The sequence below is a fragment of the Glycine soja genome, chromosome 7, assembly GCF_004193775.1.
Source record: "Glycine soja cultivar W05 chromosome 7, ASM419377v2, whole genome shotgun sequence".
NCBI classification, from domain to species: Eukaryota; Viridiplantae; Streptophyta; class Magnoliopsida; order Fabales; family Fabaceae; genus Glycine; species Glycine soja.
The window spans coordinates 7,364,874-7,425,821 of NC_041008.1; the positions used below are offsets into that span (position 1 = coordinate 7,364,874).

The 60,948-nt window shown below is 30.4% G+C and overlaps 5 protein-coding genes across 7 annotated transcripts; 4 read left to right on the plus strand and 1 right to left on the minus strand.

Moving 5' to 3' along the window:
- The first annotated feature begins 8,498 nt into the window (after positions 1–8,498).
- LOC114420761 lies at positions 8,499–9,123 on the plus strand. Its single transcript, XM_028386564.1, has one exon. The coding sequence runs from the start codon at positions 8,608–8,610 to the stop codon at positions 8,944–8,946; it is 339 nt and encodes a 112-aa protein (XP_028242365.1). The 5' UTR covers positions 8,499–8,607; the 3' UTR covers positions 8,947–9,123.
- Positions 9,124–19,421: 10,298 nt separating this feature from the next.
- LOC114418505 (ATPase ARSA2-like) lies at positions 19,422–26,294 on the plus strand. Its single transcript, XM_028383887.1, has 7 exons — positions 19,422–19,988; positions 20,090–20,214; positions 21,892–22,042; positions 23,241–23,351; positions 24,693–24,831; positions 25,521–25,636; positions 25,856–26,294. Exons 1-7 carry the CDS (start codon positions 19,737–19,739, stop codon positions 26,024–26,026), a joined length of 1,065 nt encoding a protein of 354 aa, XP_028239688.1. The 5' UTR covers positions 19,422–19,736; the 3' UTR covers positions 26,027–26,294.
- An 8,396-nt stretch (positions 26,295–34,690) lies between these two features.
- On the minus strand, positions 34,691–38,463 carry LOC114418507 (ubiquitin-related modifier 1 homolog 2). Of its 2 annotated transcripts, none has more exons than XM_028383890.1 (4): positions 38,309–38,463; positions 35,693–35,768; positions 35,519–35,568; positions 34,691–35,131 (listed from the first exon to the last, which is right to left on the minus strand). In XM_028383890.1, exons 1-4 carry the CDS (start codon positions 38,329–38,331, stop codon positions 35,014–35,016), a joined length of 267 nt encoding a protein of 88 aa, XP_028239691.1. In that variant the 5' UTR covers positions 38,332–38,463; the 3' UTR covers positions 34,691–35,013. The 2 variants fall into 2 exon arrangements, with proteins under 2 accessions (XP_028239691.1, XP_028239690.1); XM_028383889.1 differs by having other exon boundaries at positions 35,519–35,601.
- Positions 38,464–38,686: 223 nt separating this feature from the next.
- Positions 38,687–42,748, plus strand: LOC114418506 (peroxisome biogenesis protein 16-like). Of its 2 annotated transcripts, XR_003668045.1 has the most exons (9): positions 38,687–38,888; positions 39,418–39,475; positions 39,826–40,042; positions 40,160–40,455; positions 41,161–41,429; positions 41,592–41,659; positions 41,788–41,849; positions 41,963–42,389; positions 42,524–42,748. XR_003668045.1 is itself a non-coding variant. In XM_028383888.1 (8 exons), exons 1-8 carry the CDS (start codon positions 38,820–38,822, stop codon positions 42,022–42,024), a joined length of 1,101 nt encoding a protein of 366 aa, XP_028239689.1. In that variant the 5' UTR covers positions 38,687–38,819; the 3' UTR covers positions 42,025–42,748. The 2 variants fall into 2 exon arrangements, 1 of the variants encoding a protein (XP_028239689.1); XM_028383888.1 differs by having other exon boundaries at positions 41,963–42,748.
- Positions 42,749–51,533: 8,785 nt separating this feature from the next.
- On the plus strand, positions 51,534–53,091 carry LOC114418508 (transcription factor TCP9-like). The gene has a single exon (XM_028383891.1). The coding sequence runs from the start codon at positions 51,693–51,695 to the stop codon at positions 52,698–52,700; it is 1,008 nt and encodes a 335-aa protein (XP_028239692.1). The 5' UTR covers positions 51,534–51,692; the 3' UTR covers positions 52,701–53,091.
- Positions 53,092–60,948: the final 7,857 nt, after the last annotated feature.

Here is a 60,948-nt window from a genome sequence, read left to right on the forward strand (position 1 = left end):
TTACATATTTTATTTTATTTAAATAATATTAAATTCAAAAAATAATACAAATATAAAAAGTTATAATTTAATGAACTTGTGCTCGCTTGGGTAAAGAAAGGTTTGATTTATATTTTATGAATAGGATCTCTAAAATTAATTAAATTGACGAATTATAGACCTAAAACATTATTAGTTCCATATATGTATAGGCATGAATGCTTGTTTGTTCTCTATTCTTTGGTTTAGCTCCATTTTTTAAATGACAAAGTGTGGAGATTATTTTAAGTTTAGGATTAACCCATGGAAGCTTATAACATCTCTCTATTATCATTAATCCATGAAAATCACTCAAACTTCATTTTGAGGTAAACCATATAGAGGGAAGATGATTTTCCATTCATGATGGATGATTTTCCATCTATGATGGTTGATGTAAAGGTTACAAAGTATTGTGTGCATCTTTTGATTAGATGAGTTCTCAAATGAATTTGATGAAGACATTTATTGAGCCTCCATTCATAGAGTGATGGAGGAATATTTGATGGCAGGCACAATTCTGCCTAGTTCTCCACACTACTACTTTTCTGCTGTTGAAGACTATATGACGATATTTAATGTAAAACTGGCCGGCTCTGGCTACCTTGCTGAGCAAACAAAATCTCCCCCAATCACACTATGAACAAACAAATAAACTTTGTACAACCATAGGAGATCTGGACTTCAATTGTATATTTTCTTGTATATTTTCTGCCAACAACTTATCAATCATCCATATAAATAAATACCGCATCTAAACTTCTTACTGATTTGGTAGATTATTTCACTTATGAGGGGTACTTCACTTTCTATTCAAGGATTTGATACATGTTTCTTATTTATCTCAATGCTTCACAAGCAAGCAAATGGTAAACACATGAGAAACTTTCATGAAGCTTTTGACTACCCCATGACCAAACAAAGGGATCTGTGCTGTCACCCATTGTGTCATTTGTGGAGCTGCTGATGTAGCCATCATAAATGAAGTAAATGTTATACAATAATCAATACATCAAACCAATTAACATCGTGTGGACAAAAATTGACTTTCAATTCTTTACTGCCATCTATCCCAAAAACTAGATAGATCCCAAATTTTTACTCCCAAACAAAATATACATGTGTTATTAGTTTGAAAATTAATGTTGAAATCATAAAAAATTATATTAATTATAATTACTTTAATTAATATAATTATATATATTTTTAATCAAACTCACAATACATGACACAAATGAAATAATTTAAATCATTTAATTTTGGTCATGTGTATAGAGTAACACATGTGGAGAGAGAAATTTCTTCTTAGTTGATACTCTACTTTTAATGTAAGTTTATCCATGGGGATATGTACCTTGCCAATAGAAATTCATTTTCTATAAAAGATCTCGGTTGCCTTAGTGGGTCTTTCACATCCTTTCGCCCAATAAGTTATTGGGCATTCTTTTATGGTATCGGTATATAGAGGATTATTAATAGTGTCTCAAAAATCCATTTGGCCGTCCAGTAGTGTGATCATCATGTTTTTATTTTATTGGTACTGTAGTTGCCTTTTGGTTAAGAATTGGAACAACATTACCTATCGAGACATCTCTAACTTAGTCTTCTTTAACTTATAAAATTGATTCAATTTTGAAATAAAATAAAATAAGATGTAATGTGTATTATATGTATTTAGAAAGGATTCTTTTTTAGATGAATAATTCCGAGGAGAAAGAGAGCTAAGGGGATTGATTTTATAACTTTTAACCATGAAAATATCTTATTTTCATAAAAGAAAATTAATGAATTAAAATTAAAAACTCACCCAATTGATTATCATAATTACAAAAAATATTTCGTAAAATGTAAGATCCAGAGAAGTGTGGACTGGTCACAATCTTCAATACTCGACTTAATATCCAGACTGATATCGTATTAATATATATAAAATCAAATATGATATTTAATAATTTAATTGATTGAAAGAATATATATTCGTTTTAATCACCTTAATTAATATAAATGTGTTTCTTATCAACTAAAAAATAATCTTATAATACAGTTTAAGTTATTTTTTGATAAATTTAAAATATTATTTATATATTTAAAATATTTATTTATTATATTTAATTATACAAAAATAAATATTTTTCTTAAAAAGTACACTTAATACTAATTATAATTGTAAATATTGTGGAGGTTGCGAAGCCTGACGCATGACGCAGGAACCACAGAAGAAAACAGCCTCAATATACAAGGCGTCTCTCGTCTCGATTTACCCTAACTTCCAAGCAAGCCGGCCTCTTCCCAATTCTTTCTTTTCGTCTCCTCCCTCTCTTTCATCTCCTGATCACTCTCATTACAGATCACACCTTTTCTTCTATATTTTCAACAAGCTGCTACTCATTTTTTCTACACGCATTCATGCCATCGTTTTCCATGTATTATTATTACTACTTGAAATTTATTTCCTGGGGTTTTTTATTTGGTTAAATGTAACTTTTTTGTTTTTATCTTTTTTTTATGTTTTGAAAAGTTTTATTTTAATTATATTTTTAAAAATTTTATCTTGATTTTAAGTTTTTAAAAGTTTTATTTTAATCTTTCCTTTTGATTTTCTTTAACAAAAACATTAGTGTTTTATTAATTTTAAATAAATAATTTAAAATAGTGTGACTAAAAATTAAAGTAAGATCTAAAATTATCATTGAGATGTCATATATAAAGTTTCTCATCACCGACTAAACTTGATATTGCTATGTTAGCGTTGGATCGTCATGTGGTTATGGGATAATGTGATGGTGTGTTTGGTGGATGGATGTTGCATTGTTTAAGTTATAGTAATGATGAAGTTTGCATTGTTGACCCCACACTAATGTTATATCAAAATGAAAATTTTAAAAACATAATTGATTAAAATAAAATTTTTAATAACATAAAGGATTAAAATATAACTTTGTCAAAAAAGAAAAAAAAAGAATTTGTGTTCATTTGAACTTCTAATATGGGTATTGACTTTTGGATTTGATTTATGCCTCGTTTTAGAATTACTCTATTTAATTTGTTGAGCTAGGATGATTCAGTGTTATATATATTGGCTAGGCTTTGCTGTTTTAAAGTTTTGTTGTTTCTTTTTTGAAGAAAGTTTTGTAGTTAAATTGATACTCTATTTTTTTAATATTATTTCAGTATGTTACTTTTGTTCCTTTTTTATTGTATAACATTTTAGCTTGTTATTATTTCAGTTTGTTGCTTATGTTTCTTATTTTCTGTATAACGCTATTTTAGGGAATGTTTCTTCTACCATGTTTTCTCGTGATTTTTAGTGGTCGTTTCCATTAAAATAGATACTATTAGAAAATAAAATAAAATAAAATAAACAAGAAGAAGATACAAAATCTTAAATAAAATAAAATAATAATAATAGTAATACAACTTCACAAAATGATAAAACATGTTAACATTGTAATATAACATACAATAACTACAAAGAAAAAATAATTTAAATTAAAAGGAGAAATTTTAAATAATTTAGATTGAAGTGTTCAAATATTGTCTTTAAAGAAAAAAAAATATCTTTCATTATATTGACAGAAAAATTTGATTGTGTTTCTCTCTCAACATATGACAATCAAATTAGTTCTAAGAATATTAAGAAAAGAAATTTTAAAAAAAAAATAAAGAATTATTTTTCTACTTGTGTCTATTAACTAAAGAAAATATATATAGACATAGATTTCTTGTATCACATATAACAAACCAAATTAACCCATTAAAAGTAAAATTTAAAATATAGGAATTTCAGTGTAACAAACCAAATTGACCCACTAAAAATAAAATATTATAAGATAGGAATTTCAATAAAAGATTTTAAAGCCAATATTTTAGTTTATAAAAATAAATTTAATATAAGTAATATATTTTTATTAATTTTAAATTATAAAATAAATATTTAAAATTTTAAAACGTAAAAAAAAACACTAGAAACATATTCAATGTAAGAAACTTTTCGGATTTGATCGTTATACATAATGTTTATGAACTTTTGCCCTATAAAAATATATAAATTTAATTGTTTTCAACTACACCTTGCACTACACAATTTTTTAACATTTATGCTCATTTAGATTCTAATAAGTGATTATTACTCATACATAAAGCTGTCCAAATTCGACCTCTCCGATAGAGACATTGATCTGCTGAGTGATTAGAACGAAAGACTTGTTCTCCACACGTTTAAGTAAACTCAGCTAGAGAGTAGCATTCAAGAATTTAGTACGGCTTCTGAGGCTTGTCCGAAAACATACCGCGCTAAGACTAGGACATGATAAAAAAAACACGATACTGATATGCAGTGTTCGCACATGCTTTCCATATAATCGTTTGATAAGCACGTTGGCAAATGAGTCGCGAAATAATTTGGGCATTAATGATGCTGAGGTAAAACAAATACTGGAAAAGAGTCTTCAATGTTTCCATGCAATGGTAGATAGGGTAACCCAGATGGATGATCCGGGATACTTGCTTCGCCCTTATATTATAAGGCTTAAGCAGGCTAGAGATTAGCTGAATTATATCGTGCTCAACAGGCCAGATAGGCTTTTGCTGGTCATTTTAATATGTAATGTGGTAGCTCAAAGTTATCTTAGCTATATGACATTTTCTTTAATTCATGTTTTTCTTAACTTATGTCTGTCATGTTTCATGCAAATTGTTTAGTGGTAATTAAATTGCAAGTTTCTGTTACGAGATACTTGATACTTTCTTTCTTAGTTGAGCTTCTGAAGGCTTTGATCAGTTCTTGATTGATGCCACTTGACAAAGTTTCCTTGTACAGTGTACCAATGGATGAAGTACCATTCACATTCCTAAAATCTTCACATGATGAAGGTTGTCAAACTCTCTAATTTACGGTTCTAGTTAGAAAAAATGAGTTCTTTTCTGGATACTTTTGGATGAATTCTCATAAATTCTTAGAGTCAAGAAACGAGTTAGTGATTTTGTAATCAACTATAATTTTTTCTTCCCATTGACCTGATCAGTGTTAGTGTTTTACTAAGTTCAAATTGGGAACTTATTATTTTGTGAATTTAAGTATGACTTGATCATTACGTGGTTTAATCTTATTTAGTACTAATGTATCATATATAGTTTGATTTATTATATATGAAGATGAAATATTAAATTATTGTTGGGTTAATAATAATATATAATGCATATCATAGTTTTAAATCCACAATCAGAATGGCGTACGTGTACACCTTAATCATTTTTTTATTGTCTGCATATTACAGTAACATTAGTTACATTTTTCCGTAATTGTCTATAATTTAAAGATTATTTTGACTTATCACACTGTAACTGTAATCACAATTTAAAACAATCATGATGCTATATATATTATTAATAGACTAATAAATTGTGTTTTGATTATGTTTGTTCAACATATATGTTTTTTAAATTAAACCACAAACTATTTACATATTACAAGGATCTTTCTTTTTCGAAAGTCCTCATCCTCCAGCTTTTCTTTCAAAATACTCACCGTAATTTAAGTTTATATATTTCCTAATGAACTCTTGTCCTTGAATCATATTGCAAGAAGGATGTTGTACATTTAGTCTTGATGACGTTAAACCTAATGATATTGTGAAAATTAAATATTCACTGGATGGATTCCTTAAACCAAAAGAATTGATAACATTATTTTCTTTTGGAAAATAATATGGAATATAAAAATCAAGAGGATTTCAGACTATACCATGAGCAAAAGAACTTGCATTTAGGAGTGTTTCAGATTTCAAATTCTGGTCTATGCTTGACGTACTCATTCGTGTTCTTGAATGTTTAATGTAGAAAATTTTGGATAGTACAAAAAAATTGATGAAGGTTGGAGAGAGAATGGGATGGATCAAATATGTTTTCTTTTTTATTATTTTTATTATTTTAATTGATTCTAGCAGTTTTAAAATTCTAAAAAAATAAATTTTGAAATAAATAATAGGAGTCTTAAAAATCCTTAGAATTTACATTTTTGAGTTTAGACTTTTTAAAATTTAATGGACACTTAAGCATTCAACAAAATGAACCTCATGAAAAAAGATAAAAAATAAAAAATACCAGGGACCAACAACAACAAAAATATTAATAAAGATCAAAAATAAAATTTGATCATTTATTAGAGATCAAAACATATTTTTTTTAAATTTAATAATTTTGATTTACTATATGTTATTTGATTTCATGTTTGAAAATTGATTTTGGGCCTAGAATTATTTTTTTGACAATTTTTCACATATTCTGTCTCATGTTAAAAAATAATTAAGAACTGATTATGAGTTAAAATAATTTTAAGTAACTTTTAGATTATATTTAATTTTTTTACTTAGATTTACTTATAACTTAATTCTATAATAAAAATATTAAAATATAAATCATATTACTTTAAAATTATTTTAACCAAAATTAATTTTATAAAATGAATTTTCTTAACACTCATTTAAATACACATTAAACTAATCGTATTAATTGTTTAATAGAAATTACTAATTTATATGGATCTAAATGGTAATGTGACACTAATTTACTATCATAATAAATGACATGAGAGTCTTACACACGTTTTAACATGATATTGACACTTTTATTCACATAATACAATATGGTTGCCATTTTTTCTTAACTAGTCCCTATCACTTTCGATATATATGTGCAACAAATTTCGTAATCAAAATTTCCATCTTTGGTGGCCGAGGCATATCTTAATTTAAGCACTCAAATTATGACCCCATAAACTAGTCAATACCCCACCCATTCAGAACCCTTCTTTAATTTGTGCACTTCATTGAACATGCATGACCGCGGTTTAAGTAATCATTAAGCCCTGAACCAACACAAGCCAATCCAAATTGCCTGCCTCCATTGAATTTTTAACATGCATATCATTGCGATTTTTTTATTTTTTTAATCCTACTTCTTTTTTGGGCTATTTTTTTCTTAATCCTATCAGTCTACATATATAATCCCTCAGTCATTGACCCACTACACCTGACAATAAATGAAATTAAAGCTCAAGTTTAAAAAACATCAATTTTTAAAAACTATTTATTTATGCAGGAAAAAATTATTTTTTAAAATCATATAAGTAACTTTTAAGTTTTAATTTTTATGCATATAAGTGTTTTACATTGTGAATTAATCATAACGGTTGATTGATATTACTTTGAGGGTAATTAGTCAAAATTAAAAAATAATATATATATATATATATATTAAAATTTCTTAAAAGTATTGTTTCTTCAAAATAAATTAAGCCAAATATCTTTAAAACTTATGACCCTCAAGCCGCCGCGTAAAGTGATTTACAACTTTGTTTATTTATCTCACTTTCATAACGGTACCAAATTGATTATATATATATATATATATATATATATATATATATATATATATATATATATATATATATATATATATATATATTAGGGAGAGAAAGAGATTTGATAACATGCTCCAAGCCTCCAACATTGAAAAGTGAATAGGTGTGCATTATCAAATAATTATAGAATTTGTTAATTTGTATTAGGGTTGGACTTACTGATTGTTCCGATTCATTTAAATTAATGTAAAGTCTGTGTTTTAAATGGATTGGATAAGTTTAATCCGTAAACTAAATGATCTTTTTTTAAAGTTGATATCTAGTTCATATAAGTTCATTCAAATAATAATTTGAAAACTATATATATATATATATAATGGTAGAAAAAATTTGACTTTATTTTTTAAGTTAAAATATATTAACATTTTAAATATAATAAATTAATAATAATAATAATAATCTAAATTAAAGATCAAAATTTTAACTTAACAAATTAATAATACTTACATAGCACATAGACGAATTAAATGAATAGTGCATGAGTATGCAAGCTTAACGAATTAAATTTAAAAATTTGATATAACTATACGAATTTTAAAAAAAGGACACATTATCCGCAAGTTTAATTAACAGGTCGGTCTTGGAGCTGGGACCATATATCTAGTCCTAATTTATATATACTTATTTTTTAATTGACATATATTAGCCAGTTATAACAAAAAAAATTATATATAAAATATAATTTTTATCAATTCGTCAGTTATATTACCAAAACTAATTTAACAGCTAAATGAATATTATATGTGATTATGGCGCATGATTCCTCGGCTATTTTAAGATGTTCCGTAGATACTCCCTATATCATGAGCACAATCGGCCATACCTATGATATATAAATTCCAAAGGTTTTTAATCAAAAAAATGATAATTCCAATGGTTTTGAAAACCCCAACAAGTTCAAAAACCAAATGAAAGGAAATTTCTAAAAGACAAAACGGAACATTAGAAAAGTAGTTTATTTATATGGCCCAAAAGAGAGAAGGTGATTGAATTACGTAACGTGCTCCTTTTCTTTTGCCCTCATCCCCTCTTCTAATATAACCGCCAAAACTGACCCTCTCACACCCCTCACGCACCCACCTTTTTCTTTATAATCACTTCCAATTTCAAGTCCTCTCTTCTCTCCCATATATACCCATTTTAATTTTATTTTTTTTTCTCTCAAAGTGATGATGGCTTCAAATTACCCTAGAAAGGGACTAGCCTTAACTTCTTCAAAGGCCATAGCTAATGCAGCTTCATGGTACTGTGCCTTTGTTCTCGTGGCCCTCGCGCTCCTAAGCATGTTCAAAGACAGCTCCATGCTTATTCCAAGTCAATATGCCAGCGGCCAACTATTGTCACGGCCATGCGAGGAAATCTATGTTGTCGGAGAAGGTGAGACGCTTCACACAATCAGTGACAAGTGTGGTGACCCTTTTATAGTTGAGAACAACCCTCATATCCATGACCCTGATGATGTCTTCCCTGGCCTCGTTATCAAGATTACACCCTCACTTCGTACCTAGAAATTAAGGTTGTTATATATGGAAAAATCAATTTTCCTATCCATGTGAGAGAGAAATAACATCCTTTTCTTGTCATTACCTTCTCTCTTCTATTTTTTTTATAAAAAAAACTTTGTTCCTATCTTATCTATTGTATATATCTTCTCAAAATCAACATGAACTTGATTCTTGTGTATATCTTCTCGAAATCAACATGAACTTGATAATTGTGTATAAATTCTCAAAATCAACATGAAATTGGAACCATGTTCTATATTAACAATATTTTTCCCCCTTTTGCATAGAAAGTTTCACAGTTCATACTAGTCTTGCGTAATTACCTTTGTGGAGGGTACTTTTGGTTTTTACCAAAAACATCAGTATAATAAAATATAGTTCTTTATTTTAAGAGAGGTAGTATAGTTCTTTTTAATTTCTCAAGTATTGGCCTAAAAGTAATTAACCTATACATTAAATATTGCGTTAATTAATTAGATTATTTTTCAGTGATAGAGAGTTTTATTTTACGCTATATTAAAATTATGAATATTCAGCAAAAAGTAATAATAACGTTATATGAACTTTCCGTAGATTTATATCAATTTATGTTACGACTTCGCTTAAGGAATTGTCGGTGGGAGCGGCTAGGTGTGCTTGATAGGTTTGTCTCACTAGCGATGAAACTTGGAACTGTAAACTGTAAATCGCACATGTGATTAAATGATGGTCTAATGTTGGCAAAATTAGTAAATATTATTTGCGGTTTGAAGAACAAGCTTCCAAAGTGTCCAGAAACGATTTTCATATATATGGCATTGGAAGTTTTGAATATACTCCTCAATTTACGAATTTTCTCTTGCAGGTCTTTATTTTTGTTTTATATGCAGTAAACTAAGCTTATATGTTTTGTGGCTATGGACTGAGGTGTTCAAGTTATCAAGCTATATCTTGGCGTTGAGTTTATCTTGATAAATATAGTAATTTGGCCTTACATAATCCCCTTGACCTTGAGATAATAACCACAAATACGATTTTTCACTATATATTATTTTTAATATTTTTTTTTGTTATTTGTTGAATTTTATTATGAGTTACAAAAAAAATCATTGGTATACTTTATTAACTACTTATAAAAGAAGTGAAACTCGTATCATGCATGTTATGAGTAGGGGTGCTACAAAAATTAGTTTTAAAAAAAAACGTATAACTACAACTAGTTATATAAAAATAAGTGTAAAATTATAATCAATTTTATAGTTATAGATATTTCAAATAACTTATTTTTATTTAAGAACTAGTTGTAGTTATAAAACTATAATTAATTTTATAGAAATAAATATTTCAAATAATTTATTTTTATTCATCTATAACTAGTTATATAATTAATTTTAGACATAATTTATTGTATAATTTGGTTATATAACTAGTTTGTTTATAATTAGTTATATATCCATATTTTAAAAATTAGTTATAATTATAGTTATAATATCCATTTATAATCTAGTTATTTATTAGATATGGTTATAATTATATAAATACTCAAATTATGAGCACCTTAGTTATGAGTCTTACTAAATTTCAAATAAAGAACTAAATGTGTTGCTAATATTTTTGTTAGAAGGAAACAAGTATGCGACAAAGATTTAAACAGAACAAAAAATAGAAATACAAGCTTCAAATGATGTTGAAAAAATGGTTAACATGTCTTGATAGAAGGATTTATGTTAATTATGTTAGTTGTAATTCAGTATATTAGTTGTAAAGTTTGGTAGTTTGTTTAGTTAGTTGAGTGTGATAAGGCAGTGATTGAGGCTGAACTTGAGTTGTATAAATGGCCTTTGTGTAATTCAATTCATAATGCAATTCATCACATTTTAGTATATGCTTTTTCTTGGCTTTCTCTCTTTCTCCCCAACATATTTGGTATCAAGAGCACTAAGTCTTGGGACTAGGTGGGATAAGAGAGGTGTGAATTGAGAAAGAGTGGTGAGAGATTCAAACAGTGTGGATCCTTTGAGTGTGAAACAGTTGAGAGTTGTGAGATTGTGAGTGAAGCAATCTGTGAGGCATTGAGAATCAAGATTTGGCAGATTTTGGATCTTGCAAAAGAATCTTGGTGATTGCTGGAAAAGCTTGAGTGTGGATAAATCAAGATAGCATCATGAATGACCATGTACCTGGAAATTTACCAGCTCTTGATGGGAAAAACTGGTCCAAATGGAGTGTGCAGATGAGAGCCCTCTTTGGTTTTCAGGATGTCTATGAGGTGGTTTAGAATGGGATTGAAGAGCCTACAGCCAGCACACCAGATGCTCAAAGACAAGTTTGGAAGGATTTGAAGAAGAAAGACTGTAAGGCACTCTTTTTCTTGCATCAATGTGTGGACTCTGCACATTTTGAAAAAATTGCAGCTGCCACAACGTCGAAGAAGGCATGGGATATCCTAGCAAAAGCATGTTCTGGTGATGACAGGTTGAAGAAAGTGAAGCTAAACGCTTTGAAGAGACAATATGAGCTGCTCCAAATTGAAGACAATGAGAGGATCTGTGATTACTTCACAAGATTGCTCAGAATTGTGAATAAAATGCAAGAATGTGGTGAGAGATTCAAGGATTAAGATTTGGTAGAAAAGGTGATGAGAACTCTAACCCCTCGATTTGATGGGAGAGTTGTTGCTATCGAAGAGGCAAGGGACCTGTCTGAGATGAAAATCGAGCAGCTGCAAGCCTCTCTAGAAGCACATGAGCTGAAGATGAATGAGAGGAGCCCAGCAAGATTGCAAGATCAGGCCTTGTATGCTTCAAAACAGAAGCAAGGTTGGAAGAACAAGAAGTGGAGAGGAAATGCTAAGAGATATAGCAACAAGCATGAAGGAAAGAATCCTTCATTTCAAGGCAAGAATGATCAAATTGACTTTGCTCTGGATCACTCAATGCCATATGGAAGAAAAGGAGAATCTGGTTCAAGTAATAAGGTTGGAAAAGGAAGGTTTGACAAGAGCAAGATCAGATGCTACAATTGTCAAGGCTGGGGTCATTTTGCAAATGAATGTGGAAGTGCATATGTAAGAGAAAAGAAGAAGAAATACAACAAAAATGAGGCTCATATGGCACAAGCAAAGCAACAGAATGAAAGTGAAAGTGGTTCAGATGTGGAAGCAGTTGTGTTGATGACAACCATATGCAATTTCAGCAGCAATGTGGATGCAGAAACATGGTATTTGGACACTGGATGTTCAAATCACATGACCTGCAATATGAATTGGCTTGTGAATCTTGATAACAGCAAGAGGTGCACCATAAAATTTTCAGATAACAGTACTGTGAAGAGCATGGGAGTTGGAAATGTTGCTTTCAGAAGGAGTGATGGAAGTCTAGCAATAATAGAAGAAGTGATGTATGTGCCAGATATGAGGTGTAATCTGATGAGTTTAGGTCAGCTTCTTGAAAAGGGTTTCTCAGCATCCTTGAAGAACAAGTTTCTAGATTTACTAGACCCAGGTGATGTAAGAGTGTTCAAAGTTCCATTGTCTAGAAACAGAACCTTTCAAGTGAATATGAATAATGTTGATGTGCAGTGTCTAGCATCAACTGCCAATGAAGATGAGAGTTGGTTTTGGCATTCTAGACTTGGGCATTTGAATTTCAAGGGCCTGCATCAACTCCAGTCATAGAAGCTAGTTGATGGCCTGCCCAGAATCAGAAATCCTCACAGAATCTGTGAAAGATGCTTGAAAAGTAAGCAACCTAGGAACTCCTTCAAATCTGAATCACCTACTAGAGCAATTGAAGTGCTAGGAGTTGTATACTCTGATGTATGTGGCCCACTGGAAGTGTGTTCAATGGGAGGTAACAAATATTTTGTGACCTTCATTGATGAGTTTAGTAGGATGATGTGGCTGTACCTGACAAAAGCCAAGAGTGAAGTGCTTTCTATATTCAAGGAGTTTAAAGTGTTGAGTGAAAAACAAAGTGGAAAAGCAATCAAGGTTATTAGAACAGATGGTGGAGGGGAGTATACATCAAAGGATTTCGAATTTTTCTATATCCAACATGGCATAATTCATGAAGTTATTGCTCCATATACTCCTCAGCATAATGGGCTGGCTGAAAGGAGGAATAGGACTGTAATGAACATGGCTAGATGTATGCTGAAGGAGAAACACCTGCCATCAGAATTTTGGGGAGAAGCTGTGTCCACTGCAGTCTATATACTAAATAAGAGTCCAACTAAGAAGCTAAAGAATAAAGTGCCTGAATAAGTGTGGACACAAAGGAAGCCAACAGTGAAGCATGTGAGGGTGTTTGGGTCTTTATGCTTCAAACATGTACCTGATGAGAAGAGAAAGAAGCTTCAAGACAAGAGTGTAGCTATGATACTGGTTGGATATCACCCAACTGGTGCCTACAGGCTGCTTGAACCATTGTCTAAGAAAATCTTCATAAGTAGAGATGTGGTAATTGATGAAGATGGCTCATGGGATTGGAAGAAGAAATCCACAATCAGTACCCTAGTTGAAGAGGAGAATACTGAGGTAGAAATCATTGAAGAAACTAGAATTGAAGTTGAAAATGATAGGTCTGCAGCTGTGCATCTCAGACCACAAAGGGATAGGCACTTGCCTTTGAAGTTTAAAGACTATCATGTGGAGTTGCCTAACATTCTTGGCCAAGCAGCAGTAACTGAAGATGAAGAAAAAGTAGAAGCAAAGAGGAATGCAAGTGAGTTTGTACATTTTGCTTTCCTGGCAGATGTTGAACCAATTGATTTCACAGATGCACTGCGACAAGATTAGTGGAAGGCTGCAATGGAAGAGGAATTGGGGGCAATTGAAAGAAATCAAATCTGGGATCTTGTTGACCTACCTTCAAATCAGTCTCCCATTGATGTGAAGTGGGTATTCAAGCTGAAACTAAAGCCAGATGGATCTATAGCCAAGCATAAAGCAAGGTTAGTTGCAAGAGGTTTCCTCCAAAGAGCTGGTTTGGATTATTCTGAAGTATTTGCTCCAGTAGCTAGGCTGGAAACCATAAGGTTGGTAATAGCACTAGCCCACAATAGAGATTGGTTCTTATACCAGCTTGATGTAAAGTCAGCTTTCCTGAATGGTACCTTGGAAGATGAGGTGTTTGCTAAACAACCTCTTGGTTTTGAGATCAAAGGCAAGGAAGATAAAGTGTTCAGATTGCATAAGGCATTGTATGGCCTAAAGCAAGCTCAAAGGGACTAGAACAAGAGAATAGACTCTTTTATGATAAAACAAAGCTTCCATAAGTGTGAAAAGGAACATGGAATATATGTAAGGAAGAATGACAAAGAAGACATGATAATTCTGTGCCTATATGCTGATGATCTGCTAATCACAGGAAGCAATCCACTGGCTATAGAGAAATTTAAGGAGAGATTGAAGCTTGAATTCGAAATGACAGATCTGGGATTGCTGTCATATTTTCTAGGAATGGAATTCAAGAAAGTAAAGGAGTTGATGATCATGCACCAGCAAAAGTATACAACTGATCTGCTCAAAAGATTCTAGATGATGAGCTGCAATCCAACATCCACTCCAGTTGAACCAGGCTTGAAGTTAGTGAAGGATGAGTCAGAAAAATCAATGGATAACACCCTATTCAAGCAAGTTGTAGGGTCATTGAGATATCTCTATAATACAAGACCAGATATCTCATTTGCAGTAGGTCTAATTAGCAGATTTTCAGATGATCCTAAGGCCTCTCATTGGGTTGCTGCCAAGAGGATTCTAAGATACCTCAGAGGCACACTCAACTATGGTATTTTGTTTACTAAGGAAGCTGATCAAGATGGTTTCACAAACTAGGTGGAAATTTCAGAATTAATTGGTTTCTCAGATTCTTATTGGTGCGGAGACAAGGTGGAAAGGAAAAGCACTACAGGCTATCTTTTCAAGTTTCTGGGTACATCAATAAGTTGGTGTTCCAAGAAACAGCAAGTGGTGGCTTTATCCTCATGTGAGGCAGAGTACATAGCAGCTTGCTATGCTGCATGTCAAGCCTTGTGGTTGGACTCCTTGCTTGAAGAATTGAAGGTAGAAATTCAGAGGCCAGTTAGTTTGTATGTAGACAACAAATCTACTATCAGTTTGGCCATGAATCCAGTAGCACATGGAAGATTAAAACATATTGAGACTAGATTTCATTTTCTGAGGGAAAAGGTGAGCAAGAAACAACTGGATTTGAGGTATGGCAGCACTGAAATCCAGCTGGCAGATATTTTTACAAAAGGATTAAAGGTGAATAGCTTTGTAGTGTTGAGAGACAAGCTTGGTGTTTCACCTATGGAGATTCTGAATTAAGGGGGTGTGTTAGTTGTAATTCAGTATATTAGTTGTAAAGTTTGGTAGTTTGTTTAGTTAGTTGAGTGTGATAAGGCAGTGATTGAGGATGAACTTGAGCTATATAAATAGCCTCTGTGTAATTCAATTCATAATGCAATTCATCTCATTTTAGTATATGCTTTTTCCTGGCTTTCTCTCTTTCTCCCCAACAAATTAGATTTATAGTACGAGAAAGAACAGTAAAAGCTCGCACGAATACATGTGTTAATTGGTTATTTGAGAAATAGGAAGATAAGAATTAGATAAATAATTGGTGATATAATGTGACCGAATAAGAGAAATAGAAAAAAAATGAGAGATATTTTATGAGAATTTTATAAATTATTATCACCGCTCATAAAGTAAAAGACAAACTCGTCTATCTGAGAGAAATCACGAGAAGAGTTTAATACAAGCCTTTGTGCACTTTCTTTTCGTTAAAAATAAAAACAATATTTCTCTTGATTTTATTCATGCATGTCGCCCAAGACTCCTTTAGTCCTTTTCACTAGTTTGGGTCCAAAAGATGGAAACCTCCATTGAATACGCACGAGTTTTATGTGGGTTAATGTGTTTATACATACCGGAGACACTGGATTTCCCTATGAAACGTGACCTATCTTGCCACGTTAACTTGCCCTTTTACCAGGATAAGTTATCGATCCCTCTTTAGATGAAGATAAATTGCCTATATGGTTATATTTCAAAGTTATTTTAGGTCAATTCTAATGACCATTTGTTTGGTAAAGGATGAATAGGATTGAGAGGTGAGTATATTTAGAGAAATTATTTTTTAGTCTAGAACTACCATGTGTCACAATTGATTGATCCACACATTGATTGATCCAGAGAATTATATTGAATCGATTTAAATAAATAAAATTTTAAAATAAATTTTAAAAAATAAAAGATTAGAATGGAAAAAAATTTAGTCTTCTAACCATAGTTGTGAAATTCAATCCGGTTATTGACCCAATATATATTTATATTAAAAATTTAAAATTATATATGTATCCATTATATAAATATATAATTAACATTATTTGAGTAAAAAAAATTATTCATACTCCAAAATCTAAAATAACAATTGATAATATAAAACATTAAAACGTCATTGTAGAGGTGGTTTAATTTTATTTTTTGTAGAATTGTTTGAGTCAGATTGGTCCAACTGAGATCAGGTGACCTAATCAGTTGGATTTGATCGGATCATTTCAAATCAATTGTATGATCAATCCAATAATAGAATTGACCCAGTTAGGTCACCGGATATCGATTCGACCGGAACAAATCAAGTTTCACAAGTATGTCTCTAACTATTAACATTTTTTAATTTTTTTTTATTAAAATTCAACATAAAAATAAAGATAAAAAGGATAAATTAAAAGGAATAAGTGAGAAATTGTTTGACTTTAGTATGAGTAGGATATGAAATACACATCCAAATGACACGAGACCTTGTTTGGTGATGCCTTCTAGCGTGCAAACGTTGAGTAGGTCTTGCACAGTGGACAAAAGTTTTTCGGCCGTCAGATCCAGATGGAACGGAATGTTAGGTGTAGATTATAATGCGGGGAACTGCACCATATGCGACTTTACCCCTTTATGTAAATCAAATTAAAATACCAGGTGGACTGAAGCTACAAAGGAAGATCCCACCAGCCCAGTCGCGTAGATGCTTCTCGGTTCTGTCAATCCGAACGCCCACACAAAGTCACAATAAGTGGAAATTTTAATAAGAACAAAATAAGATTTTGTAGTACAATACCTATTTTGGGTTTCCGTTGATAAAATTAATTTTAAATAAAATTATTATAAAATAAGTGATTTTTGTTTATATAATAAATATCAGAAATTGATTTTTTAACAAAATGATGTTTGGATACTTTTAATTAAAATTAATTTTAAACATGTAATTACTAAAATGGGTCTTAATTATTTGTACATGTCTAATGTATTATTATTTATTATTTATTATTTATTTTTATATTGATATGATGATTGTTAATTTGAAATAAATACGTAGGTTTATAACAAGTTTTTATAAAAAAATTAATAATTAAAATATTAGCTTGTGAAATAAAAGGCATCTCTTTAATAAAAGCTTGCAATGAAAATTAACATAATAATGTATTTATAAAGTTGTGACAAAAAAATACAAAAATGATAAATAATTCTTAATATAAAATTGACATCATTTTGGTCCAAGTTAAATGCATTTTGGTAGTTATTATATGAGGCAAGGCTTATGTTTTCATCTTCCTAACATGTAAAATTAACATCATTTTTTAACATTCCTTTTGATAAAATTGTATATAGTCATTGTTGTACAAATTATTTGCATTTATGTTTCAAATTTGTACTTAGGCATGGATCGTAAGATTACAAATCTATTCTTTCATACTCGAAACGTTCTTTCAATAGTGCACCTTAAACTTAAACTGGAGTGATAATAATTAAAAATTTCATTATTATTTGCAAACTCAGATCTATGTCTAAAATTAGGAAGGTGGTAACGTTTACATATGTAAGGACCAACATATCCCATTGGTGTTGGATAGCCAACATCTACCAAATAATATTTACCTATTAAGAAAGGTAAAAAATATTATAAATAAAATTTAATCAAGAATGAAATTCAATTATAGTGATAAAAAAAATAATAATACCTTGGGAAGGATGTGAAAAATTCATGTTAGGAGTTATGAGGGCATGATTAAAGATTCAAGCATCTTGGACATATTTACCAAATAGTTTATACCAAACTCGTCATTCTATTCTAAGGTTATCAAACTTGTTCTTAAACTTTGTTTTGTGATAACTCTTTTCCGTTAACTCCTTAAATTTGGATGCTATTCCAATCCATCCATTATTGGAAAAATTAGTACCGACTCATTCTCCTTTGGGCACTTGTTCCAAGCATAAAATAATTATGACTTTAATAAAAAAATCTTAACAACTTTAAAGTCATATAAAAAAAACTTTACGATTTTAAAGTTGTATGAAAAAAAATCTTATGACTTTAAAGTCGTTTGTAAAAAAAATTAAAGTCGTAATTTTTTTATGATTTCAATGTAAAAAAAAGTCATAACATATGTTACGACTTACCCCTTTCGAAGTATTAATTTAAATTTTATCCCCAAATGGTAAATTTGAAAAAAAAATGACTCCAAATGATCATTTGGCCTTAATTTACATACCAAAAAGAAGGAAACGAGTATACTTAGTAAATTTAGAAATGTCAACCGGAAAACCCCACCTTAAAATTGAATCCTCCCGCAGCCCGACCCAATTATACCTTTTTTATTTTTCAGAAAATTTAACACTCACACACCATTTAATTAATTGAAAAAAAATAGTTAGTTACACTTTTATTTGAAATTTGTGCATGACAACAAGAGAAAGAAAGTTGAAATAATATAAAATTATCATCCATAATTAAATGATTTTTTTAGTTTTTATCTTATTTATTTTTGTTTAACTTGATCTTTTGTCTCTTAAAATCTATATTTTAATTTTTTTTAAATGATTTTAATTAAATAGATAAATAATTAAAATAATTTTTTAAAAGATAAAAAATAAACATAACAAAAATAAGATAAATGATAAAAATATAATTTAACTGTCATCCAATTATAAATTATTATTTATGATAAATTTATTATTTTTTATATAATTATCTTAAAATTATATTAATCATAATTTATAATTGAATGATAATATAAAAATTATGAAAGTGTTTCATCATTAAACTCTTGTAACAAAAGTCAATAGTATTGTCATGTATTATAATCAAATTATTAGATAACAATGTAGTTTGTTTTTACATTACCACTGAATTAGAATTAAATTTAATTTTGCCTTGCTGTAAGAAAATAATTTAATTTTGAAATGTTGAAATAATGGCATATTTGTCATTTGATTTTTTTAAAAAATAATATTTTTAAACATTCTTTTTTATATGCTCTTCATTATCATAAAAAAATAATCATAATAATATCATTAAAAAACAGTCATAATAATGAAACTTAAATAGTACTATTTGAATTGTACTTTTTTTGTTTCAACAGTAAATTGCTCACAATTTTTTTTGTTTGATTGAAAAGGAAAAGTTAACTGATTTGAAAACAATTAAACCAGGGGAAAAAAAAACACAGTATATTCGAGTAATTGATGAGATCAAGATTTGGATTCGTTGCTTACTCTGGAGAAAAAAACAATCTGAACCCAAATTCGCAGGTCGTTGAAAGTTGAAATCCAAGGAGAAACACAAAAGAAGAAGAAGAAAAAGGAAGAAACCAGCGTCACATCATCGTGGTTCTGCAAAATATATTTTTCTTTTTGGGTGAATAAATAAAGGGTTGTGCGTGGTGGTGTTTTGTTGTGTTTGTGAGTATCTGAATCCGCGCAGTTAGGTTTGTGATTGATTGATTGATCAATCAAAGAGAGAGAGAGAGAGGGAATGGGAGATCAAGTGGAGGGAACGGTGCAGAACGTTCTGGAACAGGAGACTCTGAAGTGGATCTTCGTTGGTGGCAAAGGCGGCGTCGGCAAAACGACATGCAGTTCAATCCTCTCCATTCTCCTCGCCACCGTTCGCTCCTCCGTCCTCATCATCTCCACCGACCCCGCCCACAACCTCAGCGACGCCTTCCAGCAGCGTTTCACCAAAACCCCCACTCTCGTCAATGGCTTTTCCAACCTCTACGCCATGGTAGTACTCTTCACTTTCACTTTTAGGGATTGCTTTGCTTTTGTTTTCTCATTCAATTGTTTTGTCTTGTTGTTATTGCATATTGTGATGTCTTATTGTAGGAGGTGGATCCTACTGTTGAGCATGAGGACATGGGTGGCGCTGATGGGATGGACTCCTTGTTCTCCGAGCTCGCCGGCGCGATTCCCGGGATTGATGAGGCCATGAGCTTTGCTGAGATGTTGAAGTAAGAATACCATGACAACTAACAATTCAGTGTAGTGCATGTTTGTTTTATTGTTGCAAACGGACTTTTGGGGACAAAATGAGGTTTTGCTAAAGCATCCAGATCCCTTCCTTTACCAAAACGGAGTTTGTGAATCATTAGATTTACCTTGGAATTCATGCACCGCTTTTTGAACGGACATCCAAACATGCTCTCAAGTCTTGCTCAACTTGTTTTTGATTCCTGTGTGTAATGTTTGTGATAAGATTTGTAAAGCTGATAGATTTAGGTTTGAGGTGTGCGAGAGAGAAAGGGGAATGATGGATGGTCGGTAGGTATGGACTGGTGATTGTATGTAGTGCATGCTTGGAAGCCAGTTATAAAGGGAAAAAAAGTGACAATTTGGCTTTAGAAACGTGGAAGCTGTTAACTGTGACAATTCAATATTGCTTAACTTGTTTTGGGGGTGTGTAATTAATGTTTGTGACTGGGCCAGTGGATTGGTTTGGGTTTGAAGTGAGCAAAGAGGAATGATGGTTGATTATGGATTGGTGATTATTGTATTTAATCAATCAATCAGAATTGTTATCAGTGTTTTTGAATAGGAAAATTATCAATGGATGCCACTACCCTAGTTAATACTTAGAAAGATAAAGGGAAAGAAGAGAGAAACTGTAGATATGATGCGATAGGGAAAGATTAAGGGAAATTACAAGTGTTGATAGAGTGTATGATATGTGAAGGTATGAACATATTATCATTATTTTAGAAAACCCTTGGGGAAACAATTTTTGAGATCTGAATCCTGAAAATAGGAACTTGGGTAATAAGGGGAAAGATTGTTGTGTTTAGTTGTATATTTTTCACGTGAACTGCACAATTTGTGTGTGTGTATGTTTCTAATTTGTTGAAAGAAACATGCTTTACTTTAGTTAGCTGTCCTCGTGGAGACCTATTTGGTTGCCTCCTCTGCCAGTGATATAGTAAATATCCTGATTTAGGTTGTAGTTCTTAAGCTGTTTCTTCAGGATCCTTGTGTCACTTAAGCTGGGCAAGCAAAAGGAAAGATTTATTTTCAATTTTGTCGTCTGTGTAAATTTGTGGAGATATGTTTTCGAGATAGCCTGCTACCAGCGGCCTTTAGAGTTTAGACCATTCTTGAGGCTTTACTGTTGGTTTCTGAAAAATCCTTCTGAAACCCTGTCTAGCAATAGCAAATGCTGAGTTCTCACAGATTCATAAGTAAATTAAATCTACAGTATCCTGTAGGCATATACTTGATGAGATGGCATCACTCCCATCACGTGCATGTTACCTTTATAGTTCATACTTGATCATTGGTCTAAGGTCAAAGCAAACATAAAATCTTCTAGGTGACTGTTGGTTTGTATACAAGAAAAGGGTGAGCCTATTTGCTTTTAAAACAACTTATGTCTAAGGTTAGGTTCCAATGAATCAAAATGTGGTAATCTCAAAATCTAAAGTTGGAAGCATAATTTGTATCAACTAAGCTATGCAGATTTTTTTTTTTATATATTTATTGATTTGCAAAACATGCTTAACCATGGTTGGTTCGTCAAGAAATCTGTTAACCAAGTATGTGGTATTCCCATTTCTTTATTTTTCATTGAAATGTCACTTTTCCACTTAATTTTATCTTTTATTCACTGTGTGCTTTGATCTATAATAATTTTGCAGATTGGTGCAGACAATGGATTATTCTGTTATTGTATTTGATACTGCTCCCACTGGCCATACACTCAGACTATTGCAATTCCCATCGGTTTTAGAAAAGGGTCTTGCAAAAGTGATGTCTTTGAAAAATAAATTTGGTGGTTTGTTTAATCAGGTATGAACTTAGGAATGGAAATTTTTGCATCATAGGATATTTTCTTTCGAGTTTAAGTTGACTAGGCTCAGTTTCAGATTTTAGATAGACTATAATCTTCAAATTTAATTTTTTCGTATACATTCCCTTATAGTGTGGATCTGGAATCAGTGCAGTATAACTATAACACCTCTTGTTAACAAACCATAGGAGGCTTATTTAATAACATGATCTTGATCTTCCATCAGATCCCCCCCCCCCCCCCCCCCCCCCCAATTAGATGGTTCTTTGGCTAGTAGATCCAATTATAGAAACAGATTCTCATTTCATTTTGGAGGTCTTACTGTTTCGGTTTCAACTTCCATCACTGCTTTTCATTCCTTGATGTTCCTCCCAGATGTTTCATTCCATACAAAAGAGATGTATTCTGGTCCTGTAAGTGTAGTGATCCCACTCTAACTAACTATTTTTGTCTTTCTTTGTGCTATGATTCACGATGAGAAGTGTTGATATCTGTTGTCATCATTGGATATGATTGAAGATGTTGTCAAAAACTACTGATCAGTCTTGTGTCATAATTGCATTTTTCATATTCTATTAAATATTGTCATCTGATGCCTCCAGAAGTAATTTATATATCACCGCTACTCATTACATTTAATGTCGGAAAATGGAAATTCAATGTATGCATTTAATAGTCCAAATAGTTTCTGCATGAAGAATCAACTGTTTTGTTCTTTTTGTATAACATCTACTCCTATATTATACGTTATGTTATGATACACGAGAGAGTGGGACTCTCAGTCTCCCTACTCTTTCAATTTGATATTTTCAATATTCTCTCTCTTCTCTCATTTGGATGTATATTTGACACACTTCTACTAGTAAAATAATTTCTCTCAACTATCTCAAACTACCCTCCTTTTATCTTCATCTGCTTACTTTATTTTCTTAACCATCTTATTCAATTTAAATAGTTCATTGTAAATCTAAAATACAATTTATATATTTAAAAAAATATTTATTATGAATTTTAATTATATAAAAATGAATATTTATCCTGTGCACTGTATAGGCTAAAATAATAGTTAAATATTATTCTGTAACGTAACTGTTTTGTACCTAACTTGGAACAACCTTCTTTGATGATTCATGAGATGATGCGTTTTGTTTCACTATCTATTGTGTAATTGGAAGCCATTTTGAACTTTAAACACAGATGACCCGCATGTTTGGCATGGGTGATGATTTTGGAGATGATCAAATTCTTGGGAGGCTTGAAGGCATGAAGGATGTAATTGAACAAGTTAATAAGCAATTCAAAGATCCGGTAAGAATTACATTTAATTTCTGTTTGGTATTGTTTTAAAAATGACAATTTGTTGTTTTTCCCTCACTAAATTGTGGCCTATATTCTTTTAGATCAATGGCCTGTAGTTTTTATTTATTATTTTGACAAACTTAGACTATAATTTGTATACTCTTGAAAGAATTTGACCTTGTAATTCTTAGAAACTATCAAAGTTAGGATCTAAAAATGTTGAACATATTGCTAGTCGTAAATATCTTGTCTTGACATATTATTAATTTAAAAACCTATATGACACGAATATGATACTTGTTATGAAATACTCCCCTTTGACCTAAATATAAGCATATTAAACTAACTTACTCGGCTTAAGAAAGTTGGTTAATGTCATTTAATTCTTCTAATGGCATTTAAAAAACAATCTTTTTCCTAAAGTGTTCTTTATTGGAACTTGATATTAAGAATAAAAAGGAATCATTGGAATTATAATCACAATTAATTGAAGGGTATTTTTGGGATGATATCATTACTTAAGGCCAAAGTAGTTAAAATTTGCTTATATTTCAGTCCATTTTTTGTTGTTGCTTATATTTAGGTCTAGAGGGAGTATTATATTTACTATTCACATTAAAACTGTTATTATTTTTTTTTTTTTTTTTGGAAGGAGGTTATGTTATGTAGGGGAGCTTAATAAACTTTTATTCATAAGTGTAACACAATTCAAATACTAAAATTATTCTAATCTTAAAATCAAACCAATAACATTCACTATCTAAATGATAAGAATAATATCCATATCTTTATCTAAATAATATCCTTAAAATTTGAAACAAAAAAATTCTAAAAATTAACTTGTTTATTTTCAAATTACCAATATTTAGGCATATATTGTCGACAACTGTTTTTTTCAGTTGTTAGATGGTATTAACCTTTGAAAATTAAATATATGTAAGAGGACAGTTAAAAATCAAGGTCAGTTGAAGCATTCTTCTACTATTAGTGTTTGGATTTGACCAATTTCAATGGCTAAGTGAGGTCGTTCCCTGCATAAAAGCAATATCTCCCTACAATTTTGATCAAAAGAATGGGCTTACTTTCTTCAGTTATTCTTATACTCTCATGTTTGTTGATTTTTTAACTTGAATTCTAGATTTGTCCTACTCATTTGTTGTTATTGTTTATGTTCCCTTTATTTGATAATTTAGTACGATCAATTAAGATGCATGTATTATTTGTTGTGCCGTCTTTGAATTTTATTCCTGTATATTTATGTGCTTGATTTTATTTCTATCGTACTAGTTGCCCAGGCCTGGTTACCAATCCCCTTTCAATAACTAAATTGTTGTATTTCTTTATTTACAGGACATGACAACCTTTGTCTGTGTGTGCATTCCTGAATTCCTTTCTCTATATGAAACAGAAAGATTGGTTCAGGAGCTTACAAAGTTTGAAATTGACACCCACAATATCATCATCAATCAAGTAATCTTTGATGATGAAGGTAACTAACATGCTTGTCATGTCCTTGATATCTTACATATTTTTTAGGCTTAAATATGTTTTTGATCCCTAATAAATATCTAACTTTTGCATTTGTTCTCTAATAAATTTTTGTTTTATGATAAATCTCTAGTAAGAGAGCGAGTCCTGGTGCAGCGGTAAAGTTGTGCCTTGGTGACTTGTTGGTCATGGGTTCGAATCCGGAAACAGCCTCTTTGCATATGCAAGGGTAAGGCTGCGTACAATATCCCTCCCCCATACCTTCGCATAGCGAAGAGCCTCTGGGCAATGGGGTACGAAGTTTTTTTATAAATCTCTAGTAAAACAACAATTCTGTTTTTGGTTCTTGACACTTATTTTTAGTCCCTGATAAATTAACAAATTTTATGTTTGTTTCATGATAAATTTTTCACAATTGTTATTAATCGGGACTACAACAAAATTCGCTAATTTATTAGGGAGTAAACACAAAATTTGCTAATTTATCAGGGATTAAAACAAAATACCAAGGACCAAAAACAAAAGTGTTGTTTTATTAGGGACTCAACGCAAAACAAAAATTTATTAGGGAGCAAATACAAAAATTAGATATTTATTAGGGATCTAAAACATATTTAAGTTTATTTTTTATTATTATTTTTATTTCTTTCTGTATCATATTATTGTCTTCTAATCTGATCATCCTTGTAGATGTTGAATCCAAGTTACTTAAAGCAAGAATGAAAATGCAACAGAAATATCTGGACCAGTTTTACATGTTGTATGATGACTTTAACATTACCAAGCTGCCACTGCTCCCAGAAGAGGTTAGTTGTTGTATTCCCTATATTCAGCAGATGCATACATGTTTACTACATATATAATTACGAAATTTCATGTTTGTATTGCGGTGGTGGTAAAAAACCTTGTGGTTATTTTTTGAACCACTGAAACCGTGTGAGTAGTTGCTTACTTGCTTTTATTTCATCTGTTAATTCTTGCTAGTTTGCATCATTAGACTTTAATTAGCCAGTAAAAATTGACAGGTTACTGGGGTTGAAGCTCTGAAAGCATTTTCAAGACATTTTACATCACCATATCAAGCCTTATGCAGTAAAGGAGATCCAGTAGAACGGTTGGAGAGTAAAGTATCAGCATTACAGCGCCAGTTACACGAGGCTGAAGAAGAGTTGGAGAGACTCAAAAGTGGCAATTAGGTTTGATGGTATCCATTCATGAATAATGTCATTGTATGCCTTTTTGGTTCACATTATTTTTTAGCTTAAATTTGATAAAGCATCTTTTTCTTTGTTGGGCTGCCAACACAAGTCATTCCCTATATGCTTTTTATTTAATTATTGTCACAGTGAGCTTTCTTATAACCCCCCAAAAAATATTGCTGAGGTTAGTCTAATTTGTTTCATGAATATTCTTTACTTGTATCTTTCATATTATGAGTAGAATAGTTTCTTATCAAATATTCTTCATTGTTTTGTTTTAAACTTTCCTAGTAAAGATGGCATGTTTAAATCTTCAATTTTCCATGAAAAAACTCTAGTATGTTATTAGCGCACGAGTTTGGCATACAATATCTCGCCAATGTCTTGATTCTGTAACCAGGGGGGGCTTTTTAAAAGCCTAACACAATTTTATGCAAGAGGTTTACGTGTGTTTTGATTATGTGTAATGCATGCTCATTTTCTAATGAAAGTGGGTCAAATAAGTTATAAATGGCTTTTGGTTCATCATTCATGCATTCCCGACAGTTTTAAACATTGAACCGGACATGTACTTAGCCTTGCATCTGCTTAAAATTCTGATTGTAGTTCATGGTTTTTCTAGATTCGAGATTGAACCAAAGTATTCTCATAGCTAGAAGCATGACACTAATCTCCCAAGAAAGTAAGGAACCTGTTAATGGCAATTCTTCTATTCACAGGTGTTGCTTTATTCTCAGCGGGGGATCGAACTCTTATATGATATGATTAAAAGGCCTACGTTTCTAACCACTGTTGCCACACATTTTGGTATGGTAGCTCTTTGCGTAGAAACAAATATATCATTTTCTTGCTGGAAGAATGTTAAAATTGCACATTGAAATGACCCACATTGATTTCATTGAAAAGCTCCATGGTAGTATTTTAAAAATAATAATTGAATTATAACTTATGAGTCTTAAATCTTAATGACATTAAATTAGTATTATTAAAAATCTAATAATATATTAATGATAAAATTGTAATTTTTAAATAAATTACTTTAAATTCATAAGAAAAATTGATTAGTACATGCTTTAAATTGTTATCATTATTTGTTATTATATTTTCATAACACATATATTATCTTTTTTATATTTAAATTTAACATAGTAGTCTAAACTATTATTACTATATTCAAATAAAATATATTTATAATTTAAATTATTATATATTATAATATAATAAAATAATGTTTTCAAACACTATTATTATATTATTTAATAACCTAATATAAGAATTAATTTAAAATCAGCATATTAAAATAGGCTAACAATGTTACATTGGTCACCACGTTCATATTTATGAAATTGTACATTAAACTATAATTGTTAAGCATTTAATGGATTTAACTAAAAAAAATAGATATTTTCCATTCAATTGTTTATAAATCATGAAAGAACTTAATAAAAAATAACGGTACTATTGATATTAAACTAACATATATAATGACATTAAAAAAACTTAAATATCTTTTTGTTTATGTAAGTTTGTGTATCTTTAATTTGGTCTTATTAAGTGTTTTTTTTTTAATTTTAGTTTCTATAAGATAAAAAAAATATAATCTTAAAGAAATTAAAGTTAAAAATGTGCAAACTTGTAGGACTAAAAATGAAAGAAATAAAAAAATTATGTTTTATAGTGACAAAATAAAAAATTTAAAAGACAAAAAGGAAAAAAAAAAATTTAGCGACAAAAGTTGAAAAAAAAATTAAACTTACAATAGTCAAAAATATGTTTAAGCCTTAAAAAATTAATAATGCATCAGTAATGCATTAGTGACAAAAATGTAATATTCAAATGAATTATTTATAATTTTAAAATTGTAATCATTACACACTTCATATGTATGAAATATCTCATTTGATAACACGGTGCTTGATTAATTATGTAAAGATTTATCAAATAAGTATTTAATGGATTTAATTAAAAAAAATAGATAATTTTCATTCAATTGTTTATAAATCATGAAAGAACTTAATAAAAAATAACGGTACTATTGATATTAAACTAACATATAATGAAATTAAAAAAAACTTAAATATATTTTTGTTCATGTAAGTTTGTGCATCTTTAATTTGGTCTTATTAAGTGTTTTGTTCATTTTGAGTTACTATAAAATTGTTTTTTCAATTTTAGTTCCTATAAGATAAAAAAATGTAATCTTAAAGAGATTAAAATTAAAAATATGCAAACTTATAGGACTAGAAATTAATAAAATATTATACAATGATCAAATAAAAAAATTTCAAAGACAAAAAGTAAACAACTTTTTTATAGCGACAAAATTTAAAAAAAAATTCAAACTTACAAGAACCAAAAATATGTTTAAGCCTTACAAAATTAATAATGTGTTAGTGACAAAACTGTAATATTCAAATAAATTATTTTAAAATTGTAATCACTAAACACTTCATATGTATGAAATATCCCATGTTTAACCCTGTAAATATGGTGCAATTTTTCACTCAAATATAACATTTTAAATAAGATTAAATTCATTTGCATGTCTCTCTATTTTTGATAATTTTTAATTAGATTCTTGATCTTTTTTCAATAAGGTTGTTGAACTTGTTTTTTTATTTATTAAGTGCTTAATGGAAAGACCTAATTAAAGAATAAATATAAGTTTTGAAATCCAATTGAAACAAAATTAAAAATTGATTAGAATTCAAGTATATGATGAGTTATTAAACTTTCAAATAATGAAAATTAATGAATACAAATATAATAATAACACAATTTACAAGAACAATTATATGCGCTAACATAAAAATAAAATAAAATATAAAGATGATGATAACAACGGTAATAATAATAAATTATAAAGGCGGTGAAATGAATTATAGAATCTTTTCATATTCATAATTGTCAAACAAGCCAATATAGATTTTATTGTAATAAACTCACATACTTAATTATTGTTATAATTACTCTTTGATTGTCTTAGTAAGATTATCTTTATTATGTATATATACCTAAATTTTATTGTTTAATTTAGTAATTAAAATATATATTGTATGAAAAATATAATTAAGAAAAAATTATAATTATGTGGTTAATTAAATTGTTATTTATTTCCAATTTTTATTCTAATTTTAAATTTAGTTACTTTAAAATATAATTATGAACAATAATAATTAAAAATAAATATTTTAAAGATATTTATATATTATTATAATAATTTATTTGAATAATAATCAAAAAGAAAAAAATTAGCCTAAATTTTAATCTAATTAAAAAAATCTTCATTTTATTCATACACACTAATAAATCGATGCAAGATACAAGTGAAAATGAAACTTTTATTTTGACCTTTTACATTTAATAATAATCCTAATTTCTATTCATTTTGAAACCCACTCAATTTGCATAATAAAAATGTTGTCATCTTTAAATCCATCTATATCAATGAAAAGGAAAAAATAAAATAAAATAAATTTGTCTTGTATCAGTTAACATTTTTGTACTTTTATTAATTTTGTCAAAAATAAAAAGTTTGTGTAAAAATTTGAAAGATTTTAAAAGTTGAAAATTTCAAGTGAAATAACCCGCCAACCAAAGATGTATATATATTCTAGATCAACTAATCCATGTCATTTTGCGTCTAATCTTCCTAGGAAAGTTGTCTCCTCTCGTAATTTCCATTCCCATAAAGTCCCTCATGGATCCAAATATTACCCAACTGGTGGGAGATTCTGCGAATAAGAACACCCTTGCCTTTGCCTTGCTGCCTGCCTCTACAGGTACACACCTATTGTTCTTGTTAAGGAAGGATATGTAAAACACTGGATAGATAGATGGCAGTGTGGTGATGAGCACGGGAACATGCATGAGTCATTATGTGTGAAGGGATGCACAATTCACCCTTCTTCCTTGATGAACTATATCTAAAATTTCAAAAATCTTAGGCGGTCAATATCCAATAATGATCAATGTGATATCACAAGGATGATCTCCTTATCTAAATTCAAAGATACAATACGATAATAGATCCAATCATTCTAGTAATATGAAAATTTTTATATAATATAATCAACAATTTAAGTAATATAAGAAATTTTATATGAACGTTTATTTAAAAGTTTAATTTCTTTTTAATTTTTTTATTATTAATCAATCATAGATTTTTTTAGTTTAGCTTATAAAATAATTATTATAAAAAATGATAAAAAAAATTCAATATACTTACTATAAAATTTTAAAAATTTATCACATATGATAATTTTGTGATTGAATAACAATATAAATGTACACATATTATTCATTTATTAAATTATAGTTGGAGACTATAAAATTACCAAAGTTTATAAGCCATTTTCATTCATCTTGAAAGAATATGTAAATATTGCTAAGACTTCCTAAAACCATAGGACCTTCCAATATATGACAATTTTATTCAATATAATGATATACACTTCCATGGATGGATAAAATATTTGTTGGTAAGACTCACAATTGGCATGCATTGAAGAAAGTACATGAACCCTCTTGTATATTGTGAGAAGATCACTCATAATAACAATTATGTGATATTACTATTATTTTTTTCATATCTCTCACTTTTTATTTTATTTGTTAAATTCTTTGTATCATTAATCAATCATAATTTTTTCCCAGTATAACATATAAAACAATTGTTTTAAAAAATAATAAATTTATTATGATAATTTTGTGATTAAATAACAATATAATTTGTGTACATCTTATTCATTAATTAAACTATAGTTGAATAAGGTAAAATTATGAAAGTTTATAAGCTATTTTCATTTATTTTTTAGATAAATAAATTTTTGGTCCAATCATATGACTTCAGCTATCCTATATTGTTGGCACGTTATTTAAATAAGGGTAAAATGAGAATTTTTAAAACTTAGAAGAGGAAGAAAACAACATAAAAGACGCATTTTTATTCATAAAAAATAGTTTAAAAAACTATAAATAATTTTTTATACTAAACAAAAAAAAAATAACTGGAGCGAAGCGGAGTAGCGGAGTAACATGGCCGTATGCACGAGTAAATGACTGGTTGATATTAAACTAACTTATAATGACATTAAAAAAAACTTAGATAACTTTTTGTTCATGTAAGTTTGTGCATCTTTAATTTGGTCATGTTTTGTTCATTTTGAGTATCTATAAATTTATGTTTTTTTAATTTTAGTTCCTATAAGGTGAAAAAAATATAATCTTAATAAAGAGATTAAAATTAAAAATTTGCAAACTTATAGGATAAAAAATGAACAAAATATCATACAACGATCAAATTAAAAAATAAAAAAAATTCAAAGACAAAAAGTAAACAAAAATATTTTTATAGCAACAAAAGTTGAAAAAAATTCAAACCTACAAGAACCAAAAATATCCTTAAAAAGTTAATAATGTTTTAGTGACAAAACTATAATATTCAAATAAATTATTTATAATTTTAAATAAGTTATTTTAAAATTATAATCACTAAACACTTCATATGAATGAAATATCCCATTTGACAAACACGGGATTCTAGAATTTATGATGTTATGCATGTGTTAACCTTGTAAATATGGTGCAATTTTTCACTCAAGTATAACATTTTAAATAAGATTAAATTCATTTGCACGTCTCTCTATTATTTGATAATTTTTAATTAGATTTTTGATCTTTTTCAATAAGGTTGTTGAAATTGTTTTTATTTTTTTAATTAAGTTTTTATTGCAAAGACTTAATTAAAGAATAAATATAAGTTTAAAAATCCAATTGAAACAAAATTAAAGATTGATTAGAACTCAAGTATATGCTGAGTTATTAAACTTTCACATCATGACAATTAATGAAGACAAAAATAATAATAACACGATTTACAAGAACAATTATATGTGCTAACTTAAAAATAGAATATAAAGATAATGATAATAACAACAGTAATAATAATACATTATAGTAGCAGTATAACAAAATCTATAATCTTTTTATATTCATAATACTCAAACAAACTAATATAAATTTTATTGTTACAAACTCACATAACTCAATTATTGTTATAATTACTCTTTACTTGTCTTAGTATGATGATCTTTATTATGTATATATAACTATATTTTATTGTTTAATTTAGTAATTAAAATATATATTGTATGAAAAATATAATTAAGAAAAAATTATAATCATGTGGTTAAGTAAATTGCTATTTATTTTCCAATTTTTATTTTATTTTTAATTTAGTTACTTTAAAATATAATTATGAACAATAATAATTAAACATAAATATTTTAAAGATATTTATATATTATTATAATAATTTATTTGATTAATAATCAAAAAGAAAAAAATTAGCCTAAATTTTAATCTAATTAAAAAAATCTTGATTTTATTCATACACACCCTAAAAATTAGTTGCTAATATAAGAAATGTATATAAATAAATCGATGCAAGATACAAGTGAAAATGAAACTTTTATTTTAACCTTTTACATTTAATAATAATCTATTCATTTTGAAACTCAGACAAGTTGAGTAATAAAAGTGTTGTCATCTTTAAATCCATTTATATAAATGAAAAGGAAAAAATAATCGTAAAATAAATTTGTCTTGCATCAGTTAACATTTTGTTTTTTTACTTTTATTATTAATTATGTCAAAAATAAAAAATTTGAAAGATTCTGAAAGTTGAAATAGATTTCAAGTGAAATAGCCCGCCAACTTGATGTATATATATCGTCTAGATCAACTGATCCATGTTACGTATAAATCTTCCGAGGAAAAGTCCTCCTCTCCTCTGTTTCCTAATTCGATCATTTCCATTTTCATAAAGTCTCTCATGGATCCAAATATTACCCAACAAAATGGTGGGAGATTCTTGCGAATAAGAACACCCTTGCCTTTGCCTTGCTACCTGCCTCTACAGGTACACCCACCTATTGTTCTTGTTATTCCTCCCCAGGCCTCTCAGAAATCATCAACACGGATATGTAAACACTGGGTAGATGGCAAGTGTATACACGGTGATCAGTGCTGGAACATGCATTCGTTTTATGTGAAGAAAAACAGTTCTAGACCCAAAAGGTTGGTTTGGTGGACAGCACCTCCTGTAATGTTTTTTAAGATAAATTGCGATGGAGCTTTTACCCGCTATGGAAACAAAGCTGCTGCCGGAGGGATTGTGAGGGATTGGGAAGCGAATTTTGTCTATGCTTTCTCTAGTAGCTTGGGTAAGTGCTGCACAGCGCTAGAGGCTGAGTTATTGGCCATTAAGATTGGAGTACAAACAGCAGTATCTAGGGGATACGGCAATTTGATCGTGGAGAGTGATTCGCATGCAAGTATCCAGCTCATTAACTTGGGTGTCCAACAAAGTCACATTTTCTATGATCTTGTCTCTTCAATACTTGAGATCGGTAGCAAGGCCAATCATATCGTTTGGAATCATGTCTTCAGAGAAGCTAATTCCGCAGCTGATGGTCTCGCCAAACATGGATTGTCATTGTCTGGTAGGGTAGAACTTTTTGAGTTTCCTCCACCGTTCATTTGGGCTCCTATGTGTGCAGACGAAATGGGAGTAATATACACTCGGTGATGCCCATCTGCAAGTTATTTCTCCTTTTGTAAATTTGATGTTTATCTTTACTATTTCCGCCCTTAAACATTGTTATTCATAGTATTCAAATATAATGAGATTCAACATTGTTTCGTATAATATCGCCATTTTTCTATCATGTAGTGGTGCAAGAACCTATTTAACTGCATTACCTGATTCCTTCTTCTGGTAAATCACGTGTTATTTTATTATTATCAAAGTAAGCTAGTTAAAATTACTCTTATTAACAAATTGAAGCACTGAGCATAGTCTCTATGATCAAGTGATCAAGTTTTTTCAAGTGTTTTTTGGTTGATAGCTCTTTGTATTAATTCATGTATTAATTCATGTATGTAAATTTATATATCAAAATGAATCTTACAAAATAGAGATTGCAACTGAATTGCCGTATTTATTTTTTATTTGTAACATTCATTTTGATTTTGTATAATAAATTTATTGTTATAATAACAATATAAAAATAGTGTAAATATATTTTATAGACAATAAACACATACCTATTAAAGTTACAAAAAAATCAGCGCTCTACCTTGCATATCTTTTATAAAATTCAAATATTTTATTCAGTGTAAAGCATTGCATAGTTGACAATAAATGTATTGTATCATTTCATGTATTCATTTCACCTATTGAGGTTGGAAAGTTAAAATCTTTAAAGTGCAAAGAACTGATAAATAAACAATTTAATATCACAGATCAACACATTCAAAATGAAATTGACTCCAAGCTTTGAGTAATTTGGGTGACTGAATTTTGACTTTAATTTTTATATACTATATATTTTCAACTAATAAAAAATCATTGTTAGTATAGTAATCATAAAAAACAACAAATTGCCTTTCATAACAGTTTATGATCCGATGACCTTGTTACCTTATACTGTTATAACCTTTAGGGCATATGCAAGTTTAGTTTACGGCAATACATTTACTTTCACTTTTATTGCTATTTACACCATTTCATGAAAAGCAAGAAACAAAGTGAAAACATGATAATAATACTTATGCGATTATTGGAAAAACAAAACAAAACAAAAATCCTTAAACCAATTATACCGTAAAGATATTCATCATCCTGATTTTCTTGGAGCTAATAATTTGCGTGAAGCAACTCATGGATCAGACCTTACAGTAGTATACAATGTCATAACCAAAGATACATCATCCCAGTTCCCTTGGATCAAATAAGTGTTACTTTATTAGACAAGTATCACAACTTTGCCAAAATCTGTAAAAGTGTAATAACCAAATTTGATATCGGTAGAAGTAAAGACTGTGAACAGCACCTTACATATTAGGCCATTAAATTTGATAGTCAACTTGTTTAGTTATCTTAGTTCACTGTTTCATATAAACATTTGGTAATCTATGCCTTAACCACCATGCAGGGTTGATATAAAAACCACCACATCTTTGTCTTCCAGTGATGTGTTCAGCTGACCACTTAGCTCCCAATCACAATCATTCACAAGGACAAGAACTCCAGGTCTCCTGCACAACAGGCCACACGCAACCAAAATATTAACATAGTTCAGCACTATAATATTACACGTATGTGCATATGAAAGTTCTTAATTATAGGTAATCTTAAATTAGCTTAAGCATAAATACCCCTTTATCCTCAATTTCTCCTCGTCCAATTAAACACCTGATATGAGCTAATGAGAAGCCTAACTAATTACTACACAGGAAAAGGCTCCTCTAAAGTGAGCAAGAGCATATTCACATTAAATAATTTAGCAGGTTAAGATTATAATACACTTCAGATTAAATTAATGGTAAACATACCCTTGCTCTCTTCATAAACAAGCTAGCTTTAGAAGATCTCCTTCCTATTACCAATGCTTAATTCAAATGTATTTAGATTATAAAACTTACACAGTATCTCCTTTCATAAACATTTCAGGCCTCTCCTTAATCAAGTTGGTCTGTACCCAAGAAAGCAAATCTTTCATGATTAACTGAGAAAGAAAGAAGAAAATTTTATAAGAATGCTAAGCATGAAAGCATATTCCTTATTATTGTTCAATAATATTTGAAGTTATATAGTACCTTGTCTTCTCCATTGTGTTGCTCAATATTGACATTATGAATCTTCTTGGAGTCACAAAGAAGTTCCAATCCCCCTCTGTATGTTTCAACCATTTTAACAAATAAGACAAAAACTTGAAGGTTCTAACCTCAAATAAATATTATGACATATTGTAAGGTGGACCACCATCATAGAAGGTCCACCATGCATCACGATTTACAATCGCTAGATTAATCTATATTACAGGCTTATTCTAGACTCAACATTTGCAGATCTCACCTACTTCTTTGAATTATCTCTTCATCACCAACCACCTCTACCACAAATGCCGCCATAACCCACCATAGTTTTTAAAGGATGAAATTGACATCAACATAAAAAGTGTCAGCAATGGACTCAACAATGTCGACAAGGACCTTTCACACCTTGACCAATCCACCATGCCCCGGAATGATCCACTTGGGTGATGGGGTTGATGAAGTATTCTACTCAGTCCCTAAGGGTAAGGGGGAGGGGCATTGTGGCAGAGGAAACAACGGAGGCCACAACAAATGGTGATAGTTGGAGGTGTAAAGGAGAGAGAGTTGGAATTGCATTTGGTTGTGCAAGTGGAATATAATAGGATACAAATCCTAAAAACAAATGACTTCTAGAAGAATCATTCACTCCTTCATCAAAGGTGTTTCTTACGAGTACCTCGAGTTCGTCAATTAAGGAGGAGTAAGTGAGAACTTCTAGAAAACTCTTGTTTGGGATTTGTAGCCTATGATCTTCTCCACATGCTGGCAGGGCAAAGGAAACAAGAGTTGGAATTGAATTTCATTGAGCAAATGGAGAATATAATACGATATAAATTCCGAATCAAGTGACTTCTGGAAGAAGCCTTCACTCCTCCTTCATCGAGGGCGTTTCTTGCAAGTGCCTTGAGTTCATCGATGAAGGAGGAATGAATGAGGACTTCTTCTACAAGCCTCTTGCTTCAGAAGTTGTAGCCTGTAATCTTCTCCACCTGTCAAGAAAATGCAATTTCAACTCTCTCTAAGCCACCAACATCAGCACCTCATCACTATTCATCACAACCTCCAGAGTGGAACTGATGAAGCAAGGCTACAATAAGCTTGACCAATATAGATTAATGCAACGACTATAAATTGTGGTGCATGGTGGACCACCTATGGCAGTGGTTCACCTTAAAATCCATCATAAATAATAACTAGATAAGAAAACAGTAACGAATTTTGAAAATTAAGTAGTGCCATACAATGATGCTGAATAAACCTTCAGTTAATTTTTTACCCATCTAATAAACAAATAAAATAAGAAAACATAAAACCTATTTCTAAAATAAATTTCAATAAAGATTAAAAAATTAGCACGCCTTTAATAATATAACTCAGTTCAGATTTCAATTACTCTTCCGAGTCTACCACACCCCTAAAGACAGTCAGTACAAAGGAAAAAAATATTTAGCCCTAAAGACCAGGCTTGTAATTCATATAAGCTTCTAAAAATATACATGAATTGAACAACAAAAGTCAAGTCTTAATCCTAGGGTCTTCAGCATGGTATTTACATCAACTGAGAAACAAGAAATCTCCAAATCTCAAAAATCAATCCTAAAAATCGTCGAACATTAACAAAAGGGGGAGAATCATTCCTAACCTTTTCCTCTACCGATTTAGCACTATCCATTCCTTCACTTTTAGTCAAAACAGCTTTACTTACTCTATCTCTGTATTAGATCCTCTTATGGCCTAAAGACATTACTGTAGCGATGCCTAAGGTTCTACAGAATAACTAGAACCCTGAAAATAAAATGTTTCCCTATGGCTTTATTAACAGAAAATTGATAAACTGAATGAGGAACATCAATTCAATATCTGGAATCATCTTTGATTTCATCTTTCAAGATTGTGACTTTTCAGAAGGAACTTTTACATATGAGAACTTTTTCCTGTTCCTTTTATGATAAAAGTTTTATCAAGATGCATAAGTTACACTTCTCAGTCCTCAACATAAAGAGGCAGATATGAACTTCCTATATTATGTTTGAAACACAATAAGCATTTCCAAAATATACGCAGAAATGATCACTTCTATTAGGCTCCCTTTGTTACACAGCAAAACGGAAAATTTAACCCCCAGCTAACACATAGCTCTATTATTAAGGTTCCAGTTGTTTGTTTGATCAGAAATATCTTCCATAAAGTTCCTTTTTCTTTAACTATAAAGAAATCTTTTTGAGGATAGCACTATGCAAACTAACCAGCTATACATGAATATAAGTGATCCAAAAACTACAGCATAGAATCAACATAATCAAAGAACAATGTCAAGGAATAGCAGGGAATCAGATCACATGAATGACCAAGTAAATATGATGAACAAACATTTGTAACACATGAAGTGCTAAAACTTCACCCAATATTAATATTCACATTCTCAGATACTAAAAAGACCAATCACCAAAAATTAAAAATTAAAAAAAAAAATACAGTTTTATCAATCTCGGAGAAAAGCATCACACTTATCAATCTCCCCATTTAAAAAAGTTATTTTTTTATGAAAAATAAAAATTAAACTTTACAAAGAAACATATCAAGCAGTGACTTTTGACAGATCCAACATAGAATTACCCGAATTCAAGTGTCAGCTGCATGTTTTACAACGTTTACTCAGAACCCCCAAAACCCTAGAGAGAGAAAGAAGCGAACGAGGAGACAGAGAGAGAAGCAGCACAACCTTTTCAAAATCAAACTTAAAAGCCCTCACTTTTTATTCTTACGCAACACAAACACCAAAATATAAATCACAAACTCTTAACCGCGCCATCAATGCTCATCACCAAATCTCAGCCGTCCATTTTATCAAGAGTAAAACACTCTCATCCAACGGTTCAAAGATAAAAAACTGTACAAATTAACGGTTCAGATCAAAATACTGAATTTCCCAAAATACCCACGTCATCGTATCCCATTGATTCGTTCTCTGATTTTATTTTTTCCTGATTGAAAATTTGAAAACCCATATTTATTTCACGCAATTTGTGTCGGAAAGTTTACATCTTGGCCAACTGGGTCGCTTCCAATACCTTCAGATTTTGGTAGGATTTCGTGCTTTTGCATAATTCGTTGAGTTTCTGAAGCTATGGAGGCTTATAAGAGATGGGTGAGGCAGAACAAAGAGTTTGTGCACTCCATGGAGTCTTTGGCCAATGTAAGGTTACATTTTGGATTATCAATTTGACAATATTGTTTTTGTTAAATTTAATGTAATCATTCGGTTGTTGCAATTTTATGAGCCAAAGGGAATTTGGGAATTAGGTCAGGTTTCTGTGTTGTTTGCTTCTTTTTTTGTGAGCTTTTGTGTTGTTTGCTACTACTTGCTAATTGTGACATTTATAGCTGCACACAATATTCTGGGGAAAATAGTAATTCTGGTATGAATTTTGTGGGTTTATAATTTGGCTCTATTTGTTGCATTAGGTGCTATTTTGTTTTGCTTTTTTCACTAATGATCCTGATTTCGTTGTTTCATTTGTAAAATCTAACAATTTGGAATTTTGTGGCTGTTAATGAAAATATAATTAGTGAAAGTGATCTTAGAAAATGAAATCAACGACCTGTTTTGCTGTGATTGTTGTTTTCTGTTTCTTCAAGTCTATGGAGGCATTGTGTTGAAACATAGTTTGTTGTGGAGTTTTTTGTGAATAGTTATCTAATTGAGGGGTTGAAAATGTGGACAGGGATTGACATGGCTTCTTCCTGAACGGTTTTCTGAATCAGAGATTGGACCAGAAGCAGGTATTGTGAATGTTTTATAACTTTTGGCTACTTCTTTTGAGTCATTGTTATTTTTCCGTTGGTGACTGCAATGGCCCATAATAGAAGCTTTGATGTCCAATTATTTGTTCATGTTGATCTTGAAAATGCTAACTAGCTAATGAAAATAAATGTACTTTGCAAAGCCATGTGTATCCCTAACCTAGTTTACCTGTTGCAAATTTCAAAAGTCATGTTACACTCTTCTAGTTTACCTATATTTTCCTAAAAATTTAACAACTTCTAATTGCCTTCTCTATTTCTTTAATTATTTTCTCCTACTATAATACAGAAATTTGTACCTTACTGAGAAGATCTATGATTTAATGCAGTAACAACTATTCTGGGAATCATCACAGCTCTCAATGAACATATAATTGATACAGCTCCTAAGCAAAATATTACAGGCTCTGTCGAGCCTTATTCATTTCCTTATCCATTATGCTTATCTGCATTAAAGGATTTGGAAACATTAGTTGAAGTTGTGGCACAACAATACTATGGTGATGATAAGAAATGGAATTTCCTTGCCATTACTGAAGCAACCAAGTAAGCAGAATAATGTAATTTTGCATATGGCCCTTCCTATGTCCTCAATCTGTCATTAAATTTATATCTGTAGTCTTCTATCTGTTTATCTCATTATCTTGAGTCACTCTAAATCAGGGTACTGGTTCGGTTATCTTTGTTTCGGAAGAGTGGATATAAGATGCTGCTACAAGGAGGGGAAACACCTAATGATGAGGAGTATTCAGATAGTTTTACTTCACAACATCATATGGGCTTAAAGCCCGATGTGCATCATAGGCCTGGTTATATGAAAAACAATCTTGGTGCAAAACCAATGAATCAGGAAGGAAGAGCATTATCTGCTTTGGTTAGATTTGGAGAAAAAGCAAAGGGGTCAGATCCAGTGTGGTTACGCAGGGTTGAACACCAACAAGCAACTATGGAGCCTACAAGTAACCTGTTTTATAGATATTTTAGGCTTAAATGCAATTTTGGTCCCTCTATTTTACTCAATCCATAGTTTTGATCCTTCTATTTTAAAATTGAGACATTTGGTCCTCCTATTTTAAAAAATAAGCAATTCGGGTTCCCCTATTTCAAAATACAAACATTTGGTCCCCATATTTTAGACAATACATAATTTTGGTCCTCGTATTTTAGAAAATCCACAATTTTGGTTTAATATTTAATTTTGCTTATGTTTTATTTCTTTTATTTCTTACTTTCTAATTAATTAAATCACTTCTTAATGATACCTTAAATGAATATGTTAGGTTTAAAGTTCAATTGGACCAAATGTAATTATAAGTTTGTAATGATTGAGACAAAATTAATAATTTGACCAAAATTACAAATTTTCTAAAATTTGAGGATTAAATGTTTCTATTTTAAAATGGGAGGATTAAAATCGCAAATTTTTTAAAATATGAGGACCAAATGTCTCAATTTTAAAATGGGGGGACTAATATTGTGGATTTTTTAAAATAGAAGGATCAAATGTCTCAATTTTAAAATGAAGGGACCAAAATTGTGGATCTAACAAAATAGGAGGACCATAATTGCATTTAAGCCATATTTTTAGCATTTGTTAGCAAGTGTAATCGGTTATAATGCATGAGATATTCAACTAATATTTGTTTCTCACTGAATTCCTACAGCTTCAAGGGTGGATAGACCAACACTTCTCACCATATTGTCTGAAAGGGGTCTTTGTGGGGCTCTGTTTTTTATTGGAGAAGTTCTACTTATTAGTAGACCACTTATTTATGTTTTATTTATTCGAAAATATGGTATTCGGTCATGGACCCCTTGGTTCCTTTCGCTGGCTATTGATTGCATAGGAAACAGTATTCTTTCACTCATTACATCGTCAGTGGCTGGTGGGAAGGACCGAATGTTTCATCTGTCTGCCCTAGAAAAGGATGAGGTTTGTGTTTCTATAGACTGAAAAGCCATACAACATAAGATGCACTGGGCTTAATGGTCTTCTCCATTGAATGTTGGCCATTAATACTACATTCAGAACTGTCTTATTTCCTAGTAATGTTCCACCCACTAAAGAGTTAATGCTTAAATAGTTTTGCTTCAGGTTAAACGGCGAAAGCTGCTATTTGTTCTTTACCTAATGAGAGATCCATTTTTCAGCAAGTATACTAGGTAGCAATGATTTACATTTTGTTCCCATTTTTTCCCTTTCTTTATCATTTTGTAACACTTCAAATTTTTGCAAATTGCTCCTTCAAAGTTGGAGAAAAAATGACACTAAAATATCAATAATGTTTTAGGCAAAGACTTGAAAGCACGGAGAAAGTTTTGGAGCCTATTCCTGTCATAGGATTTCTCACAGGTGAGCTTAATACTTATTTGTTTCCCTTTTAGTGCCTTACCTTCTTGTCATCATCATTTCAGCTTCATAAATTACTCTAAGCATCTGATCTGTTTTTCTAATGAATGTTACAGCAAAACTTGTTGAACTTATAATTGGAGCTCAAACACGATACACTTACATGTCAGGATCGTGAATAAAATCCAGAACAAATGCCTAATTGCCCTCCAAGATTTTGGAAAGATAGATATTCTTACTCTTCTTCCACACTACCTGCTGTTCCAAACTTTTCAAATGATGAAGAGGTATCAAACCTGCTACTATTATGATTTAAAAATAACAAACCATTGCAAGCTTGAACTTTTCTTTTGCTTGACAATTCCAAACATAGAAGATGTTAAGCTGCAACCCATGTGTGAGACAAATTGTTTGCAAGGATAGCTACACTATCAACAACTCAGTATAAATTGGAATATTTATTTGGGAGATTTTGTTCTACTCCTATTCACAAAATAGAGGTGGGTGAGAATTACACTTGTAGTTCTGAGCATCCATTGGCAGGTTAGAATGTGATTCTTGAACTCAGAAAATTATATTTTGTTCAAACTTATTAAGTATTAAGCTTAGTTTCCATCAGCATCCATATGTGGACAAATGTATATTGAATTATGCTTCTTTTTTTTTTATCACCAAAGAAGGTATATGAAGAACCATCTGAAGCATTAATGCTGCCAAAGTTGCGTATTTTTCTTTACCAGAACCAGAACTTGTAGTATTTCTTTTATTTTTTTGGTTGTGTCCATCAATACCTGTACACCAAAATTACGTATCTTATAGTTCAATGATACTGTAAACTACTCAATGTCTTTGTAATAGTCTAGTTTGGTACGAAAATTATATATAATACTTTCGTATTGGAACAAAATGTCTTTGTTTGGTGATACACTTTTACGAAATTATTCGCAAGCAATAAGCATCTTGCATTCCCTCTTAGAACCTCGTGGCTTTGTTCTACAAGCAGGTAAAAATGTGGTAATTTTTTTGGAATACCAATTTTTCCGCTTGAAAACCCACACCTGCGAGAGCAAGGTGATTTTTAATTAGTGTTTTTTTGGTACTGAAATCCCAATCTCAAACTTGAAATTATTATAATATAATAATAAGGTTTAAAAGTTGTTTGAGGATTAAAATGAAGATTTTAACTTTTAAGGATTAATTTCATAAAATTCTTATATAATTTTACAGTAACATTTCCCATTTCTTAACGTTTACTGTTTAAAATTATAATTCCAAACCTTCTCACACTATAAACTATTCTTCCCATTTTTGCTATTTTTCTCATCATTTTCTTCATTACTATTACTATAATCACTGTTACTATATTTGTTCTTACACTAGTTGGCTTCATTGTCTTCATGAACTAAGCTTGAATTATATCAGTGTGCTTAAGCATGTGATTAAACGGAATAGATCACATTGGCCTATGATTAAAATGGACCGGTCCACATTAGCTTTTAATTTTGTTTTCATTGTATTTGATTGGTGGGTTGGACCAATTAATTTTAAGTTAGCCCAAAATGAAATTTCTCGTTTAAACTTTCAGTTATAAAGAAAATTTAAAAAATAAGTATTTTTTATGTGGGCAAATAAGTCGAACAGTAACTTCACAAAACAAATTTGTTTTTGTGAGTCATGCTAACGAACCCGCATAACAATTAAATGACCTAAACTCTACATGATTCAAACCAAAGCAAGTCATGGTTACATAACTAGTCCACGATCATTATTCATAAGCCCACCACTACTCACGCATAGTGATATGGACGTCAACTTTAGGGGCATAGAGTAGAAGAGAAATTTTAGTTTCTTGGTAATCTTAGACGAAGAAACTTTATTTCTTATGTTTGGTATTAGTTTTAAAAAATAATATTTTTGGAAAATCTAAGAATTTTTTTTAATTAGTTTTCAAAAAAAAAATATTCTCATAGATGTAGCCAGAATCTATTTTTTTTTCTTGTTAAATATTTTTTAAACTAGGGTACAAAAAATCACATTACTTTTATTAGATTATTTAATGTGAAATAATTAAAATAACCAGTAAAAATATTATGTAATTTTTTAATTTTTAAAAAATTTATATAAATATTTCCAAAAATATTTATGATTAATCAAATGAATTTTATTCATTCTCAAGAATCATGATTCTCACACATGAAAAAAAAAATCCCACACCAAATGCCATGCTTATTTAAAGTAGTACCTATTTATCTAACATGGAATCATTACTTTTATACTAATTAAATAGAATATACTCTCTTTTTATTGGTAACGAATAAACACTATTTTAATGCTAAATTTAACTACTAAAATTAGTAATTGAAAAGTATTAATTAAAGTGTTATCATTTAAGTAATTTAAAAAATATTTGTAGATCATTTTTTGTGAAAATATTGGAAGATCATTCATATCTTTATCATAAAATATGATAAATATGTGATCGCAAATTACGACCATGATCATTTAATAGGTAAAATTCTAACTTATTATGAGTAATTTGGGTGGATATTCATTAAATTTAGGATCAAATATAATTTTTTTTTACTGAATAGAATAGGACCAAATATCATCCTAATTCAATTATTATACCAAATATAAAATGTCGAAGATAGTAACTAACATACATTTTTAATTATGCATTTGATTCATCTTTAAATCTAAGATATTAATGTATCCAGGTCACGAATTTAATTTTCTAAACTAAGGTCCACACTTTAAAGAAGAAAATCGATGGTCATACTTATTGATTAAAAAATTTATTCAAAAAAAGTTATTGATTAAAAAATTAAAGAGAGATATTTTTAATAACTTCACTCACTCACTCACTCTCTCTCTCTCTCTCTCAAACACACACACGTTAACAGATTTTTCAATTATAAATCCATATTTTCCTTTTCTTTTATCATTATCAATTTAGATGAGTCAAATCTTATAGAATTTTATAGTTACTAGATGAAGGCGTGGAATTTAATAATAATTCATTCATCATTCATCTGGGTTTAACACAATGTACCACTGTTTAAGAAGATTAAATAAAAGCAGACAAAACAGAATTCAACTTGGCAAAGTAGTTGGATGAAAAGATGAAAGAACGATATTTTACTTTGCTACCTAATCTTAACAAAAGTATGTGTTTTTTTGGTTACATAAGTAAATGTATATGAAACATAGTCAATTAAAAAATTAAGTTAATATTAAAATTATTCTATTAAGATTTTTTTTAATATATAATACAAAATAAATGAATTCTTTAAACATGCTGACCATGGGTGTATAAAAGTACTTTATTGTAAAAGATAAAACTCTCTTCAAATATATATATTTCAAAAAGGATTAATGTCTTGCAGCAAATAGAATATAACCCCAATGCATAAAAATTGTTTTTACCATAGATTGTATTCATGGTAAAATCACTCATTTCTTGCTGTCATGGCCACTCACCAACAAGCATCGTGGATCAAGCTTAGAAGGGGCCCCTCCTATCCCAAAGAAATAAGCAAAGCCCCATTCTCATCCAATGGAATAGTTCCTCCCACCATTCACAATAAATAAACACCATCTACATTCAACCAAAAGAATAATAAAACTAAACGAAACAATTACGTCATTAGGAGTAGGCAAAAGTTGGTAGGATAATAAAGAATAAACAAATCAATAGGGAGAGAAGTGAGAGGGAGTGCCCTACACCATAATCTGCAGGAAATAGGGACCCACCTCCAAAGGTCCCCCATCCAGAAGCCAGTAGAGAAGAGGTAGTAGTAACTTAAATAAATATAAATATGAAAAAACAAGTAGGGACCAATTGAGAAACTGGGTGTTGGTCAATACCCAATTTGCCACTAGAGGGTCCCAATAGGGGTAAGTGAGGTGGGGAGTGTGATAATGGTGGGTCCCACTTAGGGGCCACCACTATTTTTTCTTCCATTGTGGTCCACTTTCAAAGTGAGTGAGGGAGGGGGCAGAGGCACCCAAGTCCCAACCAAACCAGCACAGCAAGGCCATGGTCCTATATTTTTGGGGTGGTGGGACCCACGTGGGGGGAGGGAGCATGAGGAACCGTTGGATTTACGGATGGGTGGGTCCCACTGGGACAGTGTACGGAGGGCAGTGCGCAGCCGGAGCCATAGAGAGAGGAGTCAGAGTGATTTTGGAAGATAAAGTGGGCCTGTGTGTGACGGGGGAGGGGGGTGGCCCATGGGCCATGGTTAGCATCTCAGCGTGCACACCGGTGCTTGTTGGCGCCACCACCACACACTCGTGTGGGCCCAAGCACCCCTCTCTTCAACCCTGCCTGGCCCCCAAAAGGTGCATGGCCAAATATGGACCCACCCATCACCTTCTACATCATGGATACGTGTATAGTGAGACAAACTATGAGTAAAAAATTTAGTTGCATAATTTCTATGAAGTTTAATAAGCATCTATCATACTAGGATGTACCAATTCATACATGATAGTTTTAATTTATCTTGTAATTTTAAGTTTAAATCTTGATATACAGTTACATTATATTTAGAGGGAAAGTTTTGTTTTCTTGTTATTTTATTCCACTCAAACATGAAAAATATGCAATTAGGCATTTTCATTCAGGTAAAAATTATTAAAAAAAAATAGAAATAATTATGTTTGAATTAGATAAATTTACTATGATCCGAAAAATTCTAACATTGTTACCTATTCCAGATTCAAACTTGAAATTATTGTTTCTTTCAAAAAAAACATTTAAATTATTATTAGATTGAAACGATTTCAACCTCACATTTATTGATTTACTGAGGATACATTTCGTTTGAAGAAAAATAAATAAGCATATACTGTTAGCGTAATATAAAAAATTACTTTTCAATAATCAATCAAAAATAATTTTTATATCACTTTTAAGATAATTATTTTAAAAGTTTAAGATGCATGTATGTTGGTGATTAAATAATTATATACACTGCCCATCCATGCACATATTATTTATTGATTTGCATATATTTTTTTTTGTTTTTATATTTCTTAACTAAGTAAGTGATGGATCGATGAGGGTTTTGTACAATCTTACTTTATTTTATTTTTGGTATTGGATTGAATTAGGATGGTACTCTATAGCAGCCACTGTGACTTGTTTTAGGCTTCTTAATTGCCAGCTACCGTGTGACATACTAGCTATGATAATGAGAGGTGAACACTATATCTATATCCCTCCTCTCAGTTTTGGGAATTCTGCTTTTACTTGTTTGCTACAAAATATACTTTTGTTTTGTGTTCGTTAAAATAGTGTTTGATCTATGCTGCTGGTTTTTATTATTGGATTATTTATTAGTTACTATAAGTTTGTAGAGTTTTGCTTAAAAAAAGAATTAGTAGAGTTTGAAGAGGATAACAGTTTCCTCCTCTAAATTAGTAATACTACTACCAACTATATTACTAATTATAATAATAATTATGTCTTTAAACTAGCCTTCTACCTAAAGAAGAGAAAAAGAAGCAGATGGTTAACCTGGGTTTCCTGTATGAATATTTATATATTTTCAAGAATATTGAAAATTATTGTGTCAAATGATAACACTAGAAAGTCGCCTAAGAATATTGGATTTTGAAGGGGGGAAAAAGAAGAAGAAAAAATCACTTGAGGTTGGATTTTCCTAAAAACGAATCAAGAGTTAGAATTTATTTGTCTGGCTTTTCATCATAATGACGTGCCATGCGTTTTGATTCTTAGTGAGTGAGTAGTCCTTATCACTTTTATTCATCCTAACTATCACTAAATACTATCAAATTTATGATTATTTTTTTTCGAATATTAGTAGTATTACTCTCGCCGAAATTGATACTTGGGTTTGGAGTGAGATATATATTCCCTGCAAGTACGGAATTTTCTAATTAACAAGGTTTCTTCTTTTACTATTTAAACTTGTTTAATTTTAAATAGCTAATGCTTTAATTTTCTTTAAATCTTACGTAAGCCATGCGCATAACATCTTGTCTTCAACTTTTTACATTAACTATCAAAGCAATGCTTTTATTTACAATTGAACTTATATATACGTGTGTGTGTAATTTTTAATATTTACCATCTTTGCAATGCTCTCATTTCTTGTAGTGCCTTTTTCTTAGTGTAAGATGAGAAGAATACCTACATACATGCAAAAGATTCAAAGGTTATATATATATATATATATATATATATATATATATATATATATATATATATATATATATATATATATATATATATATATATATATATAAGTTAATAACTGTAAATCAGTTAAAAATGTTGAATTTGTGAAAGATGACTTGCATTTTGATTCTCATATATTATATAATTTTTAGTGAGGAATGAAAATTTTTATATGTGATTAAGTCATGAACTAGGGTTAATCATCGATCTAAAAGATTAAAGCTTATATAAATATTTTGGAGAAGATCAATCAAGGACTTAAAAATGTTATCTTATATATATTTATAATAATTTTTCATTTTGATCTTTAAATTTAAAATTTATTATTAATTAAAACATAAAATGAAATAATAATTATTAAAAATAGTTAAATATATTTGAACACTAATAATAATTTTAAAAATATTATGTATTTTTATAATTTTTAAGAAAAGTAGATATATAATATAAAGAATTATGTACAATTTAGGTAAAAATATAATTTTTGTAATTTGTAGAATTTGAAAAATTAAATTGACAGTTACATTTTAGAAAATATTTGTATTTTTAACAAAAATAATAATATTATCATTTGCACATCATTTATATGCAGTGAGTTATCAAATATAAGAAAAGATAACTTATGTTCGATTTCAGTAGTTACTATAATTTTAACTGATTTGTTATCTTGTGTACATCAAATATTAAATAGGATTATAACTTTCAATACTTCTATTCTATATTACTTTCGTATCTTATTACATTCTATCGTATTCTCGCCACAGAACTAACCCTAAAATGTTAACATGATTAACAGAAGCAAATAGGACAAAAACTAAAATGAAATAAGAAAATTTTATAAGAATAAAAGCCTTAACGAAAACAATTCTATATTATAACTAAGACCTAGAAGATTATCTAAACGAAAAGAGAAAGTATAAAAAAAGTTAAAACATCAACTTGAATAGTTGAATTTCTAAAAAGTATATTGAGTTGAGTCTCGTAGAAAAAACCACAAAAAATCTCTAAAAGTACCTTGATCATTCCATGAAACACCTACCCTCCCTCCTCTACCATTCACTATTTCACTTTTCAGACGTCCTATGATACAAAACACACATGTACGCAGCACACGCTCATGCTATTGATTTTAGATTTTAAGTCTTCGTCATTTCTCGCTGTTTCATTATTATTATTTCACTTCCCTTTTCTTTTCTTTTCTTCTTTTGTGTCTTTGTTTTCTTTCACTGAATATATATAATTTGGTTTGACAAAAACTTTTCTCAGTCCAAAAGTGGAACAATATATGCTCCTCATTGTTACATGATATATATATGCCATTTCTCCTTTAATTTCTTCCTCATCTTAATCCTCTCTGCGCCAAAGGGAATTCCCCTCGTTCGAAGCATCGTTGTTTTTGTCCACTTTTCATTTATTATTTTTTCTTCTTTCACCAATATCATTTTCAGGTTTCATTCATATAATCATATTTGGGAAAGTTATAAGATTAGCTTTATAATTATAGAGAGAAGGAAAGAATAAGAGATTGTATGCACATTTGAATTTTTTTCCCTATAATATAATATTCCCTCCATCTTTAATTATAGGATTTTTTTTTTCAAAATTTTGTTCATTTTCATAAGATTCTTTTATAATTTTTAGATGTATTAATTATTTTTTATATATACTCTTATTTAATTATTTTTTCTTCAATCATTAATAAAAAATAATTAAGTGGGTAGAGAAATAAAAAAAAAAGACAATTATAAAATAATAATACAAATAATTGATATATTTAATGTGATCAATTAAATTAAATATTTTTTAAGAAGCATAAATTAATTAAAATAATCTTATAATTAAAATAAAAAAGTACTAACAAATTAACTACTGACATCTTTCGATAAAAAAATATAATCATGTTTTAACTAATAAGTATGTGTGATACATATTTAGTGTTTTAAACATAAATCTCTCCTACTGTAAAAAAAGAAAGAAAGAGATGAATCTGTCCTCTTGTTGGGCATTAGATGAATGATTAATTAAATGCATTCATGGCTTTAAAGTAGTGGGTACGGGCAATATAGCATGTTTAAAGATGTGTAACGTGCTTACTCTAAAGAAATTTTAAATTGTTCTTGCTAGCTCCTACAAACAAAACTATCGTTGGCATGCAAATATTATTTATTCAAAACAATTCCGACTTGCCCGGGGATCAATTATCTCTCAAGTAGCGTTACGATTTTAACTCCCCGTCTTCCTATAATATGTACCGTTTTCAACTTTTACTCACAACATCATTCATTATGTAAGAGGTCTCATCAAAATTACTGAGGAATTATTCATATACAGTAATTTTATCTTTTTTTCCACCAATTATTCATATACATAAAAATTACTGAGGTCCCATTCATTATTTCTCTTTATTTTTTTTATCACACCATTTATTATATTTATTATTTGTTCTCTATTTCTTTTTCTGTCTTTCGTTTCTCCAACCAAATGTGAAGTCGACATTTATAATTTTCCAAAATTATTCATGCATATATAAAAATTTATAAAAAAAAAAGAGGTAAAAATACTTTTTTGCCTTTTAATTTTTTATTTTAGTTTGACCTCCTAAATTTAAAAAGTTTTCCTTTATCACAAATAAAAAGTTTCATCTTTGATATTTAAAGTATTTTTGTTAGATCAAGATGTTCCTTTCATAAATTTGCCCCATTAACTTAGTGCACGTTTAAAATAAAGTTATGTCAGCGACAATATGTAACTTTTGCAAAGTTTCTTTATTTTGAAGTGGTTTTGTTGCCGTAATATGTTTATTAATAGTGTGTTTGAAGTTTATCGCAATGCTTATTAATAGTGTGTTTGAAGTGTTTTCAAATATGCTATTAATAAACTTGATAACATTAAACAAACTTTATATGAAAGTAGATGTCACATTAAATATGCATTAATTACATTAATCAAAATTAATATTATTAATTGATTAACGAATATAATATATTTGTGTTAAGAGTTTTTGTTGAAATCTACCAATGACATTTTTGAACAACAAAGTAAAATCTTGTCAAACGACTTACAACACCAAACCCAAACCCAAAATAAGGTAAATGAATAAAATACATTTTACCCTAAAAAAAAAAAACATTTTCCTTATCCCCCAAATAGTTCACGCCATCATCGATTCATCATGCAAGAATCTTATCAAGTTCACTTCCATTCTTCCATACCATTTTTCTTTCTTTTCGCTTTCTCTCTCTTTTTTTCTTTTTTTTCTTTTCTATCTTAACGTTTTTTGCAGTTGCCAAATAAGTGACTGAATTGACCAAAACTCCCCCTACCGCAATCGCTCCTCCATGGGCCCCAGCACGTGCAATAGTCCTAGTCTCTATGGATCCATCAACGATCACCGTAGATTTCTTTCCATGTAAAAATCATGGACGGTAAGGGCCCCCACAAAACCACCTCTCTCATTCTCTCTATATATAGTTACATAGTTATTATACACTCACGCAAACACAACATCACACTTGCACTCTCATTCTAAGTTTCTAAACCAACTCAAACACCACTTTCCATCTTATACATCCTTAAACACTTTCGTTTGTTACACACGTTGTTGTGTTTTTTTTTTTTTTTTACGTTGCTGTTAAGTTATGGCTGATGAAGCTTCTGGAGATGTTGATCTAAGGTTGGGAGAGCCCAAGGCGCCTAAAGAGGAGCCCGAGACGGAGGAGGGGTCTGCCATACGTGTGATGCCGGTGGCGGTTCACGTGCCGGCAGGGATGTCCATGTCCATGTCCAAGGCTCTGGCCCAAGCCCAAGCTCAGGCCCAAGCCCAAGCCCAACCACAAAAACGGGCCTCCACCAAAGACCGTCATACCAAAGTAGAGGGCCGAGGTAGGAGGATCCGAATGCCCGCCACGTGTGCGGCACGGATCTTCCAGCTGACCCGAGAACTTGGTCATAAATCCGACGGCGAAACCATCCGGTGGCTTCTCGAACACGCCGAACCTGCCATCATCGCCGCCACCGGCACCGGTACCGTCCCCGCCATCGCGATGTCCGTCAACGGAACCCTAAAGATTCCAACCACTTCACCTTCCGACCAAGAACCCGGAGACCAGCCCGAGAGGAAGAAGCGCAAACGACCCGCGAATAGCGCCTACGTTGACATAAACGACGCCGCCGTTTCGATCTCCACCGGGCTCGCAAGCTCTAATAATAATAACCAAAACGCAGCAACGACGACGACGATGACAATTCCGCAACATACAGCAATTCCTTTGCCGCAAGGAATGGTTCCCGTGTGGGCCATACCTTCAAACGCCGTCGTTCCGGCAGCAGGCGCGTTTTTTGTGGTTCCTCAAACGGCGTCGTTTCAGCATCAGCCTCAGTTCTTCACCATAGCGAGACCTATATCCGCGTTTGTCTCTTCCCTGGTCACACCCGTTCAGCCTCAGCCAACCTCGATAACGTCTTCAAGCAACGCTAACGCTTCCTCCACCGCGCCGTCGTCGAAGTCGGCGGCGAGAGCCACCGTCATGGCTCCGACCACTACCACCGCCACCACCACTACCACGCAGATGCTGAGGGATTTCTCGTTGGAGATTTACGACAAGCAGGAGTTGCAGTTCATGTCGCGCGCGTCTTCCAAGCATTGAGTGAGGAACGAGAAGATGAACTTGAATCTGGTTTCTTTGCTTCCGCCATGAACAACGACGTCGTTGCTGCGGGAAAGAGGAAGAGCACGTGCGCACGTGATGCGGGATTAAAAATGGTGGGGACCTCGTGCGTGTGGGTGTGGGTCAACACGAAAAGTGGAAGGCATGGTGGGGACCCAGTGCGGGGTACCACACAACCTGTACCAGAAGCTCAGAACTACTAGCTCTACGGAGAGAATTTTTCATAACAATTAATTAGAATAAATTATTTACATTTTAATTTTTATGTATTATTGTTCTAAAATATTTTATACTATTCACCAATCCAAAACTAAAGTACTATGGTTTTTAAGATGGTTATCATCAAAATCAACGCATTTATTCTATATAATTGTCTGCGATCCAACTATAGTATACAATTATTGCATATCATTTTTTATTAGATTAAAACTTTTTATACTATTTTTTAATTGAAATTATAGTTTTATTCCAGTTATCTATGTTATGTATTTTTTTCTAGTGATAAATTTAGGGAAAGAAAATGGTGTCCCAGTTTAGGTAGAGTAAACATATGGATTCAAAGAATATTCGTAGATATATTTACATTTACTTTACCTTACCTCACGAGTAAAATCTCGAGTATATAATCTGTCATGTGATATTTTATTTTACTTCACTCAATTAACACCTCTCTCAATAATCTCTGTTATTTCTATCTTTTAATATAAATTTTTTGGTCACATCCTTTAATTATTTTTTTTCCTAACACTCTCTATCATAATTAAAGTTTGTTAAAAATTATAAAATCAAGAAAAATTCCTTTAATATGACGTTAAACAAACTAAAATTTACAATTGTAATAAATTTAATCAATACAAAATATATATTATATTTAGAAAACTATGTTAGAGAATGTTTTTAACCTTTCTCAACCTTTTTTATGTACAAAACTTTAATTCTAAATAATAAACAGCTCCAAAAAAACTTGTCCTTGGTTTGGTTATAGAAAAAGAAGATCGGGAGAAAAATTAAAAAAATAATATGAATTTTACTTTTTTTTTTATTTCACACAACTGAACACACCAAGTATACAAGAGTCCTTTTCCTTAATTTTCAATTTTAAGCTAGGGAGGGTGAAATTTATGCAAGTAGGAGAGTGTGACCTTAAAATCAGTGATAAGAAAAATCTTTTGTTGTTTTAAAATAGAGAAGGTGTGATGTGTGTTTCTTTTTTCTTTTTGTTGGTGAGGGTGGGTGGGTCCACCTGATGGGTCATGTGAGGGTGGGTGCGGGACCCAAAGGGTAGGAGTGTGAGGGCAATGGGTGGACCCTACGGGACCGTTTATGCACCGTTCTCGAGCCGGCCTTTCCAAAGTGGTCCTTCTGCGCGCGAGAGTCCAGAAGGACACGTTTCACTCTCTGGCTCGTCGACAGGTGGGGCACCACTTTTACCCTTCGACACGTGGGGGTTTCGCAGGGGTCCCACGTTGTTGGACACGAACCACTTTGTTGGTTTTGGTTTGCTTGGCCCGGAGAAAACGTGAAGCAAGATTAACATAGAGAGAGAGAGAGAGAGAGAGAGAAAATGAATGGTATCGGATGCATGAAATCTTTTTTTTTTCTTGGTTAACTTTATAGAGCTATTGGGTCATGATAAATCGTTAAGTAGTGTGTATAAATTTGTTGAGGATCGTGTTGTTATAATGTTATAATGTTATGTTATGTATGTATGTTTGCATTTTGGCCCTTGGAGGGTTACTTTGAGTGCTCTTTTTGTTGCACCGTTTGCAATAAATGAACACGTTTTGTAACGTCCTTTCCTTCATTTATTTTTCAGAATTTCTTTTAGGTTTGACAATGATATGTGTAATGAGGGGAATTGAATTGAAGCTCATGATCTGACAATGTTTATTTAAAATGAGAATAAATTTTCTTTAAAAGAGTTTTGTCGTATCGAACTTGTGTTGTGAGATGGGATGTGATGTGTTTCTAGTTATGGTTTTCCCAGATGTTACTAATTGTTGTATATTTGTACTTAGAATCTTTACGTTCAAATGTCCACGTGTGTGTGCTCATGTTTCAACCGTTGACATATATGTAACATATTCTCTCCAAGGACACACTTCTCTTATAAAATTGAAACTTGTGTGGTATCGGCTGAAAAATCATGTTAATTTGGGATTAGGATTTAATTAGGATCCTTTGCTCATTAGAGAAAACAAACAGAGATGTTTTCTTTTCTTTGTCTCTCTAGTGGGGAGATAAGTCTAACTTTAATTACTTTTAGGCAGAGACAGAGAAACAAAGAGAATTTTATCCCAATTGTTTTCCGAATTTGAGGTATTTAATTAGCGACACATACAAAGACATGAGTAATACTGCATTTTTCACATATTATGTAATATACGTATTAACTTGATTATTCCTTTCATTAGCAGCAGAGAGAAGGACCAAGAATATTCTTAGTTTCCCTAAAGAGCCTTGGTTTTAAAACTATCTTTGCCGGTTTGTTTATGATACTCACGATGACATTTATATAAATCTGTGTAAATTAGCTTAACTTATAAAAAAAAAATCACCTTTTTACCAGTTTTACCATTTCGAAACAATTATTAATAATGAAATGTGCCACTTCTTCTCACTTGCCTGATATGTGATTGAAACCGATAAACTAGTTATATTTCTATACTATTAATAAAAATATTAGGATATTTTAGTGCTCACATTTTTTTTCCTCATTTTATTCCTAAAATAAACTTTTCAATTTTTTTATTTATTTCTATGACTACTCTTTTTAACCAACATACACCCACTCAATGCTAAAAACTACCTAATATTACTTTTATTTTATTATTTTTAAATGTAAAAAGACACGAACTCCCTCGTTATAAGAAAAAGAATTATATTATTTATTTTATAATATTATTTTCTATACTTCTTTCCGTTAGAAGACTTGTTTTTATTTTATACTTCTTTCTTTCTCTTTTTATTTATTTGTTATAAAAAATCCAAATTCATTGTAAAAATATAATGTCTACAGTAAGATAATTACAAATTCTTTTAGAATTTGAATGAAATAAATTGATTGTGTATAAAAATTTATATAGTTACCCGATCACATATATATTATTATGTATTATAAATTGATTAATTTTTATAATAATTACCTAAAAACTTATAAAAAATTATTTACATTAGCAGAATATCGACATTCAACACTTTCTTAAAAAAAATAACATTTTGATGTATTGAGCGTTTATTTGGAATAGTTGTAAATTTTAAGAAACATTGGTATGTTTTTAAACTTTTTAATAAGTTGGTGAAAATCTTTGATTTTTTTTTTTATAAATAAATTAAACTAAACACATTTAATTTCAGATGAGCAAGCTTCAAGATATACATATTTTCTTGCCTTAAATTCCTATGAGTATTACAAATTTAAAATTGTTTTTCACAAATAAATCATATATAATTTCAATTTTTGTAAATACAAGGCCACACAAATATTATCCACATGCAGAAGACATTAATATTGCGTCTGTAAAGTAAAATCACTGTGAACAACAATTTTTTCTTTTCTAAATATTTAATGCAGATATTATTAAATTTTATAGTGCAGTAAAGGCATTCGAAAGGTCTCCTTAAAAACCGGTTCATAAGGGGGTGGTCTACCCAGCTATATAAGCACTTATCATGTTCATGAATTACCATGTGCGACTATTCTTAACAGATATATCATAATATAAGCTTTGGTGTCATTTGTTTATTTAATCAAATTGAGTGGGAAAGACGGCTTGTGCACTAAGCAACAGGCATAAAAATAATAACACAGCAATAAGGTGAAGAAGCTGCGAATTGCGCCCCCTGATTCTCCCATTATAACATTTTCATTCTTCTACACATATCTTAGCATTCTAACTATGATATCATATCTCTTGTCCATTTTACCCTTAAAAAAAATAATTTCTATATAAGGATTAACTATGCATCAAACATTAATCGGCACTTTTTCATAGACCCCCAGAAAGGGATGGTCTTTCTCACAGTGCATGAAAAAAAAGTTCAAAAGTAGATTTCTTTTGTAGCGCAAGTATTTATTTTAAAAAGAAAATCATCCACGGTGATAAGCATGAATAAGTACCACTCATCATTATGGATTTTGATGCAGTAAAAACAATGTTGATTATAGTGTACTAGCTAAATAATTTAATTTTACGTCACGTTCATTTTCTTATTATATATAAATTTAATTTTTCGTTCTCAAAAAAAAATATTCTTAAGATCAATTTGCTTCTTTTAGTAAATTATTACATATTTTATATTTTTAAATTTCTTTTAAATACTATAATTAATCTAAATTCAATCACTTTGAATTTGAATATAAATTTTGAAATTTGATATACTATATCAAATCAATCAATAAACATATCATATTTCCTAGAGATATAAGTTTTTCCCTTCTCTACTTATAGGAGAATCATTGTGTGGTCTTAGGTTCCTAACCTCACTTTCCCTTACCAAGCATGGTTTCTCACGAAAAGCTCCAAACTTTGTTCGTTAGTTTCTTCCTTAGTTAGCGTAACCCTAGTCTTCTTTCTCGTGGAGGTTAAGCCATGGAAATCATCTACGCCCCCACGACATGCATTGACTGAATCTGCCACCATTAGCAACCCTATCCTAGTAATTTCCTGACAATAACCAAATATGAACAAGAAGAAGGCCCAAAACAATAATGCCTAAAAAAATATTATTTTTTTTAGTTTAATTTTCACGTATAGTCTATATAAAAAATTTTATATTATCATCTAGTAAAAAAATTAAATATAATTTTAAAAATATTTATTATAAAAGTAGACAATTTTTAATTTAATAAAAGTGTAAGAATCTTTACATTATTGATACATTCTTTTTTATTTTATATATATATATATATATATATTAAGTAAATACGTTAAGTTGAAATATTTTATTACTACGAACAAATTTTAGAAACTCAACAAATTTTAGCACGTTTTGACTTTTTGAAAATACAATCAAAAGGTAAGGTGATACACTGACATACTCAAATAATATATATATTTTTTTATTTTATTTTAAACAGCAACCATGATGAGCTGGGCTCACCCTCTCATTAGTCATTCTGCAGCATTCACTTTTTACTTACAAAACAAAACTGAATATTTTAAGAAAGATTTTTTTTATTATTATTATTCATAGGGTTTGAAGAGATATTAGAAGATTTACAGTTGATCATAGATATGATACATATATTTCATACAATAATTTATTTAATAACTAAATATTATATCTTTTTATCATTAATTCATTATAATATATAATTAATGATGTGCAAAGAAAAATAAGCACAAAAGAAAATATTAATGTACAAAATTTTATATAAATTATTACATAAATAGCATTTTTCTGAAATTAAAAAGTTGAAAGTACAACTAGTACATGTTTGTTTTACACCTGAAAACATTGTGGCACGTATTTTAATAATACAAATCTAACAGACAAAAATAAAAGCAAAAGTCCTCATGATAAAATGACTTTTGTATCAAATGTAACGTTGTAACGGAAAATCAAACATACCCTAAGAATAAGTTTATTTAGAAAAATAGAAAAGAATTAAAAAATATAAACTTTATTCATGAACAAGAGATGAAACTGAAAAAGATATAAAATTAAAATTTATTCATTTTATTATTGATTTCACTCATTTTTGGAACTTGTTGGCTTCTAGCAAAAGGCTCTTCCATCCTATATACAAAGAAAGGAAATTAACAAGTGAGGGGGGGTCCGAAACTCAAAGAGCTTATCCACTGGTGGGGACGGACCCCTCTCCCTCTCTCCCTTAGCCGCAGATAATGAACGGACTGGATCATCTTCAACTCTTTAGTTTCGACAGAAATGAAATGATTGACATTTCATTGAGGACAGGCCATCTTCTGAGTATGTTATGTTAAGTGTTACGAATCTATTCTTGCGGAACGCTAGAAGAGATCGAACCAGCCCACATTCAACCTCCATATTCCTCTACCAATAGTATATATAGTCTCTTGTGGACACAAATCAGAATTGCAAAACATTAATTAAATTGCTCATTGGGACGTCATGTATCTTTACTCAACATCTAATTTAGCCATTAATATTGAATAAGAATCAAATTGCACTATTATACATTTCATCAACTATTATTTTATTTAATATTTCTATTTCAATATTCCGAGCTTTATGGCACTAGGTTCATCCTAAAGCTCAACACTGTCAATTGTTGTGCTTTATCACTTTTTTACTTGTGGGTGAGTTTATCATATATATATATATATATATATATATATATATATGAGATGTTTCAAATATAAAAAAAAATTAAAATAAAAAAGAGAAGAATTAATTTTAACTGTTAGATTATAATTTAAAATTTCACGGTTGAGATTAAAATTCCAAATTTTTAGTACATCACTGTCTTTGCTTACAGCCATGAAGGAAAATTGAAATTCATGAACGAACAAAAGCATTGTGATGCATCATCAAGGCGGCCACGGTGGTGAAGGCAAACAGATCTGGAGTCTGTGGAGGTGGGCATGGCTACAAGGGCAGAGAGTGGTACTGGCTTGGTCGTTTGAGTAAGTCTTGGGTTTAAGTCTTACAAATGGATAAAATATGGTTGGGAGGAAATTTTTTTACTAAAGGTGGATAATTAAGTTCCATGATCAAGATTAATCATTGAAAAAGTCAATAAACACTTTCAACTAATAACATGGTAATAAAAAAATATTAAACAATAACTATATATATGTAAGTTAACAATGTTTTTAAGGTTTGTTAATGTATACATTTTTTTAATGTGAGTACCTTAAGAAGGTATAATTAGATATTCTCTTAAAATACATCAATAGTAAAATTCCCTCTCATAATTACGTAATTTAATTCAATTTCTCTCCCTGTATATAGTAGTTTTGAGCCACACATATCAGGCTGTTATATTGAATATTTGATTAATCTGAGTTGAATCATATTATACCATTGCGAGTGAGAAAATTCCCTCTCATTGTCTTGATGTTATGATTGTTATCCTTTGCAAAAAAGAATTAAAGTGGGCAGTTAGTTAAAACTTTAAAGTTCTAGCTAGCTAGTTACCCATTTTGCCACCAAAGAGTTAGGAATAATTTAACACACTCTTAAATGTTGATAGACCGAACCATTTTATTACGGCTCGATCTGATCTGCAATTGCTGCCAAAGGGCCAGAACACAAATGAATTTGGCGCCTAACTGTTTGATTGGCTAGAAGAGCTTAAGACAAAGAATGCAAAACTTCTGTTTGTTGGGTCAATAACAATTTTTTTGAAAACTACAGTATTTTTTTTAAGGCCTTCAAAACTACAGTATGGATATGACATGGCAAAATATAAATATTATTAACATTGTAACTTCAGTAAGCAAAAATATTTTTTTAAAAAACACCTAAGATGGAAAAGAGTGAAATAGCATTTTGTTTCACTTAGTAGCATAGTAAATAATCCCTCAACAAATTTATGTTTTGCATGAAGTGATTTATTAAGTACAGGGTAGGTAATCATTTCTATTTTGAGATATTGATATCCATTTAAGAAATTAACTTTTCTTGATAGATATTATTTCATACATATATACTTGAGGATTGAATCTTTGATCACATATTTAAAGGACATGATTATCTGTCAACCATATTATATAACATAAGGTATTCATACATACAATACAATCTAAGTACTCAATATATATAGGTATACCAACCATTTTCAGAATACCATGTAAGGCTAGTGACTAACATATCACATTCAGACACACCATATTATCCTTTCACTCATAGCTATAGTATGACCAGAAAGTTGATCTCCACTTTGGCGTTGAGCATATAAGCTCAACTTTGATGTCTTTCTATAGCAAACATTGTCAGGGTGCAATAACGGTGGTGATAAGAGACCACATGAATGATCCTTTTATTAGTGGAACACACAGGAAAATATTAGCTAACTCAATTTTTGTGGCATGAGATGCTCGCCCTTCTGACACAGACAGTCCTTGCAATTTTAGGAAGTTATTTTTCAAAACATAAGATAATGCAAACCTCTGCCACACGCTAAGGGGGTCACAAATCCTGCAGGAATATAGAGGTCATTATTCAATATCTGCAAATGAAAACTCTTGCCTTTGAAGATTGGTATTGCAATTGGTTTGTTTCTCAAAAAATTAAACAG

Excerpts from the sequence above, each read along its gene's own strand:
- LOC114420761 (XM_028386564.1), top strand. The coding sequence starts at position 8,608 with ATGATGGCTTCAAATTACCCTAGAAAGGGACTAGCCTTAACTTCTTCA.
- LOC114418505 (XM_028383887.1), top strand. The coding sequence starts at position 19,737 with ATGGGAGATCAAGTGGAGGGAACGGTGCAGAACGTTCTGGAACAGGAG. Across the intron at positions 23,352-24,692 it reads ATAAGCAATTCAAAGATCCG|GACATGACAACCTTTGTCTG; the intron begins GTAAGAATTACA and ends CTTTATTTACAG. Across the intron at positions 25,637-25,855 it reads TGCCACTGCTCCCAGAAGAG|GTTACTGGGGTTGAAGCTCT; the intron begins GTTAGTTGTTGT and ends AAAAATTGACAG.
- LOC114418507 (XM_028383889.1), bottom strand. The coding sequence starts at position 38,331 with ATGCAGCTGACACTTGAATTCGG. Across the intron at positions 35,769-38,308 it reads CAGCTGACACTTGAATTCGG|AGGGGGATTGGAACTTCTTT; the intron begins GTAATTCTATGT and ends TGAAACATACAG. Across the intron at positions 35,132-35,518 it reads TTTATGAAAGGAGATACTGT|GAGACCTGGAGTTCTTGTCC; the intron begins GTAAGTTTTATA and ends CCTGTTGTGCAG.
- LOC114418506 (XM_028383888.1), top strand. The coding sequence starts at position 38,820 with ATGGAGGCTTATAAGAGATGGGTGAGGCAGAACAAAGAGTTTGTGCAC. Across the intron at positions 40,043-40,159 it reads GCCATTACTGAAGCAACCAA|GGTACTGGTTCGGTTATCTT; the intron begins GTAAGCAGAATA and ends ACTCTAAATCAG. Across the intron at positions 40,456-41,160 it reads AGCAACTATGGAGCCTACAA|CTTCAAGGGTGGATAGACCA; the intron begins GTAACCTGTTTT and ends GAATTCCTACAG.
- LOC114418508 (XM_028383891.1), top strand. The coding sequence starts at position 51,693 with ATGGCTGATGAAGCTTCTGGAGATGTTGATCTAAGGTTGGGAGAGCCC.